General features: G+C 40.8%; 1 protein-coding gene, 1 long non-coding RNA gene and 2 pseudogenes across 2 annotated transcripts; 3 read left to right on the top strand and 1 right to left on the bottom strand.

Moving 5' to 3' along the window:
- The first annotated feature begins 530 nt into the window (after nucleotides 1-530).
- LOC145408896 (5S ribosomal RNA) lies at nucleotides 531-649 on the top strand (annotated as a pseudogene).
- A 2603-nt stretch (nucleotides 650-3252) lies between these two features.
- LOC145408620 (uncharacterized) lies at nucleotides 3253-8080 on the bottom strand. Its single transcript, XM_080279308.1, has 3 exons — nucleotides 7801-8080; nucleotides 6520-6607; nucleotides 3253-4388 (listed from the first exon to the last, which is right to left on the bottom strand). Exons 1-3 carry the CDS (start codon nucleotides 7968-7970, stop codon nucleotides 3255-3257), a joined length of 1392 nt encoding a protein of 463 aa, XP_080135434.1. The 5' UTR covers nucleotides 7971-8080; the 3' UTR covers nucleotides 3253-3254.
- A 36249-nt stretch (nucleotides 8081-44329) lies between these two features.
- Nucleotides 44330-47262, top strand: LOC145408843 (uncharacterized). The gene is made up of 3 exons (XR_013898975.1): nucleotides 44330-44345; nucleotides 45005-45112; nucleotides 47237-47262. It is a non-coding gene; the product is annotated as an uncharacterized LOC145408843 (long non-coding RNA).
- An 11300-nt stretch (nucleotides 47263-58562) lies between these two features.
- On the top strand, nucleotides 58563-58681 carry LOC145408892 (5S ribosomal RNA; annotated as a pseudogene).
- Nucleotides 58682-65194: the final 6513 nt, after the last annotated feature.

Below are 65194 nucleotides of genomic sequence, written 5' to 3' on the forward strand. Positions count from 1 at the left end.
TTCTCATGGGGCAACGTAGGATTGGATGATGGATAGATTATTATTATTATTATTATTATTATTATTAGGTTCGTTCCTATTAGTGTTTACCCTCACTTACAGAATTATTAATGCTGCAGTGATGATGGTGATGATGATGATGATGATGATGATGATGATTATTATTATCCTGTTCCTTCATCTTAGCTCATATTTTCAGATACCTAATCCCAGAGTTCATTTAGGGTGACGCAGTGAAGCCTACTCCTAGCCTCATCCTCTCACGCCTCTCCAGGGCCGCCTTCACTTCCTCCTCGGTCTTCCTCTCCTGCAGACTTGGGGTGGTAAGTGTTTTTTTTCATGCACAACCCCTTCAGTACGATGACGTCTGTTTTATTCTTGAGATAATTTTTAGTTCAGAGGCCCCCTTCCGTACCTGGCCTAATCGTACTGAAAAGGCTGATTGTTATATATTCTGTATAGTTTTGGTATCTCAATTGTCTTTCCCAAAATTTCTCTCTCTCTCTCTCACCATGGTATTACTGTTTTTACATTATTTCTATACCACGTTGAGTACACCGCTTCCCGTCCGATCAGCGAAGTTAAGCAACGTTGGGTCTGGTTAGTACTTGGATGGGTGACCGCCTGGGAACACCAGATGCTGTTGGCATAACTCCCTACGTGTCAAGTGGGGTTGGTGGAGGATTAGTGCCCCTCCCTGTAAAACAATTAACTCTAAGCCCTTGGCCACCCTGTTTGGGATACATGGCGTCTGGCAATGAATGAATGAAACATTATTTCTGGGCCGATCGGTATGAAAATTGTACCTAAACTTGGTATTATGAGACTTTTTTGTTTTTTCTGATTTTCGATATAGTCCTTTACAATTATAGTATAAGTCAAAAGGTGTAACAAGACGGGCCCGGAGCCACCAGACGCCCATATCAAACGTCCCAATAAAGGCATATGATTTATTTAGCTTCGAACATGCCCTCTAGCTTATTATACATGTGCTAGAGAAAACGGGTCTTATGTTTGCCTATAAGGGGATACTGTACTAGAGTTAGAGTATTGGAATCACCGTGCATTTGTGGTGAGGGGAAACTATAATAACATAAAAACTTTGGGAAATGTCATACAGGTGCTTGTAAAAATAATTGGCCCTACTTAAACTTACTGTACGTAGCCTAAATTCTGTTTTGTTTCGGTCATCATCATCATCATCATCATCATCATCATCATCATCACCACCACCACCACCACCACCAAAGTAAGAAGCAGTTACAGGAAATATGCATGGGCACGTGAATGAAAATTTCTCTGCAGGATAAGAGTTGGGAAATTGAAGAGAAAGAGAGAGAGAGAGAGAGAGAGAGAGAGAGAGAGAGAGAGAGAGAGGAGTGAGGTGTGTAGAAAGATAAATGAGGTATGTAGAGTGTTGAGTTAGGTGTGCAGAATGAAGAAGTGAGTGACGTGTGTAGGAAGGTGAGTGTATGAGGAGGGGACGGGGTAACTGCTCACACTCCTTCAAGTTCAGAATTACACACATCACACATTCTCACATAAACCAACACCACCGCCTGTATACTGCACATACTCTTATATACATTTGGGTAGAAAAATCACTTTATATTCCCCTTGCTAACGTAATGCCATGATTTTTTTTTCTTACATGGACACTGTGATAGGAAAATAGATTCTTATTGGTATATGCATGCAGTTAAGAAATAGTAATCCTTCCTCCCGAGACGTGTGTGTGTGTGTGTTTGTGTAGAAATATTCATTAACCCTTCCTCCCGAGACGATTGTGTGTGTGTGTGTGTGTGTGTGTGTGTGTGTGTGTGTGTGTGTGTGTGTAAGCTGTCGCCTTACGATTATACTCAGACATGAGTTGAAGCTATCACTCCCCTGTAACACTACATCCTATTTCTTCCCCTCAATCTCTTCAATCCAGCGATGCGTCATTTTTATTTTTTCTACCAGCAGACAGTTTTATTAAGCAGAGGTGAGGCTTTTTCGAAGGGGGGGGGGTTGATATAGCCTTCATTAATTATTTCACTGTTAAAGATGAAGCTGAATTTAATTGTCTGGATACAGCAAGAGTAAAATATAAAACGCGTCCTGAGTTAGAAGAATCTGAATGAGACCTGCCGAACAGATGAATTTAACGCAGCCAAGGAAAATCGTCTTGTCCTATAGAGAAGTGAAGGCTGTGGCCCTTACTCGTGGGGTAAGGAGGCTCCCAAGCACCACTTCCTTAGCGATTTATTTTCGGATGTGGTTAATGGCATTTTGTACCGTAATTTATACAGACTATGGTGATGTTCAAAGGATGTGGAACACAGAATAGGACAGTAAGGTGTAATAAGCAAAATAAATCGCTTAGGGAAAGGTGCTAGGGAGCTTCCTTAACAGACAAGAATACGGGCCTATATCCATCCCCTCCAGTTCGAAGTCTCTCCTAAGCTGAGTGAAATCGTCTGGTGGTGAGAGGAATGGCACCGACGTAAGCTTGCGGACGGGGATAAGAGATTTGAGCGTTGGATATGAATCGTGGAAGGAGGTTGTTGTTGTAGTTGTTCATGTAGTTGTTGTAGTTGTCATTGTTCTTGTAGTTGTTATTGTAGTTATAGTTCTTGTAGTTGTTATTGTTTTTGCATTTGTTATTGTCGTTGTTGCCCCAAGTTAAGCCTGAAACCTGAACCTAATAAACTGCAGGGAGGTGAATTTCTCCTCCCGTAGCTCACCCTCCTCCTCCCGGGGGATATGGAAGGAGCTGAAGGACGTTCGTTTAAAAGGGCAGTGGATCCCCTCGGTTACATGGGTGCCACCACGTGAAGGCGACCCTCTCACAGCACCGGGGAAGAGGTAAAACTAGAATATACATGTAAGAGTCGGTCCGGTATTTTGTACTCTCCCTGGTAATGGCTCTCCTTGTCGCCTTCTGTGGACGCATTGACGCATTTCAGACGATTTTTTTCATTTGAATTTAAACGGGCTACCAGCAGACGATTTTCTTCAGCGGAGGGAAATTGCACCAGTGTCACAAATGTGGAATGTCACAAATTTCCTATTAGACATATGACCTTTAATTGCGGAATGTAAATTATCATGAACGATTTTTATTCTTCAAGGAGGAAAAAAAATAAAGAAAAAATGCGGAATCTTTCCTTCTCTTGTTCCTGCAATACAAGTCCAAGTTATGACAGGGAATTACTTGTAAACATATTGGAGATTCTCACTCCCAGAGTACCAAGACATGTGCTGTACTGTACTTATAACTGGGAGTACAGGTTCTTGAGCAGCAGGTCCATCATCTTTTGTGCTGTTTCCGTGGTAAGAAGGTTGACGGAGTAGGTGAGGGTGTAGTGGAAGCGGCCACGGAAGGAGTGGTACATATGCATTACAGGGTCGTAGGCATTTGACGTGAACCTAATCACATGACCGAGCCTTGCATGGTCCCCGTCAGTTGGAATGCGGATGTCGATGTTATTCATTGTCGCTGCAATGTAGTCGAATTGAGGAGGGTGTGGCTTGGAATACGCCTCCCGGAATCCGTCGCAGTTATAGAAGATCCTGCGGCCTAGACAGTGCATGATAATTGGTTCAGCCTCTAGGTCTTTGTAAAATTCACGATGGACTTTCTTGGCGTAATCCCAGAAGCAGCTTTGCCAACGAGCTGGGGTGACAATGGTGTGTATAAGGAGGGATGTGTGGGCTCCAAGAACATCCGCCATGTACTTGGGCATGTAGCGGCGCATGTTGATGGAGTTGGCAGCTTTGAATGTGTACTCGTCTTCTGCTACACCAGCCTCAAGGCAAAAGTCCACCAGGGAGACAGCTATGAGAGCCACAAACCCACTGTTCACTGTGATGTTATGTTCCTTACACTTCTTTATGAATCTGCTGGTCGTATCTAAGTCGAGAACAGTATGTAGAAATCGTGTCTTGAAAGGAACGCCTTCAATAGGTGGCAGTGCACGACATATGATAGGTTGCTTTAGATACCCAACACGAAACTCTTTCAGGAGAGCCTCGAGTCTTTCCGGGTCCTCTTCCAGTTTCTTATCCTGAGCATTAAGCATGTCATCAAATTCCTTGGCACCTTTGTACTCCCGCATTTCCACTGTGTCATCGATTTCCTTTCCTGCAATGATGTCGTTGAGAATCTGCATGAAGAAGTCAATGGTCTGTGTACAAGTGGTTCCATCAGCATTGGCGTGGTGGTTGGCCAGGACTAAACTACAGGTATAAGGGAAGGTGGTCTTAAGTTCTTCCCTGGAGCATATCGCGTCCTTCTCCTTGGTGAGCAGCCTGGCGCACCACAATGGCCCCTCCGTTGAGTTGTAGTTGTAATTTCCAAGTTCTTCTGTCACCTCCTGGGCAGTGACATCCTGGCTATCCACCACCTGTTTGGAAAAAAATATACGAGTATATTGTTATTCATATGGAAGGAATACGTGTATTATACTCATTTTAATGTAATTTGGCCTGAAATGCCCATCTCCCCATTTTCATCATCATCATTGGTCAGTTGTAACAATAGATTAATGCTAGGAAATGATGCTGGTCACGAAGAAGTGTTACTGGGAAGATTGTAGAGCAGCAGCAGTGTCTTTTCCTGCCACTGAGGTGTACGTGATATATGTAACAGAAGGACGAATTTTTAGGCCAAGTTAGTGTAAAAGAATTGTAGCTTCCACAGTCCAAAGAGTTTTTATTTTAAGTCGTTTATTCTTGTTACCTCCGGGCTATTTTATTCAGCTTAGGAAAAATTAATCGTTTTCAACTGGTCCTTGAAGGCTTTGTTTAGTTCCTCCATTTCCAGATCTCCCTCTCTTCCAGGCTGCATGAAATAGTTTGAAGGCAGAAAGAATAAAATGAAAAATATGTAATGGAGTTTTAACTTATGAAAAGTACGACACGTGCAAGGTAATTAAGTGCATATTTTTCCAACACTGAGGCTGCTATGACCTATCTGACAAATACTTTATGGTGGCTATATAAACACTCAGGTTCCAGTACTGTCCCTCAGCTAGAAGAAAAATATAGAGCCAGGCGTTAGTCGGAATACATTACTTCTCAGTGAATAATAAATTAAAAAGAATCATAAATTAATAATAAAAGTAAATGTTTCTGTTCCTTTATCGGTTTGGTCATTTAGTTCACGTACTGCACAAAGGTACATTGAGGAAAATAGTGTGGCATATCATTTACTTTTATATTAATACTGTGACATATGATTTCCGTATTAAATTAAATAGCCCTGAAGAACACCCTGCGTTATCTTTAATTTTAAGGAAACTGTATAACCTAAACAAACTGAATGGGTTCTTTCTCTAAAGTAATTATGGAACCAGAAGATTTGTTAGTAATGTTATGCAGCTTCCAAAAGACTGTCGAACGCTTAGGGCAGGTCAGAGTTAATAGGGAGATTCGTTTGTCAGTATTATATTTTATCCGTGATTATCATGAGAGCCATCTCGGTTGATAATTTTAGTCTGAAGCTGTGTTGAGTATTTGAAATTAGCTTAATTTGATTCATGGAATTCTTTCATTTGATTCATTTTTTTTTTTTTTTCGATAATTTTGTAAAGTACTGGTGGAAGTGAGATGGGTCGATTGTTACTTATATCGTTGGTGTCCCCGTTTTTTATAGAGGGATGACTAGCGTGTTTCCATGACGTGGGGAAGATGCCAGGTGACTGTGGAGGTATTTATGAGGATAGTTACGTAATAGGCAGTGATAAGAACTGATTCCGTAATTACCCGAAGTTATGCTACCCAAGTCGAATGCTTTTGATTCCTGTGGGTGCTTCATAGTTAGAATGACTGTGTTGATGTCAGCAAGGTAAGGGTGAAAATGTACGATGCTGCCATTATCTTGCCTCATGGCACAGTGGCTGCCGTCACTGTTGCCTAGGTAGAAAGAAACATATTGCCCCACCAAGGCTCGGGAAAAAAAAAAAAAAACTTGGCCACCCATTCCCGTGTGTAGTACTGCTAGCAAGTGTAATATACTGTTGAAAATTACACTTTTTTTTATCCAGAGAAGTACGTGGTATATGGAAGAGGTGTAATATTTTGTCATGTATTTTTCGTGAAGTATTACTGTGTTCAATATTCCTTGTGATGTATAATTCAAGTGCGTGTTATAGCCTATATATATATATATATATATATATATATATATATATATATATATATATATATATATATATATATATATATATTATACAGTCTCTCTCTCTCTCTCTCTCTCTCTCTCTCTCTCTCTCTCTCTCTCTCTCTCTCTCTCTCTCTTTCTCATGTTTTGTACATAATTTGTAGCTTTTATCCGAGGGGCAGTTGGCCGGTGTATTTCTTTAGCATCTACGGGAGCACAACTGTCTAAATTTGGGGGGTCTCGCTAATACAGAAAATATGTTTCTTTCGTGAAATAATAATAATAGTGATAGTAGTAGTAGTAGTAGTAGTAGTAGCAGTAGCATCGTCATCATCATCATCTCACCTGAAAGTGCAACCAGGTAACCTTCTCACCTCAAAGTCAATCTCCTCCCGGTTCATGTAACACGCCCACAGCTGCCCGCCGCGGCGCCTAAAGCACAGTCGCAGCGTCGGCACCTTCCTGTTGGCGACACACAGGATTAGGTCAGGTCAGGTCAGACTAGGTAAAGTTAAATTAGGTCAGGGTGGGTCAGGTCAGATCATGTTAAGTTAGGTCAGGGTAGGTTAAGTTAAACTAGGTCGGGTTGGATTAGGTTGGTTTAATAAATATGTTAAAATATTTATACTTATGACTGAATATCGCCAATAATTATATGTGTTTGAGGCAGATAAAAAGGCCTAGGGAGTTTTCGAAATAAGTGGATGAAACTAGATGACTGATAACAAGTGAAAACCAGCAAAAATATCAAGATGAAGGCCAGAATGAATGAAGAAAAAGTGACTAGACGTACTGAGAGGTAGGAAAGCCTGAGTGTGTAGTTCAAGATGAGAAAAGTGAGCACATGAATGATTGAAACTTTTACGATGAGGAGAGAGGTGGAGAACATCTGATGGTAAGTGATGACCCATGAGTGAGTGATAACAGGTGATAAGACAGTGACGCCTGAGTAGCTGAATTAAAATGAAAAATCCCAATGAAACCAGGTAAGACGTGAATAAAAACTAGTGAAATTCCTCCAGAGAAACGTGACGGAAATGACGTGGAAAATGAACAAGACATGAGAACACATAAAGAAAAAAAATGATAAGACAGGAAAAGAACAACTGAAATTATCAAGAGTGAAGAGAACATGTTAAAAATTGAACAGAACGTGAAGAGAACGAGTAAAAAAAAAAGAAAAAAAAAACTGAGCAAGACATGAAGAGAACACGTAAATTTTTTTTAACAAGACTTGAAAAGAACAGGTGGAATAGTGAACAAATGGACAGAACAAGCGAAAAACAAAACAATACATGAGAATAAGTAAAAAAAAAGGAACAAAGCATGAAGAGAACACAACAAAACTGAAGACATGAAAAAATGAAAAACTTGAAGAGAACGGAAAAATAGCTAGACATGAACAGGTGAAAAAATGAAGAAAACGTGAAAAGGACGATTTAAAAAAAAAAAAAAAAAGGCGAAGAAAACACGTAAAAATGAAAAAAAATAAGAAAACACGTAAGAGAATAGAACGAAGAAAACACGTAAGAAAAAGAACTAAACGATGAAAACACGTGAAAATGAACAAAACGAAGGATAGGGTAAAGTAAAACAGACCAGAGTAGATGGACGAACGGGCAAAACGAAGAAAAGTGAAGAGAAGTGAGTCATACCTGAACAGATGAACGAATGCCTGTCTGACGTGGTTGGTGTCGAGTGGTTTGACGGTACAGAGAGTGAGGCAGTAGACGTTCTTGAAGTAGTTGTTGTGGTTGCATCCCTCCAGCATAGCCTCCATCACCGTAGCTGGGTGTAGCAACTGGAACCCGTCAGACCCCTCCATCCTTTGCCTTGGAACTGGAACGTTTTTTCGGACCAGGAACGTTGTCTTGGAGCTGGAACGCTATCTTAAGAGCTAGGTCGTTGTCTTGGAACTGGAACGTTTTTGTGGTCTTGTAATTTTGTCTTCATAGAACTGGAACGTTTTTCGTCGACCAGGAACGTTGTCTTCTGGGAGCTTGAGCGTTTTCTTGGGATTGGAACGTTGTCTGGCGCCTGGAATATAGTATTACTGTTTACCTTTTCAGTCCGGTGACGTATTTTTCGTTACATTCAAGTTACCCCCTGATTATCTGAAGAACTGTACAGTCACTCTCATAAGTAGGGTACGTCTCGTGAACCCAGAGACGCCTGAACCAGATGAACCACACGTGACTGTCTGGTTCGCCCAACAGATGGCAGTGGGTCGTGAGTTGAAGATGGAGAGGCGGGGGATCGTGGGTGAGAGGGGACGTATGAGACGGGCATATCAGGGATTGTAATTACAGAAAGAGGGTTGGGATTTAAGTGAGAAGACTAAAGAGTTTTTTTTTCTCTCTCTCTGGACGGGAGGGTTGGAATTGAAGTTCAGTGACTAAAGAGTAATCCACAGTGTTTTTTTAAGTTAGTTTCATTCTGACGACGAGCAGCAAAAGTAGACTATCGTTTAGGTCCCTAGCTATGCTTCTGGGAGAACATGGTCAAGAGAAGCAGAGTTACCGACATATTTGTTTGCTTTAGGCGAGCGTGAATCATGTAAAATAGAACCATCATCTTATGCCAGAACTAAACCTAAAAGCCGAGGTGCGTGACTGTTATATGTGGAATATATAGGCATGCCGCTGAATATTGCACTTTAAAATTTTTAGGCATACTCCTGAATATTATTAAACTTAAAAGAATATGGGCATGCTCGCGAATATTATTTGACGTTGGCTCCCTCGTCGTTACCAAGGCCAATAATTGTTATTGGCTTTGGTAGTTTCGTCATCCCTCCCGCATCCTCCTCCCTTGCGTTCCCTCTAAGGGCAAGAAGTGGCCATGCATTATAAGATGATGTAAATGATCAACTGTTCCCTGTATCATATATATATATATATATATATATATATATATATATATATATATATATATATATATATATATATATATATATATATATATATATATATATATATATATATATATATATATATATATATATATATATATATATATATATATATATATATATATATATATATATTGTGTGTGTGTATGTGTGTGTGTGTTTGTGTGTGTATATTAATACAGGGAAGAAGGAACCAAAGGCCAAAATAGAAGAAGTGTAGGAAAAGAGAGATTGTGAATGTAAATGTAGAAAAATGCCGAATATGAAGTACACTAAATTATCTTTCCAGTGACATCACAAAATACACACATGCTAACAAAACAGACAGACACATGACCTCACGATCTCACACGAATATACACACACACAAACAGATACATGGGCACAAGTAAAAACACAAACAGATAAACACAGAACAAAATATCACGAAAATAAGCATACACAGACAAATACACAGACACATACAAGCACTCACAATCATACAGAGAAACATACACAAACATACAAGTATACAAGCATGTATCATACACACAGACATACAAAAACAAATGGAAACACGAGCACAGACAGACGGACAGAGAAAAAAAGTCACAAACAAAAATGCTCGCACACAGTAACAAAGATCCATAGACGCGCAGGCTCATAAACAGAGAGAGAATCCTTCTCTTGCATAGTGCTGTATTCGTCCATCCATCCGTCATCCAATCCTGTGTCACCCCATGAGGAGCGTAGGAGCCCAGGGCTGAATAAGTTGGTCCTGACATTTAAAATAAGAGTGACCAGCTTCACTCATCCTTGAGTGGCATTACGTGAGCAATAAACCCCAGCCACCCCTTGGATATAAACCTGCACAGGCTTCATCGGATTGGAGCGCTTTAACTACCCACAAAACCACCAGGCGCCATAATTTGATTATATGGTTACCACCCAACATAGTAAATGGTTTCCTGGTGTACAAAAAAACCACTTGGCTAGTCACTCAGTGTAGAGTCACCCATAGACAGAAGGAACACCCACCATCAATATTGAATTCATACTAAGGCTCTCTCATACAGGACTGGTGTATTGGTATTAGTGGAGTGATTTTAGAAGATGTTGGTGGGTCCTCATGGTCGATCAGTAAAGTCTGTTGTAAAATTCTAATCCATAACTTGGGGGGGGGGGGTGACCGGCCAATCCCTTCAGGATAAGAGGCCTGTACTAAAATGTATGAAATTGTGTGAATCAAAATAAAACGTATAAATCCATCATTGTAGGGAAGGAGTTCATGTATGCTGAGGTCGTCAAGGCCAGAGAAGAGGCGGTGGAGGATGTTGATATGTGGAGGAAGGGAGGGAAGGAGGGAGTGGAGGAAAGGGAGGGAGGGAAGGAAGGTTGGAGGAAAGAGAGGGAGGGAGGGAAGGGTGGAGTGGAGGTAGGGGAGGGAGGGAGGGTGGAGTGGCGGGGAGGGGAGGGATAGAGCATTCAAGGCTAAAGCAGATGGGAAGACGAGTGGAATTATGCATGAAATTAAAACGATTCAGTGACTGGGTCGATTAATGGTGGCCCCACATTTGGAGGACACTGTGAGTGGTGGGTTCGAGCACCACTGAGTTTGCGGGGTGGACGCTCTGAAGTTAACGCCTTCAACAATCAGATAACCAACACCACACCACCGTCTACTTATCTAATCTACTTCACCTGTCTTGTGTTTTACCGTTTGTGTCCTGAATCTAAGCAGAAATTGGTGGAAGGAGAGAGAGAGAGAGAGAGAGAGAGAGAGAGAGAGAGAGAATGTGGACCGGTGCCATGGTATACGGTACACTCCTCAAGGCAATAATATAATGTCCTTGGCCACGCAACAAAAAGCAGCATCAAGGCAACGTAGCAGCCCATGCCCTTGTTGTTACTTGATGTTGCTTGACCCACTGTTACTTGTTTATTTTTTCTTTACTCTGTGTTACCTGCTGTTACTTTCTTGACTGCTTTCTGGGATGTTACTTGAGCTTATTTCTCCACGGTCCTACGTCTGTTACCTTGTTACTTTCCTCACACAGCCTCTTTCTTGGAGGATGTTACGTGGTGTTGCTTTCACTGCTATGCATATAAGGATGTTACCTGACTCAGTTTCTCTACTCTGACTTATAATGTGTTACTTTTTTATTTCATGAGGATGTTACTTGATGCTACGTTCTCCACTCAGACTTACAGGATGTTACTTTGCTATTTCCCTCACTCAGCCTGTCTTGAGGATGTTACTTGATGTTCCTTTCCATATTCTTAGGATGTTACTTTGTTACTTTCCCTACGTAGTCTGTCTCGGAGATGTTACTTGATCTGTACGTCTGTCTCCCCCACCTTGTTTAACATTTCCTTTCCTGTATCCTTGACCCTCCATCACACACACACACACACACACACACACACACACACACACACACACACACACACACACACACACACACACACACACACACACACACACACACACACACACACACACACACACACACACACCACCACCACCTTGGCAAGTTACCAAGACATTTTAGGTGAAACTGCTAGAAATTGCTGCTAGTCACAAAGAAATGCTATGGAGAGGATGTAGAGCTGCAGTACTGTCTTTCTGCCACTGAGCTACGTCGAATAAGCTGCAAAGGACGAAAACCTTGGACAAGTTAATGTGACAGAACTGGAGGAGCTATAGGCTTTGCGAACCGGGAGATGTATGGCATATTGAATGGGGTGCTTCTGAAAAGCCTAGTATTCCGTCAGATGGCTCCACTGTAGCAGTAAACACATTCCCGCGCTGTTTAAAAAGCATAATTTTATTTGTTAAATATTTACACTGTTGTGTGAAATTGTGAATCATGGTAATGTCATATGCCGTAATATAAATAATACAAATAGAACACGTATATATAACGTATCATGAATTGTTTATATTTATCATAAACTGAAATTAAAATATCACTGATAGCATGTGATGGCAATCCGCCATTTCAGTGGTCCTATATTATTTAATTTCTGCTACATTTAGTGCAAGTTAGATTCTTAATACATAGTTTGTTCAGAGTGTAAAGTACGCCTAGTGGGTATCTTGACTCATCCAGTCTCTATGTGGGCAGAAATTTAATGTTGAGTAAATACTGGCATTCACCATCATAAATCATCCGGTCTGAGGAACCGTCCCAAAACCAAGATCGTTTACGCGTCATTCTTTGCCCGGTCTCACCGAGGATAGACGACTGTGGAACGTAAACAAGCCAAGACATCGCCTCCAAGTGATCCACAAGATTCACACGGAGTCAAGTTCAGTATTCACGATTATATATATATATATATATATATATATATATATATATATATATATATATATATATGCAAACGTGAGAACACATGACAAGTAAATACTACTGCACTCTCTTAAATGTCTACCCCCAGTGAGATTGCATCCAGGTCAAGAGGACTGGTATGTGCACAAGCTACTGAGTCAGTGGAAGATCTTACAAACATATGTGTGTGGACAGGTGGCCTAGAGACAGTTCTCACATGACCATACCATTAGGGACTTGCCAAGAGGGGGCAATGTGTGTGAGATATTGATGATAAGATGACCTTAAGGTATTTATTTGGTAGACACTTGGTGAAATGTAAAAATTAAAATAACCACTAGTTCTCAACAGAAAAAGACAAAACTTCACTGTAACACTTTATTTACAAAAAGCTACAATGATACATATGATTATGACTCACTCATGGTGCAAGGAAGCTGCAGGGGAAGGTCTCTCTATCTCAGTTCAACAGTCAGGAACTCACATTACTGAACTGTATGTGTTTGTGGGTGTGTCCATTTACGACAGTAATGTAACCAACGTCGGGTACAGGGACATGAGAAATGGGCGTAGCTTAGTTAACAGCTAGAGAGGCAAGATGTGGGAATGACAATCACACAAAGATATCGCTCAGTGAAACACACTGCCTGTACATAGTCACTTATGAACCAATGACGAATGTTATGAATTTAGCTTGTTTCTACTCTGAGTGAATCCGTGACATTACACGCCATCAAAATAAAATTTTTCATGGAAACTTGACATCCCTCGTGAAAAAACTTAAACACGGGACTGTCTTGTGGTGCGCATGCGTGAAGGAAGCAAGCAAAATATTGAATGCCAGTATTTACTCAACATTAAATTTCTGCCCACATAGAAACTGGATGAGTCTAGATTCCCACTAGGCGTACTTTAGTCTGAACAGACAATGTATTAAGAACCAAATTTGCACTAAATGTAGCAGAAATTAAATAATATAGGGTCACTGGAAGGACGGGTTGCCATCACATGCCATCAGTGATATTTTAATTTCCGTTTATGATAAATATAAACTCTTCACGATACGTTATATATGCGTGTTCTATTTGTATTATTCATATTTCGGCATATGACATTACTATGATCCACAGTTTCACACAACAGTATAGATAATTAACAAAGAAAAATATGCTTTTTAAACAGTGCGGGGAATGTGTTTACTGCAACAGTGGAGCCATCTAGCGGAATACTAGCTTTGAAAGCACCCCATTATATCGACTCATGGTTACAAGAATGACCTGCAAAATGTATCATCAGACGTGAAGGGGCTGAAAATGGGGATATGTAGTTCTTTGCTTTACCGATAGTGTACCCAAGAGTTACGCAGCGTCCAACATAGTCGCTGATAAGAGGCGTTGCGTTATCTAAGAGTAAAAAATGTCAAAACTATAATTAGACTTTCATATCTGACGGCCATTAAAGGAACATGGGATTTTTTTTATGCGAGGAAGAAGTAACCAGAGCCGGATGATTGTCTCCTTCAATAAAAACTAAAAACAAAATAACGTAGGATTTATTCAAGATCCTTTCATTTCGAGATACCAGGACACACAGCGTTTGAAAGACTGGAGGTCATAGGTAGTAGGAAATACAGACAGAGGAAGACAGTTTCAGAGCTGACCTGTTCCATTCGTGAAAGACTGGGATAGTAACTTCTGCATTCGAGAGTTGGACAGAAAAAGGATGAGAATTCACTGCTAGACGGGATGCAGGCAGACAGTTCAGATGAGCAGTGATGTTAAGTAGTGATAGAAAAGGGATAAAGAAGCAACCGTGCGGGGGAGAGACAGGTTGCAGAATATGTTCAGCTTGCTCCCCACATTGCAGTCAGGAATGCAACAGAAAGGTTAGGCTGTTTCCGTCATCACCGCAGCATGCATCAGGACCTTTGCTCTCATGTACCCTTCCTGCTTCACCCTCAGCGACAACGTTGAGCTTGTGGTCTTGTACGGGTTGGTAAATAAAGAACGTCATTAAAAACGCGTCAGGAATTATAGGAACCAAATGAGACTACCCCCCCCCCCGCTCTCTCTCTTTCTCCTAGGTTTAAGTTACCTGTAGAAGTGGTAAAGAAATAAAAGTTACTTGTAAAAACTCACGGCAGAGGGAGGAGGTGGCAGCGGTGCTTCGTAGACTTAGTAAGCCAACAGACTGAGTGACTGAGTCAGAGTGCGTGCATTGCCCGAGTGGAGTTCAAGCCAGTGTTGCCAGGTCGGGGGGTGCTGTCGTCGCCCAAACCGTCATTTAGCCCACGTACAGTTGTGGTTAACATTTCTGACACTAATTGTTGTTTATTGCGATTTTATCCTGCATTTGGACTTTTGAGTGCAGCACCGTTTATCTCCACAGCTTTCTTCCCATTCTGTAGTCTTAGAAAATTCCAGAAAATTAGGTTGCAAGTACAGTGCTAATGTCCATCACTGATGGGCAGTACAATTAGCACCAAAGTCATAATGACCACCCTGTACCTCCCCCGCATCTGTGTTTGGTCGCTTTGACCCGTGACGTCACCAGGGCTCACCTGGGTCACGGAGCCAGGACAACAGTGTGTTTTGAGCAGCTAGTGTGACGCATAGCATGCTTTATATTATACATTTTATGAGGTTATAGTACTTTTCACTATGTGCAGTGTGTATTGGTGTTTTGCGAAGACATCCCACGGTCATTATCTAAGACACTTTCACGTGCCAAATGATAAAATCACGAGACTAAAGTGGATACATTTGTGTGGACGGAGGGACAAGGTTTCTTCCCACGGCCGTGTCTATGACAGGTGTTTCAGCTTGGAACAATATGTAAGATATATGCAGAGCGACCTGCTAAGGACACCGCCACCAATCGAGAAAAGGGTGCTAAAGCCTGGAGCAGTCCCGGATCAAAATCTGCCTGCAAAACAACAAGGGAGTACGGTACGTAGTGAATGAATGGTTTTCCAGTGAAATGTACTGGACTAACAAGATTAATTATTAGGGAAAGTTGCGTTCAATTATGAAAATCATATGGTCACGTAACATATCGACTGTATTGTCTTGTCTCCATGTAAAGTAGTAGCATCTAGAAACCATAGGGTGTTTGTGATAGGCTAAATGAATGTCTGTGAACTCAGTCATTTCAAACATAATTCTAAAATGTAAATCATTATCATTGCACCATGGCTGTATTTTCATTTATCATAACACTTTTAATATAATTTATTGGTGAAGTGGTGGCAGACTCATTGTAATATGCCTGAAGCGGTTAGATATTACGAAATGACTGGTTATTGGAGCAAAGTATTTCTACCGACTTACATAAGAAAGAACATAAGAAGAGAGGATAACTGCAGTAGGCCGGTTGGCAGTATGAAAGTAGTTCTTGTAATCACTCTGTATTAATACACACCCTTGAAATTCCGATATAGAAATCTGAAATGTTGGAAAGTTACAGAGAGAGAGAGAGAGAGAGAGAGAGAGAGAGTATTCCCCGTATTCCCCTGAGACTTCGGCATGGTGAGGCAAGTGCGAAGTCACACACACACACACACACACACACACACACACACACACACACACACACACACACACACACACACACACACACACACACACACACACACACACACACACACACACACACACACACACACACACACACACACACACACACTTGGGGTCAAGCAGGGTCAGGTCAGTTAGAGGTGCTAATTTGCTTAGGCCTCACAATTTTTTAGGGGAGTGGCTGGATAAAGATTACTGGACCACACACCTGCCATCCGCCATACCTTTTTACAGTTTTCATGAATATCTTTTCCATAAAACAAAATCGCCCAATACGCTAATCATTTTCACAATCGCCCAGAAAAACGCAAGACGCAGCCGATCAAATTTAAGTGCAAAGCGTCACCCAAAGTCTCCCAAACTGGCGAGAAACGACGGCACTTGGCAACACTGGTTCCTCAAGGTTGGATAATACGGTAGTCTGGTGTGCATCTCTTCCCATCTTACTCTCACCCTATCCTCCTCTCTCCCTCCTTCTCCCCTCTCGTCCTCTTCCCCTCCCCTTTTCCTCCTCTCCTTCTCTCACCTTCCCTCGCTCCTTTCCTCCCAAGCTCCCTTAATCCTCTCCTCTCCCGTCTTCCTTCCCATCCTTACTCCTGTTACCCTCCCTTACTACCCTTCTCTCGCTCTCCACTACTCTTCTCTCACTCCTTCACTCTCCTTCTCGCAGACTCTCACTCCTCTCCTCTCCTCTTACTCTCTGTTCTTTCTCCCTCGCACGTCATATCTCCTCTTTTCTCATCCCTCCCTGCATCTCCCCTCTCCTTTCTTCCTGATTTCTCTCCTTTTTTTCTCCTTCTCTCTCTTTGACTCCCCCCTCCACTCCTCTCACCCTCCCATATTCCTCCCCTGTCTTCTCCCACCTTTCACCCTCCTCACACCTCCCCTCTCTTCACCTACCTCTCATCTCTCCTTTCCTTGTTTCTCGCTTTTCGTCTCCTCTCCTCTCCTCTCTCTTCTTCCCTCACTCCTCCCCTCTCACCCCCGTCACAGTTTTCTCTCCTCACTTCCACTTTCACTCCCTCATTCCTTCCTTACATCTCATCTCTTCACCACTCCTCTTACGTCCCTCACAGTTTTCTCCTGTCACGTTTGCTTTCACTTCCTCATTCCATCCTTACATCTTATCTCTCGTCTCGTCTCCTCCCCTCTCCTCTCCTCTCCTCTCCTCTCCTCTCCACTAATTAAGAAGATGCACTTGATGGGGCCAGCAACTCTATATTACGTACCACATTAAACCGTGACTCTTCCCCACAAGTGTTCCGGATTTAACAAGGTCCTTCCCCCTTCCTCCGTTGGATGCTGTATTTTGTATTTTATTTTTGGTATTTCGAGACGGTTTTATTCAGCATTGGAGGGAATTTATTAAGCATTGGAGGGAAGTTGTTCAGCATTGGAGGAAACTTGTTCAGGACTGGAGGGAATTTGTTCAGCACTGGAGGGAATTTGTTCTGCATTGGAGGGAATTTGTTCATCACTGGAGGGAGCGTTGGAGGGAATTTGTTCAGCATTGGAGGGAATTTATTAAGCATTGGAGGGAATTTATTAACCAGTGGAGGGATTTGTTCAGCATTGGGAAGAATTTGTTCAGCATTGGAGGGAATTTCGACCTTTAGATGTTAGATATAGAGTTTGTTTTCCTCTGTACCACACAAGGCGTGGCCAAGGATACGTAAATCTAATGTTACCAGTGTGCTTTTCACATGTACTGACATTTACACACACACACACACACTCTCTCTCTCTCTCTCTCTCTCTCTCTCTCTGCGGCATTAATTATCTTCCATCAAGCAGTTGCGTGTGTGTGTGTGTGTGTGTGTGTGTGTGTGTGGTTATTGATGCAAGCAGTTTTTGGAATGTAGCTCTTCACGTAAAGGAGTTTTCGTGTGGGTGGGTGTGGGTGTGGGTGGGAGGGAGGGGAAGGTGATGGGGAGGGAGACGAGGGACTGATGTAGGTGTGATAAGGGATATATGAAGGTCAGGATGGGAGTTACGGAGCACTTTCCCATCCTCTTTCGTATGTAACGCCACTTATCTTGCAGTGACCCCTCCCCCCAGTTGCCCATGGGAGCCGTTTTCTTTTTATCTTTTTCTTTCTTTCTTGTTTTGTTTTTTTTTTAGTATAGGGTGCATTTTTTTTTTTTTTTTTTTTATCTGTAGGTGGATATATATTGGAGGCTGACATTTTTGAACTGCTGTAATTTTATTTTGCTCCTGGCCTTTGGTTCCTTCCTCCTTGTATTAAAAAAAGTAACAGTTGAATATTTATGCACCAGTACGGAAGCTATGGCGGGGAAAATGTTCTCTCTCTCTCTCTCTCTCTCTTGGATGACTTTTTCGGTTATTCTTGCTCTCTCCGCACACTCATGATCAGCTTTGGAGTGTTTTTTTTTTTTTTCTGGAGTTGTTTAAAATAGTCTTTATTCCTCAACACATTCAATCTGGTGACTTGGTTTTTTCATTTACTCTTGCAATATCAGGAAATTTTTTGTAACTTTGGAGAGAGTTTTTGAAATGGAGAAGCTAGACACTGTCCATTTAGGCCCTTACTTCAAGAGATAACCCTGTCTGTTTATCTATCTGTATTCATCTATCTATATCCCTGTCCAGCTATCTATCTATCTGTCTCATTTTCTGTTTATCTATCTATATCCATCTGTGTATTTGTCTGTCCAGCTATCTATCCATCTGTCTCATTGTCTATATATCTATGTCCATCAGTCTATATCTATGTCTGTCCAGCTATCTATGTGCCTCTGTCTCATTCTCTCTATTCATCTATCTGCATCAGTCAGTCTGTATCTATGTCTGTCCAGCTGTCTGTCTGTCTGTCTGTCTCTACCTTTATTTATCAGTCCATCTTTCGGGCTGGCCATATGAACTTAGTATGTAGCGCATGACCTCGGTTGCCCCCCCTCCTTTGACCTGTCACGCGTTGCATTGGCTCAGTCGGGTAGGTCAATGTGAAGATGCGTGTGGAATGAGTCTCCTTGGTTACTAGGTTTGTGTTCACCCAATGGAACAGGGCCAATTTTAGGATTTCAGTAGTATGTGATGGTTCTTGATTTTTATTTTTTAAAAAATTACTACTTCATCTCGGGTCCACCTCTGTCTGTACTGCAAAATAAATCACTTAGGAAAAGGTGCTCGGGCTCCATCTCTGTCTATACTGCAAAATAAATCACTTAGGAAAAGGTGCTCGGGCCCCATCTCTGCCTTTCCTGCAAAATAAATCGCTTAGGAAAAGGTTCTTGGGCTCCATCTCTGTCTTTCCTGCAAAATAAATCACTTAGGAAAAGGTTCTTGGGCTCCATTTCTGCCTGTACTGCAAAATAAATCACTACCACATCTCTACCACACTTCTACCACACCTCCAACACACCTCTACCACACCTCCACGACACCTCTACCACACTTCTACCACAGCTCCAACACACCTCTACCACACCTCCACCACACCACTACCACACCTCCACCACACCTCTGCCACACCTTTAGATCCTCTCCTTCGTATTTTGCGCTGTTTTCATTTCCTTGGTTGTTGTGGTAACTGGTGTTTTCCCCCAAGGTTTCCTCTCCCTCCACATCCTCCATTTCCCTCTCTTTGCCTGTCTTTCCCTCACCTTTCCTCATCGCAGTCAACGTTATTGTCTCCTCTATCCTCCTCTATCTCCGCCTCTGTCTCTGGTTTCCATGGTAACTCTCCTATGTTTTCGGTTTCTAAAATTATCGCTTTTCTTTATCCTTTCCTGTAGTGAACAATAAATCACGTAGGAGAGAGTTGAGGACAAGTATCAATATTTAAAAAACGTTAATTTGTACATTAATCCATTAACATTTTTACGGTTTTAAGTATTACTGATAAATGGGTAAATAACTGAATAATTTTAACGGAGAAATGTGTTAAGGGCAGCGCTCCCACTTTTAGTGAATTACCCCCAGATTTGGAACTTTTGAGGAACTTAGGGAATAATTTGGGATTTCGAAAAATTTAGGGAATTCTAGGGATTTATTTTTCATCATCACCGATTATTTAGGGAATATGTCCATATGTACTTAAACCTCACCGGCACCAATATAAAATAATACATGCAATCATTAACTTTTCAGATATCTCGCCTAACCAGTCAACCATCCAACTCCCACGTAGAAGCTACTCACTGGCTGACGGAACACCACTCCCCGATTTGAAATCTCAGCCAATGAAAACGCAGGAGTCATGATGGATCTGTTGTCAATGGTGATTTGCCCATCGGCTCACTTGTACAGAGTGCCCTCAGCTGAGCAGCTCGGCCTCATCGACGGTGTTGTATAACTTCTGTGTGGGTCACATGGAAAGTGAGTTTAGCGTCTTTGCATTTTTTCTTGATATTCTAAGATCTAAGTAATAGTGTAGTGCTGATGTCTCAGTTACATTGCAGTTATGAATGATGAAGATGCAAATAGACAAAAATATGAATAATGACTTGTCCGTGTATAATACACACTTCAGGGCTACAGTAGTTACTGCTCCAGCTTCAGGCAGGCCATTGATTTTTTTAAATGAGAAAAACATGTTCTAGTGCCTCAGTTTTTTAAGTAAACAGATTTCTAATACAACTGTGTATTTTCATAAACTTTTTTTTAGCATTCTGCAATGAAAAATCTGGTGAAAATTGTTTGGGGAATTTTGACCAAATCTAGGGAAATTTAAGCAGCTGTTTGGGGAAATATGTCAACCGTGAAGTGGGAGCACTGGTGAAGGGATATGTACTTAGGCATGTCGGAGGAGTGAACGTTTGATGGCGGAAGTGTGGTGTGGTTGCATCATATTTTCCTTCATTATGGCCGTCCATTCCCCTCATACTTCCATGTTCGGAGCATCTATGTATCCTCTAGAGAACAGCGCCTCAGGTAAGTAAGGAATTATGAGTATATATTATTTTCTTTTGGGTTTATTTTGAAATGTGTGAAGGCGGCATGATCTCAGAGCCATCCCATGTTCAAAATGGCGCAAAGATTTTTCGAAATTTTAGCCTCTAGACTTTTAATAAATCTCCCTCATTAATAGTAAAGGAGACTCAGGGTTTTGAACTTTATTTTCTGTTCAGGGGAGACTTTTTCGACGACATTATCAAATTTTGGGTGATCAGCTTGCGTCTGGCGGAGTAGGACGTGGCTAGCGGTGTTCCAGGGAAATTATTATTATTATTATTATTATTATTTTTATTTTGTGGAGAGGATGGAGAGTGAAAATTGACGAGGAGAGTGTATGTGAATGAGGTGGAAAGGAAGAGAGGGAGGGGAAGGCCAAGGATGAGATGGAGGGATGGAGTGGAGAGGTATATGAGAGAGGGGGGTGTGAGGTGGGAGCAGGGCAGGGAAATGGTGGGGGACAGGACGACGTGGAGGCGATTTATTTGTGGCCACCTCATATGGGAATAAGGCGTCTGGCAATAGATAGATAGAACAGTGGGATGGGTGTTGTAGATCATAACGCAATTGTGGACGAAAAAATAAGAGAGCAACGGGATGAGGAAAGCCGTAAAAATAATCGGGTCATATTTAATGCTGATATGTAAGGTGTGGACAGAAAAAGTTGAGATGGATAAAAGATATGTGAATGGATTAACTCAGGTGTAGGAGACAGACTGACAAATGAGGAAGTGAAGGAGTGTTGTGGTTTGGAGTTACATGGAGAGACAGACTGATAAATAAGGAAGTGAAGGAGGGTTGTGGTGTGGATGTGGATGTGGAGTTACATGGAGAGACAGACAGACTAATGAGGAAGTGAAGGAGCGTTGTGGTGTGAATGTAGTCACACGGAGAGACAGACAGACAAATAAGGAAGTGAAGGAGCGTTGTGGTGTGGATGTGGATGTGATAGGAAACATTAGGAGCATCACACTGAGGTGGTTTGGCCATGTGGAGAGGATGGAGAGTGAGAGACTGACGAGGAGTGTGTGTGTGAGGTTGTTATATATCGCAGATGTTACACCAGCCGTTGTAATATCAGCAACGCGTCTAGGAAATAAGGAAGATAGTAAGACAGGCCGGTAATATTCAACAGATTTTTTGGGGGGAGCTAGACAAAATGTATATCTGTACTACAAACTCAAAATTAAGCAGAGACTCTCAATAATTATATTTTTTATCCTGATTAGCCTATAATCTGTCTAATTTCTTTTTATAATGTCTAATTTCTTTTCAAAGTCTATCGCTGACTCTGCACCTACCACTGAATCAGGAAGACCATTTCATACGTTAATTACCCTATTACAAAAAACATATTTCCTGATGTTCAGTCTTCTATCTATCTATCTATTGCCAGACGCCATAATCCCGTAAGGGGTGGCCATTTGGCTTTGAGTTAGTAAAACTTGTTTTACGGGGAGGGGCACTAACTCTCCACCAACCCACTTGTTGACACGTAGGGAGCACGTATGGTTTGGTTATATGGTTACCACCCAGCATTGTAAATGGTTTCTTGGCTTACAGGAAACCATTTGGCTTGTCACTCAATGTGAAGCCACCTGTAAAGGAAAGAAAAGCAATAAGACGTGACAGGAAAGATGGGAGAAACAGGAAGAGAGGAGGGCAGGCACAGAAAAAGGATGATAAAGGCTAAGGAAGAAGTAGGCAGCACTACATCAAGCTAGTGGATGATGGTGAGAAATAGGAAGAGAGGAGGGCAGGCACAGAAAAAGGATGATAAAGGCTAAGGAAGAAGTAGGCAGCACTACAGTACATCGAGTGAGTGGATGATGGTGAGAAGCAGGAGGAGAGGAGGGGAGACACAGAAAAAGAATGATAAAGATGAAGCTCTTTTTTTTCTTTTTTAATGGCAAAATCCTTTCTATACAGCACAGTACAGTTCAGGTGATATGAAAATCCTTCCCTGGTGAGCGAGGCAGGTCGAGTGGTCACCTGAGTCAAGGATTAAGAGACTATTGTGAAGATGTGAGAAAGAGAGACTATTGTGAGAGTCTATTGTGAAGATGTGTGTGTGTGTGTGTGAGAGAGAGAGAGAGAGAGAAACTAATTATTTGAAGGTTTATATAAGAGAGGTTAATGCCACCAGATGTATTTACCTTCATATTACAAAAATGCACAGTAGTATGCCTGTTGTGTCCCTCCCAAATTTACAGACAAAACGATGCCCCTGACTACTACTACTACTCTCCTGCTACTATTACACAAAAAACGATGGTTAATGGTCTTAGTGAACTATAGTTTTGACTAGTAACCAAGGAGACTCTTCCCTCATAAAGATCTTCCAGATCTCCCATATCTACTTGTCAATTTTTACACTAAAACCTACTGTACTTATTTAACAGTATCTGTCTGTCTATATATCTGTCGATCTGTCTGTATCCAATTGTCTGTCTCTCTCTCTCTCTATATGTATCTATTGTTAGACGCCTTAATCCCGCAAGGGGTGGCCACAAACAAATCGCCTTGGCCTCCCCATTTATCTCTGGCTGTCTATCTATCTATTGCCAGACGCCTTAAAGCCCTTCCACACGAGAGGCAAATGCCCGACGGGCACTGGCCGCTGAGTGTAAACGCCCGTCCAGACGATCGAGCAATGCCCGCGGGCACAAGCGAGCAGTTTGCCTGTTGACGGGCTCACCGCTTGTGCCCGCGGGCAAATGCGTAAATTGCCCGTGGCAATTTACGCATTTGCCCGCGGGCACAAGCGGTGAGCCCGTCAACAGGCAAACTGCTCGCTTGTGCCCGCGGGCATTGCTCGATCGTCTGGACGGGACTTAATTCTCTCGCTTTTTAACAGTGTTACCAGATCAACCAGTCCCCGGTAGGCATTGGCCATAACTATGGTCAGACTCAAATATGAAGTCCGTTTGGGTGGGGCCCGCGTGGGAATTCCCCTCTCCACAGCGCTGCCACACCTATAAGGGAAGTGACCGGTCACCTGTAGTCTAGGATGGTGACATACATAGTGTCCTTGACCTCTGGGAACGTTGGAAAGGGACGTTGTCACGTTGTGTGGAATTTATACAAATCATTGCTATTATCCTAAAAAGAGACACATTCATAGCACTATATAGCCTTATTTAATATATTTAATAAGTACAGAATATTTAATATACAGTTTCAAACAGTAAATAGCTGACATATGACAGAGACATAGGTACTGGGGTTGATGCGGCAGAGCTGTAGAGAGGGAAATCCCCTCTCGGGCCCCACCCAAACGAACTTCATATTTGAGTCTGACCATAGGCGCACCTCTGAGTTGGACCAGACGGCAGAGTGCAGTCAGAGCTGTGGTGAACATCAGGCAACGTCGGGCAGTGGCCTACACTTGGTGCTCCGCATAACTGAGTGCAATATGACAACATGGGAAGTAAGAATTGTCGCATGACAAAGCTAAACGTATAGCTCTGTACTATAATTATTGCTATGTGCATGAAGAAAAAGGACAGTAGACAACAACGGGCAGGAGCATTTCGAGGGTTTGCCCGTGTTTCCTTGTTTATGAGGTCATCTACTCTCATGACCGCCATCCACCCACAAACTTGTTAACAATGTTTGCCCGTCGTGCATTACCTCTCGTGTGGAAGGGCCTTTAGTCCCGTAAGGGATGGCCACAAACAAATCACCTCCATCCCCTACCATTTCACTGCCTTCCCCCCAGCTCTCACACCTCTCTCATACTTCTATTCCATCCCTCCATCTCATCATCTGCCTTCCTTTTCCCACTTATATATCATTCACACTCTCTTACTTCTCCGCTCCATCTTTCATCCTCGGCCTACCCCTCCCTGTATGTCATTCACACACTCCTCGTTAAGGCCCGTCCAGACGATCGAGCAATGCCCGCGGGCTCAAGCGAGCAGTTTGCCTGTTGACGGGCTCACCGCTTGTGCCCGCGGGCAAATGCATAAATTGCCCGTGGCAATTTACGCATTTGCCCGCGGGCACAAGCGGTGAGCCCGTCAACAGGCAAACTGCTCGCTTGTGCCCGCGGGCATTGCCCGCTCGTGTGGACGGGGCTTCAGTCTCTTATACCTCTGCACTCCATCCCTCCATATCTTCGGCCTCCCCCTCTCTTTCCCCCCCTCAACCTCAATCTCCTCGTTAGTCTTACCTCTCCACTCCCTCCTAGGCCTCCCCCTCCCTCTCTCCAATTCATCCTAGGCCACTCTCTCCCTCTACCCACCTCTCTCCATATTAGTCTCTCACCACTATATCCCATCCTTGACCTCCCTCTCCTGTCTCCATCTCCTTCTTTCGTCTCATACCTCTCCACTTCCTCCTCATCCTCGGCCTCCCTCTCCTCCTCTCCACCTCTTTGTCCTTGTTAGTATGACCTACACTCCATCTCATCCTTTACCTCCTCCCCACTTCCGCTTCACTGACATACGCTCTCCTAGTTAATCTTCCAGTCCTTACCCCTGTAATACATATCCACGTGTCTGTAATAATCATGTATAATGTGTATGGATTTTTTTATTTATTCATTTGTTTTTCCTTCCGTTTTGTTTTAAAAAAAATACACAGGCCATGTAAATAAGGTCTGAAACTTGTAAGCCTTGGGTTCCTTTTTTGTTTGAGAAAGGATGGTTTGTCAATTATGTTTTTCAACAATTTTTTATTTATGAAGGGAAATATCAGAAATAATGTTTAAGCTCAATAATATGGGTATACTAATTATTGCCAGTTTCTACATTTAGAGTTTCTAATCATCCCTAATTTAATAACTACTACAAAATTATCATTGTTTTCATAGAAGTATTTAGTACACTACTATAAAACTGTCCTTTGTATTCGTAAAAGATTGGAAGTTACAAAGATATCGTCAGTACAAAGAGTAGTACACTATTACAAAACTAGTTGAATTCCTTAAGCTTATTCAAAGGAGAGATCATTAAAGTATTACACCATTGCAAAACTAAACTTGTATTCATAAGAGACCAAAATTATAAAGGTCCCACGCGTCAGAACAAAGAGTAAAAATTGTGACAAAACTTGTAATTTCTAAAGCTTATTCAAACGTGAAAGATTAAAAACTTTCTTTGTAATAAAAAAAATGTACATCACAAACGTCAATCCAATGAGTAGTACACATACAGAACTAGTGTACTGTAATTGCTGAAGCCTATCCAAACGTTAAAGACCATTTAAGTAGTACACTATTAAAAACCCATGGTTGTATTAAAGATGCCATATATTTGTAAGAGACATGAAATTACAAATAACCCAGACGTCAGTACAATTTATTAGTACACCATTACAAGACAAATAATGAACATAATCAAAGTAATGTTTTTAATTTAGTACATAAAAAAAACTATGACGGTAGTATATCATTATGTTTAATTCATTACATATTATTTCAGCAGTACACTCACCAAACTTCAAATTAACGGATCTTGAGTTTGTCTCCTGTTTTTCCCGTCGAAGGAACAGTGTGAGCTGGCCTTGGGTTCCTTCTTCCTTACATAAAGAGACTCTTGGTATGGAGACTTGTACGTCCGTCGTCTTGATCACCTGGTAGATTCAAAATAGAGATGAAGCTAGAGATTGAGATCGATATGACCTTGTCACACCTTTTCTTGCCGCTAAGCGTTTCAGTTCTTTCGATCCAGTCTGTAAGAAAAAAAAAAAAAAGTCTCTGGATTAGTTTATGTTAAAGATCTTGCATGAAGACCAACAGAATTCCAGTAAGATTTTAAATTTATGAAGTGCAAGCTGAAGTTAATATATGTAAGAAACAGTTAAATGTAACTAACTAGAAGCAGCTTTAAGTATTAGCCTAGTAATTATGTAACGATCCCAAAAATTACGAAAAAATAACCACCAAATAGGGTTCCTACAAAACCGCCATCCTTGTGACCTGCTAAATTCGAAGTGGAAATAGAGACGAGAGATCCTTCCCAAGCCTGTTCTTGACTCTGGTACTCGTAGCCTTTCAGTTCCTATAATCCAGTCTGAAATAAAGATTTTTGATTAGTGCTAATACTGATATGTTAAAGATCGTGCACAAAACACTACCAATACATTGGGATTTAATCATTAATTCATGCGTATATATTGAATGTGACTTTGTAAATTTATGGTAGTATATATTGAACTATGAAAAAAAAAAAAAAAAAAAGACATTACCACCAAGAAATAATATTTTCGGAAACTAACTCCCCAAATTATAAAACCATCTTGCAAGTATGAAAATCAACTAAAGCTCACCTGAAAAAAAAAAGTTACTCAAAAAATATATAGAGCCTTAACACTTTAAAAAATCCATTAAAAAAATCTCAAGCTTAAAATATATATTAACATCACAAAATATCAAAAATAAAAAAACCCATTTCTTTAACTTACCTCACAGTACCCTTACTTTTTTTTTTTTTTTTAATGGCTATCGGCCTTAATATGGCCATTAAGCCAAACAGTTACAGTATACACACATACTGTATATACATACACATATATATACACATACAGATGCACGCACAGTCCACAATAGGTACAAGATGAAGCAGAAATAGGTCAGGCAGGCTGTTGCAGGAACTAGATGGCTGAGGCTGGAGGGAGGCAGTGACAAAGAGGCAGTAGCAGAAAGACTGGGTACTACACCGTCGAGGAACGGGGTCCAGAGTCAGTCAGAATCAGGACCAGCGGAAAGATGGGACTTCACGACCCCGAGGGTGTAGGAGACAAGACACTCCTCGGGGTCGGTAACAGCCTGGAGGGACCCCCGGCGCAGCTCGTTGAAGGAGAGCAAGGCTCGCCTGAAGTCCCCCTTAGTAAATTCCTGCTCGTCAGGCTCCTCTGGTGCCAGGTCCTTGTAATGGACCAGCTGGTTCTCGAAGATCTCGAGGCCCAGCTGTGGAAGGGAGGCAAAGTCGTCCCAAGAGATGTGCCGTGACGAACGGGAAGGCTTGGGGCTCGCTGGTTCCTGGTCCTCTGGTGGTGGTGGAGGCTCGAGGCTCGCTGGTGTCTGGTTCTCTGGTGATGGAGGTGCCTAAGAAACGGGAGCTGCAACTTCAGATGGCGAAGAATGTGTGACATCCCCCACCTCCATGGGCACCTCAGAAGCCCAGAGGCAGACCGGCGGGAGACTGCACGGCCCGACAGCTGTATCCTCATCGGTGGAGTAGAGAGCTGCAGCACCCTCGGGACCAAGGAGGTGGGGGTCGCAGATGGCCCAGGATGACTTCGTGCAGCCCTCCTCCCAGGCCTCCTCTGCACCACGGGTGTAGAGAAAAAGACTCAGGGATAGAGATGGCAGGGAGCCCGTTGGCCTGGAAGATAACGGGCAGGCGCTGGGCAAAAACTGCCAGATCTCCCCCCCCCCCCCGAGAAAGCCTTGGCAACCTCCACACACATGGCTATGATGGTAGAGGCAGAGGAGGTAGGGAAGGAGGCAGGAGCAGCAGGTGGAAGCTGAAGACGACGTCTACGACGGGGGAGGTCGTGGAGAGCGCCCCGCACTGCCTGGCCTGCAGGTCCGGTGGCGAAAGCAGCTGCAGGGCCCTTAGCATCCTCTTCCACCACAAACCACCACCTCGCCAGCAACAACCTAAGGGACAGGATGGGCAGGGTTGGGGGCCACGACGGAGGAGCGGTGGAGGAACACTTCCCCCCCTGAATCACGGCGAATCAGGAAGCCGTAGCCCTTCCGAACGTTGTACCATTTCACGTGCCCCACAACCTTTGCTGCCATGGTGGATCAATGGTCGAGATGGACTCCCAAACGTGTTGCCTTCTCAACTGCTCGTACCCTTACTCTTCAGCTCCTGCCGTTATATTGTCCTACTCCCTTTTTTTTTTTTTTTGTTTGGTTGGTATTTATGGCTATCGGCCACATGATAGGCCATCAAGCCAAAAAATATATATTCATTATCTACACTTGCATGCACTTCACATTGTACAGTATATATCCTACAATATCTATGTGCCAGTTCTCTAGAGCATTAGAACTGCGAATTTAAAGAGACTACAAAACAGGAGCAGTAGGGCTCGAAGGCTATGGAGGCTATGGAGGCCGACAGAAGGTTATGCTGTCGAATCGCTGGAGTCAGAGTCAGATTCAGAGTTAGGACCGGTGGATAGATGGGACTTCACGACCCCGAGGGTAAGAGAGGATACGGTACTCCTCGGGGCCGGTTACAGCCTGGAGGGACCCCCGGCGCAGCTCGGGGCAAGAGCAATGCCCGCCGATAGTCCCTTCTGGCATACTCAAGCTTGCCAGCTTCCTCTGGTGCCGAGCCCTCAATGACGCAGCTGGTCCTCCAGGATCTCGAGGCCCAGCTGGGGGAGGGAGGCAAAGTCATCCCAAGATAACTGTCGGCCCGAGCTTGTAGGCTGTAGACTTGCCGATGCCTGGCTCTCTGGTGGAGGACGGGTCACAGAAGGAGGCGCCACTGAAGTCACAGGGTCGTCGGGAGCAGTAACAGCAGGTGGCGAGGAGGGTGCGACATCCCCCACCTCCATAGGCACCTCAGGAAGTGGTCGAGAGGCAGACTGACGAGAGACAGCACGCCCCGACAGCTGGATCCTTGTCGGGGGAATAGAGGGCTGCAGCTGCAGTACCCTCGGAACCAGGGAGGTGGGGGTTACAGATGACCCAGAACGACACTTAGGAGCTCTCCTCCCAGGCCTCCTCACCACGGGTGTGGAGGAAAAAGAATTGGGAATGGAGATGGCGGGGAGCCCGTTGGCCCGGAAGATGGCAAGCAGGCGCTGGGCTAAAGCTGCCAAATCTCCTCCAAAGAAGGCCTTGGCAACCTCCACACACATGGTGATGATGGTAGAGAGAGGAGGCAGAGTAGCAAATAGAGGCTGACGCTGACGACGATCACGAGGAAGGGCGTGGGGAGAGCCCCGCACTGCCTGGCCTGCAGGGCCGGTAACAGAAGCAGCTACAAAGCCCTCGACATCCTTTCCGACAACAAACTCCACCTCCTCACCAGCAGCAACAGAGGGCACAGGGTGGACAGGATTGGGGGCCACGATGGAGGACCGTTGGAAGAACACATCCTTCCCTGTGTCCCGACAAGTTATGAAGCCGTAACCCCTTCGGACGTGGTATCACTTAACCCGCCCAACAACCTTGGCTGCCATGGTTCTCATCCCATAGATGTTCTTCCTCAGGTCAGGAGCTGGTTCCATAACCTCACTCTTCAGCTTCTGCCTTCACATTCCCCCTACTCCCACACCCAGCCGTCAGACATCATCTCGTTGGCGGGAAATTTCGAATCATAGAAGCTCAGTCCGTTGCTTCAGGGGTTTTGGCGGGAAAATTCGAATCATATTAGGTCGTTCCGTTGGTTCAGGAGTTTTGACGCGAAAATTCAAATCATTGGCTCGTTTCGTTCTTTCAGTGGTTTTGGCGGGAGTATTTGAATTATATTAGGTCGTTTCGAAAAATAATGGAATATATTTTGGAATTTTGCTGCCCTAACACATTGTCCTAAGCGCTTTATTTTGTTTATTACACCATACTCTCCTCTTCTGTTATATAAATCCCTCCAGTATCGCCTAACACCTTTTTCTGAATGATTTATTTTGTTTATTACATCTTACTGTCCTCTTCTGTTTTACATAAATCCCTCCAATATCGCCTAACTCCTTTTCCTAAGTGATTTATTTTGCTTATTACACCTTACTGTCCGCATGTGTTACATGAATCCTTCCAATATAGCCTAACACCTTTTCCTAAGTGATTTATTTTGTTTATTACACCTTACTGTCCTCTTCTGCGTTACATAAATCCTTCCAGTATCGTCTAACACCTTTTCCTAAGTGATTTATTTTCTCTATTACACCTCTCTGTCCTCTTCTGTGTTACATAAATCCTTCCAATATCACCTAACACCTTTTTCTAAGTGATTTATTTTGTTTATTACTTCTTACTGTCTTGTGTTACATAAATCCTTCCAAAATCACCTAACACCTTTTCCTAAGTTATTTATTTTGTTTATTACACCTTACTGTCCTCTTCTGTGTTACATAAATCCTTCCAATATCACCTAACACCTTTTCCTAAGTGATTTATTTTGTTTATTACACCTTACTGTCCTCTTCTGTTACATAAATCCTTCCAGTATCACCTAACACCTTTTCCTAAGTGATTTGTATTGTTTATTACACCTTACTGTCCTCTTCTGTGTTACATAAATCCTTCCAATATCGCCATACTCTGCATAAATAACATACAAAAGGATATTAACCAGCCATATCCAACAATAAATCACTAAGGAAGAGGTGTTAGGGAGCTTCCTTACCTGATACATGGTAGGTAGCCCCCCCTCACTTACTCTCTCTCTCTCTCTCTCTCTCTCTCTCTCTCTGCATAAATAACGTACAAAACGATATTAACCAGCCATATCCAAAAATAAATCGCTAAGGAGGAGGTTTTAGGGAGAATGTGACCCTTAGGTTGTTTGAATTTTGAACCTAATGACCATATTTTAAACGATGTACTAGGTTCGTTACAAATGATCTTTAGCGATTTAGTTTGAATTTTGCACCTTGACATTCTCTAGTAATTTTTATGTATGAGAGAGAGAGAGAGAGAGAGAGAGAGAGAGAGAGAGAGAGAGAGAGAGAGAGAGAGAGAGAGAATAATGAGTTAAATCGAGAATAAATCAGTATAGCAGAGGTGTTACGTATCGTCTTTTATAATGCCACTTAAATTTAGTTTTTAAATGTTGAATCTCCTTGGTTTCTAGTCGAGTTTCACTTTAATATACAGATTGAGTCACTACAGAGCAGGTTTTACGAAGCCCCATACAACTGGCCAGCATCAATTTTGAGATAGGAATGAATCTCCTTGGTTTCTAGTCAATTCTCACTAGTATACAAGATGAGTCGCAACAGAACAGTTTTACAAAGCCTTATGCAACTCCATCTAACTATTTATCTAGTAGAATTTCATTTTAATGTACAGAATGAGTCGCTAAAGAGCAGGTTTTACGAATCCTCATACAACTGGCCAGCATCAGTTTTGAGATAGGAATGAATCTCCTTGGTTTCTAGTCAATTTTCACTAATATGCAGAATAAATCGCAACAGCAGGTTTTACGAAGCCTCATGCAACTTACGAACATGAATTTTGAGATAGAAATGAATCTCCTTGGTTTCTAGTCGTTTCTCTATATACACAATGAGTCGCTACAGAATATTTGTTACGAAGCCTTATGCAACTTACGAACATAAATTTTGAGATAGAAATGAGTCTCCTTGGTTTCTAGTCAATTCTCACTAATATACAGGATGAGTTCCTACAGAACATTTGTTATGAAGCCTCATGCTACTTACGAACATGAATTTTGAGATAGGAATGAATCTCCTTGGTTTCTAGTCAATTTTCACCATAATATGCAGAATAAATCGCTACAGAACAGGTTTTACGAAGCTTCCAAACCACCTAGTGTACCAGATATGATGCTAGGCACGAAGAAGTGCTATGGAAAAATATGGTAGTTATGTGGTATGAGTCTCCTTGGTTACTAGTCAGATTAGCCCTCCAATGTAGCTAAAAAATGGTTACGGATTTTTGTGGGTAGGTAGACAGATTGGTAGATTGGTAAGTAAGTAGGTAGATAGATAAAATGATGAGGTAGATATATGTAGGTTGGTAGGTAAGTAGGTAGGTAGGTAGATAGACCGACATGTAGGTAGACAGATATAGAGGCAGGTAGATTGGTAGTAGGTAGGTAGGTAGATAGAGGTAAGTGATTGGTAGGTAGGTAAGTGGATAGATAGACCGGCATGTAGGTAGATAGATATAGAGGTAGGTAGGTAGATTAATTGGTAGGTACATAGATAGATACTGATAGATTTACGTATAGAAAATAACGTTGGAAAAGCACTACATAGAAACCTCATTTTTATCAAGTATTGGTTATATATCTTGGAGTAATCACTAAATAATTTATCGTTTAAATAAATGACATAATAATTAGCGTAAAATAAGCGTAAGATATTTTTTCAAATTATTACAGTACTGATTATGCTTACGATTGTTTGCTAATGCAGGAAAGAAATTCGTTTATCGTCATTTTTCATAGTTATTTCTTAGTTATGGTGTCCTGTTGTGCAAGTAAATGATTTATAGCGATTTATTTTATAACTAGAAGGCAGAGGAAGCAGTATGGAATATATATATATATATATATATATATATATATATATATATATATATTAAGGAAATGATGGTGAAGTGGTGTGGACTGTGGATGAGAAGAGCTTGTTTATCATTGGAATTTGCCATCATTTGGTGGTTATTGTCATGTATACGTCATCCTGGTGCTATTAAATGACCAGTAATTATATAACTGATAATTAGAAAGCAGAAAAGGAAGCTGAAAAAGCATAAATAAAAAAATATCGATGGTATTTCAAATTTGGATCGTACGTCTGGCAGTTAGACTCTCATATTTTTTCATTTATCATCGTTATTGTTAGCTATATGTCATGTTGATGGGATTAAATTTTATCGTTAAATAAATAACAGAATAATTAGCGTAAAATAAGCGTAAGGTATGTTTTCAATTACCGTACTGATTTTGCTTACGATTGTTTGCTAGTGCAGGGAAGAACTTCGTTTATCATTTATCGTAGTTATTTCTTAGTTATGGTGTCCTGTGGTCAAGTAAATGATTTATAGTGATTTATTTTATAACCAGAAGGCAGAGAAAGTAGTACGGAATAAATTTTTTTTTTTTTTTTTTTTTTTTAAAGGAAATGCTGGTGAAGTGGTGTGGAATGTGAGTGAGAAGAGCTTGTTTATCATTGGAATTCGCCATCACATTTTGTCTTTTCTTATTTTACGTCATCCAGGTGCTATTCAATGACCAATAATTATTTAACTGATATTTAGAAAGAAGAAGAGGCAGCTGAAAAAGCATAAATAAAACAATATCGATGGTATTTCAAATTTGGATCGTACGTCAGGCAGTTAGACTCTCATTTTATCATTTATCATCGTTATTCTTAGCTAATATGTCATGATGGTGGGGTTAAATGACTAATAATTATTTAACTGATAATTAGAAAACAGAAAAAGTGGTATAAAAGAAGAATATGGCGTTTTTTTTTCCCCCGAATTTAATTTTACGTCTGGGAGTTCGTTAGGATCTCATTTATCATCGTTATTCTTAGGTAGTTTGTCATGATGGTGGGATTAAATAACGAGTAATTATTTAACTGATAATTATAAAGCAGAAATAGAGGTATATAAGAAGAGTATGGCGTTTTTTTTTTATCAGATTTTAATCGTACGTCTGGCTGATTTATGTTGCCGGAGGCTGTGGATCGCTGCCGGCTCCTCAGTCCCTCCTCTACTCTAGGCGAGGAGGGATGATGCGTCGTGACTTGCTTTTAAAGGTAAGTTTTTCTAATTTTTTTCCTTGATTTATTATATACCCAGATGAAAAAAATGTTAATGAACTTTTTAATGATTTTGAGGTTAGAATTAAATAAGTGGAGGGATATTTTGAGGTACTTTTGGCGAATTATGCAGTGTTTACCCCTCTATTTCCAAGATGGCGTAAAATTACTCCTGAAATCTCGCATAGATACTCCTATTTTCTACCCCTTTGGCAGTTATTTTTTAATTTTGAAGAGCACCATGGTAGTCTAGAAATTTAGGATGTATTTAATGCCCCTAGTATGAATAAATAACTTCTAAATGAAATAAGACAAAATGATCGCGGTGAAAGATTGCTTGCTTAGGGTCCGTAGCGCCTTGTCGGTAGCGATTTTTGTACTTTAACCTATTGCTCTATTTTTTATCAATTTAAGTGATTTATGCATAGTTTAAAGCCTATGCCCCAAACAAGGTATGTAATGCAGAGTAAGTCTCTACAGTTGCTAGGATGCCATTTACCCCTGAGGCCCATTTTTTTTTTTTTTTTTTTTTTTGCCACTTTTTGAAGTCTGGGATTGAGATTATAGTATGTTTTGAATTTCAGTATTTTCACTTGATGGATATTTTGAGATTGCATTTTTATGGAGAGGCCATTTCAGCATGGATTTTTTTTAGATTGGCACTTTTTTAATGTTTTTTTGACAGATTTCTACCTGTTTTTTTGAAGTCAGGATTTTTCAGTGTGTTTTGAATTTCAGTATTTTCATTTTTGTATGGATATTGAGATAGCATATTTTCTGGAGAGCCTTTTTCAGCATGGATTTTGAAATTTTCATTTTTTTCATGTCTGGATATTTTTTTAAAATTAATATTTTGAGGTGCTTTTTTGATGATTTGACCTAACCTTTGACTTAAGAATAATTTACGACGAAAGTGACAGAACTGTCGTAAGTTGAAATGGAAAATGGATCCGACTTTTTAGACTATGGTATTTTTTTTTTTTGCTTGAAGATACCCTAACCTAACCTTTGACTTAAGAATAATTTGAGTGGCATAGAACTGTCGTAAATTGAAATGGAAAATGGATCTGATATTTTTGACTGTGGCATATGCAATTTTATTTTTAATTGAAGATAACCTAACGTAACCTTTGACTTAAGAATACTTTGACGAAAGTGAGTCGTAAATTGAAATGGAAAAAGAGATATATTTTAGACTAGGGTATATTCTTCAAATTGTTTTACTTGAAGATAACCTAACCTTTGACTTAAGAATAATTTACGAAGAAAGTGCCATAGAAGTGTTGTAAGTTGAAATGTAGTGATTTATTTTTACTTAAAAATAACCTAACCTTTTTGACTTAAGAATAATTTACGAAGAAAGTGACTTAGAACTGTCTTTGATTGAAATGGAACAGATCTGATTTTTTAAAGACTGTGATGTTTTTTTACTCAAAGATGTTACCTAACTTTTTGACTTAAGAATAATTTACGCAGTAAGTGCCATAGAACTGTCGTAAATTGAAATGTAGTGAGTGAGATTTATTTTTACTTGAAGATAACCTAATGTAATTTTTGACTTAATAATACTTTACGGCGAAAGTGCCAGAGTAGTCTTAAAATGAGTTTTTTTTTTACCTCCTAAGTTCACATATCAGCATTACTTTAACCCAAAATTCCCCGAAAATCAGTTGTATGAGAGCAATAAATCACTTAAACCTAAAAATGTGTCGGTCAAAATAATCGTATTGTTGATAAAAGCGTCTAGCCTATATATGAAAGATTTTTTTCCTCAACCGTAGCTAATTAATTCACATATATCCTTTTAATCTCAAAATTCCCCTAAAATCAAATGTATGAGCAATAAGTCACTTAAAGCTAAAAATGTGTTGGTCAGAATAATAGTTTGGTTTAGAAAAGCTGCCATATGAAATTTATTTCCTCACAACCCAAGCATATTAGATTCACATATATCCTCCTAATCTAACCAAAAATTCCCCTAAAATCAGGTTTGAGAGCAATAAATCACTTAAACCTAAAAATGTGTTGGTCAAAATAATCGAATGGTTTATAAAAGCTGCCATGAGATTTATTTCCTCACAACAATAGCTAATTATTCACATATATCCTCTTAATGTAACCCAAAATCAGTTGTTTGAGAGCAATAAATCACTTAAACCTAAATATTTGTCAAAATTATCGTATTGTTTTAAGTGACTAAATGTGTAAGACAGATTTCCTCATAACCAAAGAATATTAGATTCACATATCTTCTTAATCTAACCCAAAATTCCCCAAAGATAAATTGTGAGAGCAATAAATCACTTAAACCTAAATATTTGTATGTCAATAATCATATGGTTTATAAAAGCTGCCATATGAAACAGATTTCATTTCCTCACAGCCAAAGCAGATCAGGGTATATTTTTACAAGTAGCCAATACACCCCCTAGGTTATGCAGTATATTTTTCTGGACCCAACCTGCTACAGTGGAATGCTTACCTTAGAGTTAGGTATACGTTGCGTTCATGGTGCTGTATCTATTGCCAGACGCCATAATCCCATAAGGGGTGGCCAATGGGGTGCTTTGGGGCCGCCATTGAAGTGGTCGAGCCTGCCACTGACAGTGAACAGTCGCACTCTCATGAATCATTAATAATATATCTTTGTGTGGACTTATGATTCAAATTAATGTTTGTAATGTGTAGAGGAATTATTTTTTTCTCAAATAATTGAGAAGAAATGAAGGGAAACTACTTATTATTTTCATAGTAATACGTAAAAAATATTTATCCAGCTAGATTAGCATCAAATGAACTCCAAGATCCTCATTTATTTTGCATTAGTAGTCTTTTATTGTACTGAAAGAGGTGGTTACATTACTCACTATTGGCTGGAACGAAATACTTTGTAATTGCCCTCTTCAAGTCGATTACTAGCCAATATAAGTAAAAAATCGGTACGACGCTCGTAACATCCCAAATATCCAAGTGGCGCATGCGCATTGAAGGTACAGTCCCAGGGACAAGATAGACTCTGCTTTTGTTTACTAATATTGCGGCACCCAAGATTTTGTAATATTCACATTTGAGGACATCAATATAATTTCAGAAAGGCTGTCTTAGATAAATATTTTTACAGATCAGCTTCTAACTGCTCTATGCTGCAAGATATTACCAAATTCTTCTGTTACTGTGCTTTCATTTCACCTGCAAGATATTACCAAAGATATTACCAAATTCTTCTGTTACTGTGCCTTCATTTCACCAAAGATTTTGTGTGCATGTGGGAGAAGAGGGATGTTGTTGATAGTGAGGTGTGAGTTATGACTGTGTTCTACCATAAAAGAGGCCATTCTGAGTCTTTTTGTAGTACACCAGTCATGAAGTGTGTGTGGGAGTGTTAAGTCATCTGGGTAGGAAACAGTGTGTACTTTGTGAGTGAAAGTGAAAAGCACATTTTTATATATATATATACATATAGTTTTCTATATATACTTATTATAGAGAATATATTCTATTCTGGATTGATTAGCCACTTTGAGAAATATATACATACTGTATGACACTATATTATCCAAATTGTTTATTTTGTAATTTCATCATTCATAATGTGAGGAAATTGATGGCCACCCCTATTAATGCACAGGGGAACACAACAGTACGATCCTGATTCTCAGCGTGCGTCCTCTCGACTTCAGTCCAGCCTTCCGACCTCTCTCACGAGCAGGCAAAAAATGACTGTTGACCGTTCCTGGATTTGGGACGGTTTGTCGAAATCGTTGACTGAAGGCGAATTTAGGCATTAATAAATTTAAGTTAGTAAATCGTCTCAGAGGAGGAAAATATGACTTTCCTCATTGAAATCATATATTAAGAGATACAAATCTACTCATTTCTAAAGAATTAACATAGAAAACATTAAATTATAAGGGATGAATGAGCTGACTAGTTGCTAGACTTGCCAGATTGGAATATTTTTACCTTTTTGTATGACTCATACAAATGAATAAGCTCTTGTTGTGTGTACTCATTGGAGAGTGTAAGTGGTTTTGTAAGTAGGAATGGCATTAATCCTATCACAAGTGCACACAAACAAATGCAGCATATGATTCATGAGCATGCGTGTCCTACGACGTTTGTGGCAGGCTCGACCATGACGATTGTCAATTGTCTTCCACCCACAAAGCACCCCATTGACTGAGGTATGTTTTACGGGGAGGGGCACTAACCCTCCACCAACCCACTTGACACGTAGGCAGCACGTATGGTTTGGTTGTATGGTTACCACCCAGCGTTGTAAATGGTTTCTTGGCTTACAGGAAACCATTTGGCTTGTCACTCAATGTAAAGCCACCTGTAAAGGAAAAGCAATAAGTGACAGGAAAAATGGGAGAAATAGGAAGAGAGGGCAGGCACAGAAAAAGAATGATAAAGGCTAAGTAAGTAGTAGGCAGCACTACATCAAGTGAGTGGATGATGGTGAGAAATAGGAAGAGAGGAGGGCAGGCACAGAAAAAGAATAAAGGCTAAAGAAGTAGTAGGCAGCACTACCTCGAGTGGATGATGGTCGCCACCACCTACCACAGTACAGTACGGTATATACTGTACAGTATATCCCTGAACCGCATATTAACATACAAAGTAATACCCACATTAGATTCACAGCAGCTCTTCTTAACAAAATAATACCCACATTAGATTCACAGCAGCTCTTCTTAATCTAACCCAAAATTCCCCTAAAGTCAGTTGTATAAGAATAAATCACTTGTCTAAAGTTGTCAAGCACTCTACTCCCAAAGATAACCCAGTCTGTTTGATGGGTAGAAAGTGGAATTATACATATGGATGGGGGAGACCGAGAATGAGACGAGATGGAGTGAAGAGGTATGAGACTAATGAGTGTATGTGAGTAAGGTGGAGGAGGGGAGAGGAAGGTGGAGGCCAAGAATAGGATGGAGTGGAGAGGTATGAGACGGGGATGTGAACTGGGAACAGGGCAGTGAAATGGCAGGGAACAGTGACATGGAGGCGATTTGTTTGTGGCCACCTCTTACGAGGTGAAGACTTCTGGCAATAGGTAGATAGATAGTTGCAACAATCGATTAACACTAGAATGATGCTAGTCACGAAGTGCTGTGGAAAGAAGTATTGCATTTTATAGTTACAATAATCGTACGCATTTTATAGTCACAATAAATGAGATGGAGGTATATGAGAGAGGGGGCTGTGAGTTGGGAGCAGGGCAGTGAAATGGCGAGGGACAGGGCGACGTGGTGATTTGTTTGTGGCCATCCCATACGGGATTAAGGCGTCTGGCAATGAATGGATGGAAGAATCGTATCTCATTTATTGGCCCACTAAAACCTGTATTAAAAAGATGGATGTGGGTGTGGGAAAAGCATTATTATTATTACACCACATCCCATGAAGTTCGGTGTTAGATCGATTGTATTGTTTATTCCTAGAGATGATGGATTTTTTTATTTTGATTTTTTTATTTTTGATTTACTAGACATGATTTTCTTGGTGGTGGTGATTTTTAATTGATATTATTTTTGATTATTTTTTGACTGATTTTCATATTTTAAATTTTTTAATGATTTTTTTTTAATTTTTGATTTTTTTTAATGGAGATATTTTTTGGTGATGATGATGTTTTTTTTTCTCCCTTTCAGTGTAGTCCCGGGGCACACCAAGGCGGGTGTGTGTGCGGGGCATCTCACCCATGCGTTTATCCTTGGGGCGGGGCTGGGCATTCCCCCGACAAGGCTGACCTCGACTGGCTTCCCGAAAGTTGTATGACCTGCGGACTTGATCGGAGGAGGAGGAGGAGGGGTCAGTCCAATGCAGCGGTGGCTAGTACGGGGCGTAGTTGACGCGGTGGTTGGGGTCCCCAGTTTCCGCGGAGAAGCCCCGAGCACACACAATGTCCAACTCGTCCCCTGGTACGTATGCTTGTTCCCTCTCGCCCCACCTAAGCCCTCCTCTGCCTGTCAAACTGCCCTTTCTCCACCCCTTAGTCTGATTTTATGCTATGAAGTGCTTGAATTAACGAGGTGTGAGAGCCTACCTCCACCTCATTCAATCCAAGATGTCGTCATAGCTGCACATGCGCGCGTAGGTGCATGTGTACGTGCTGCATGGATGTGTGCACCCTCACGTGCACACATCATGCGATAAAATCAACAGGGGCTTGTGGAGATCGGGCAGTGCGACACTCTACGGCCGGAGAGTTTAATTTCTTTCTTCAACCACCTTCCTTTTTTTTCCCAAGTTTTCGTGGTCTGTTATATATACAAATTTTCTCTCCATCTCATCACCCTGTCGCTCTGTCAGTCTGTCTATTGCTTTCCCTACTACGTCTATCTGAATTAACCCGTTCTCTGGTGTGGTTTTAGATAGGGGTGGGGTGGGGGGAGGGGGGTGTGGGTATAGCTACTAGGCTTATGGGGAATGGGATAGGACTGGCTCAGATAGATAGATAAATTTTAGATAGATACACTGGTCTGTTGGAGGTCTGGGTTTGTGGTCTTGGTCGCTTTGGTCTCAGGTCTCAAGCCATCGGTCTACAGTCTACATCTACAGCTTCATCTACTGGTATACCCATGTTGGTAAATGGTATACGGTATATATTAAGGTATGAGTATGCTTTTACCAGTACAGTATATTATCTTTAAGTATACTAGTACTGTTATAATTTAAGTACTACAGTATACTCTAAGTATACTGATTGTTGTATTAAGTATTTTTATTACAGTATACTCTTTACTACAGAATACTTTGTTCCACTACAGTATATTTATATTTTTCACTACAGTATACTAGTTATATTTTCACTGCAGTATACCAGTTATATTTTCACTACAGTTTACTAGTTATATTTTCACTACCTTATACTGTTTTTTTTTAACAACTGTATACTAGTTATATTTTTCACTTCAGTATACCCATATTTTCAAAAGTACTATTTATATATATCCCATGTACTGTAAACTTATGTACTTCTATATTATCATGTACTTATATGGTATTTCAGGTGTACTAAGTAATATTTGCCAGTATACCAGCTGTGTACTGTAATTCTAAGTATTTTTAGTACAGTAATTACTATACTTTTATCATGTACTAAGTTTTGAGTACTGTAATTGAGTTTATGTACTAAATTTTTGATTTAAGAAGTACTAAACTTTTGAGTACAGTAATTTTAATTATTTTGAGTTTATCTGTACTAAATTGTTGAGTAATAAAAAGTACTAAAATTTTGAGTACTGTTAAAAAGTACTAAGCTTTTGAAATCAGCTTTATGTACTATATTTTTGAGTACTGTGAAAAAATACTTGTTTTGAGTACTGTTGTAAAGTACTATTTTTGAGTACAGTTAAAAAGTACTATTTTTCTGAGGTACTATTAAAAGTACTATAATTTGATGTACTATATTTTTGAGTATTGTAATATTGTACTGGTATAAGCAACTCAAATAATTTTAAGGTTAATGTAAATTCAAATTATCGTAAAGTATTATTATTATTTTGCTATTAACAGTAAATATATAGAAAAATTGCCAGTAAGTTCAAATAATCGATAATTTGGATTTATTTATAATTTAATAATTTAGATTTAAGATTTTTCAATATATAGAGAATGGTAATATTTAAAGATAGGCACCATGCATAGTTGTGGTGTCAGGATAGTGAAGGATAGTCAAGAATAGTCTCAATAGGCACCATTATATAGTTGTGGTGTCAGAAGAGTGAAGGATAGTCAAAGTAGGCACCATACATAGTTGTGGTGTCATGTAATAGTACAGAGAGGATAGTCAAGAAGTTGGAATAGTCACAATAGATACCATACATAGTTGTGGTGTCGTTAAATAGTCAGTAGTAGTCATGATAGCCCCAGGATAGTCAGGATACAGGCACTAACATAGGTACAGTTGGGCTGCCATTACAAGGAGGCTTTTGTGATGGTGGAACAACTGTATTATCAACAGTTCGCTGTATTTTGTTTGTATTTTCAGGCAGAAGACGACGGCTGCGACAAAGCCTGGGTACAAAGCTGGAGAGGGATAGAGCGGGGGGATTGTGGAGACTGGGTGAGTGTAACAGTCCACTCGTGTGATTTAGTTAATTTTATTTTTTGAAAAGAAAATTGACTTGTAACATCATTTGATTTTAAATATTGGAGTGAAAGTTGGCAAAATTTTAACTTAATTTGTTGCCGTCCACTCATATAATATAGCTATCCCATTTTTTTTTTTTTTTTAAGGGAAAGTTGGCAAAAATGTAATAACTTAATCTGATGCCATTCACTTGTATGATGTGTCTATTTCATTTTTGAGTGAAAATTGAGGCATGTAACTATCCACTCATTTGATGTCATTTCATATACTTTGAGGGAAAATGGACTACCATCTACTCATATAATGTAGTGTTTTTTGAGTTCATACCTAATTTGTAGTCATCCACTCAACTGTCCACTCATTTGATATAGCTGTGTCTTAGGGAAAGTAATAATTGACTTAATGAAAAATGAGTGATGGTGGTGATGATGATGATGATGATGATGATGATAATAATAATAATAATTTTCATTACAGCATAGGGGTCCCAGATGTTGCAGTACGCCCAAAAAAGTCAGTCAAGCCCAAGAGTGTCGATACTGGAAGTCTTCTTTTTCTCATGAATGCCCAAGAGTTGCGGGGTTCATGAAGGGGGCACGGGAAGCCTAGGAGTGTCGACGGTGAACTCTGGGATTGGGCAAGGCTGCAACGAGAGGAATTCCCTGGTTTTATCTTTGTGGGAAGTTCTTGTGCCTGGGACCTTGTTTGTGGCTGGTTTTTTGAAGGTGGGTTGATTGGCGTACTCTTATTTGTAGCTAAGAAAACTTTTATTTGTAGCTAAGAGTATATACTTTGTTCGTAGCTAAGAAAATTTTACTTTGTAGCTAAGACAATTTATATACAGTAAAACCTTGATATAACGGACTTCAATAGCCCGGAATTTGCTTTTACTGGACTCGAGGAGCTACCAGACTAAATTCCTATATATCGGAAAAAGTGCGATAAAGCCAGAAGCAGTGCGTACTGCCTGACCACTTCAGCTGTGTTCACCACAATAAGGTAAATAAGACATGTTTATCAGTGTACATTAGTGAAGGTATAATACAGTACAGTATTATTATATATATTATTCCATTGGATTATTGTAATGAATGTATAACACAGTACTGTACAGTACCACAGTGGCAGTCAAAACAGTTTGAAAACCATTCATGTGTCTGGACTAATGTCTGATCAGAAAAAGTCTGGGTTAGCAGGGGGAAGTCCGGATGTCGCTTTTATCGGAATTTTGCATTTTTGGGAATGATTTGGTCCCCAATTTGTGCGTTATAGTGAGGTCTTACTGTACTTGATTCGTAGTTACTTATTTCATAGCTAAGAACGTTTATACTGTTGATTGGCAAAAAAGTCAAATATATTCCTTTACATAATTTAAAAATTTTAGTATAGATTTATTTTTCCTCATGCTTTTTCAGAAAATTGCTTTATACGTTTTTGGCACAAACTTTGGTTATACTCATTTCACTCTAACTTGGCCAATATTAGCTGATGGCAGTGTTGGTGGTGATTATTATAGAATTAGATGATTAATTTCCTGCTTTTCCTTTTAGTGCAGCATTTATTCTAGTGTTAATTCAAGCGTTAGTTTTTTCCTGATTTTCCTTTTAGTGTAGCATTTATTGTATCATTAATTGTAGTGTTAATCTCCTGTTTTTCCTTCCAGTGTGGCCACAGGTGCGGGGCTGCCCAACCTTCGCGTGATCCGAGGGGCGTGGCCAGACACCCTTGCTCCATTTCGACCCCATAGCTGGCTGCCCAATGACTGTATGACCTGGGACTAAAGGGTGGAGAAGGAGGGAGGCTGTAGGTGCGGTTAGTCAATCCAGCGGCGGTCGGGTAGCGGAGTTCGGGTGGTGGAGTCTCGAAGACTGAGCCACGCGGGGCACTCCCAACAGTCCTGGAGGCCCGCCACTTCGCCAGCCAGCGCCAGTCGATGGAGCGTCGGTGGCGGATAAACAAGGTGGGTTTGAAGAATGTGGTTTGGCCATGTGGATGGAAGATACGATGAGGTTGTGTGTGTGTGTTTGTGTGTGTGAGTGAGAGAGGAGTCGAGAGGGAGGGGGGGGGCCAAGGATGAGATGGAGGGATGGACTTCAGAGGTATATGAGTGGGAGGGCAGTGAAATGGCAGGAGACAGTGACATGGAGGCAATTTGTTTGTGGCCACCCCTTATGGGATTAACCTGTGGATTGCAAGCCACAGCTCAGGCTGGGTAGCGTTGCGTTGCGAGCTACACAAAGATGGAGATTTTTTTCACCCGATGATGCCCTGAATGTTTATCAAGTTTATAATAAACAAAAAAAAACAAAAAAAAATTTCACTACTCCCCTATGTAAAGTTACACATGGCCCTGTGCACAGAAATATTCTTCATTTTTTGTGCACCACGGGGTGGGATAAAAAAAGGTAATTGCGCAGTCGACAGGTTGAGGCATCTGGCAATAGATAGATATATGGAAAATGAGAACATAATAATTTGGCTCTACATCCATCTATCAACTTTCAATTTTCAAACCATTTTTTTCCTACCTGATTTAATTAAAGAAATTATGGTAATTCTAGTCCTTTTTAGGTATATATACCATACTTGCTATTTTTATATATATATATTGGTTTTCAGGGAGGCGGAAAAACCTGCCCCAAAAAAGTATATTGAAAGCAGCACATCTCTTGTAACTGAAAATGGGTCTCTTACTGCAGGCCCAAACAGTCCTTGCAACACTGTATGGTGAGTGGTTTATTCTTGTTATCCACTCACTTGATGTAGTTCTGCTTTAGGTGTCTGCTCTTTCCTCTCTTCCTTCGTCTTCTGTCTTTCCTTCATTCTTTCCTCTTTCTTCTGCCTACAGGTGACTTTACACTCCCTCTTCTGTCTTTCCTTCATTCTTTCCTCTTCCTTCTGCCTATGGGTGATTACACTCCCTCTTGTCTTTCTTTCCTTCATTCTTTCCTCTTACTTCTGCCTATGGGTGACTTTACACTCCCTCTTGTCTTTCTTTCCTTCATTCTTTCCTCTTCCTTCTGCCTGTGGGTGACTTTACACTCTCTTCTGTCCTTCCTTCCTTCATTCTTTCCTCTTTCTTCTGCCTGTGGGTGACTTTACACTCCCTCTTTTGTTCTTTCCTTCATTCTTTCCTCTTCTGCCTATGGGTGACTTTACACTCCCTCTTCTGTCGTTCTTTCCTTCATTTTTTTCTCTTCTGCCTATGGGTGACTTTACACTCTTTTCTTTCATTCTTTCCTCTTTCTGCCTATGGGTGACTTTACACTCCCTCTTCTTTCTTTCATTCTTTCCTCTTCTGCCTATGAGTGACTTTACACTACCTCTTCTGTCTTTTCTTCATTCTTTCCTTTTCCTTCTGCCTGTGGGTGACTCTACATTGAGTGACAAGCCAAATGGTTTCCTGTAGACCAGGAAACCATTTACTGTGCTGGGTGGTAACCATAACACCAAATTAGGGCGCCTGGTGGTTTCGTGAGTAATTATTGCGCTCCAAGTGGATTGAGCTGGTGAAGGTTTATATCCAAGGGATGGTTGGGGTTGATTGCTCATGTAATGCCACTCGGATGAGTGAGGCTGGTCACTCTCATCTTAAATGTCAGCACCAACTTGCCTAGCCCCGGCCTCCTACGCTCCTCATGGGGCAACACAGGATTGGATGATGATTATTGTTACGATTACTTTTAACATCATTTTTATTACTAATATATTTATTACTATTACTACAGTAAGTATTAAAAGTAAATATGAAAAGTAAATATTAAATATTAAAAAGTAAATGTTATAAATTAAAACTATTAAAAATATTGTTGCCGCCTTACATACTGCACATCACTAATTTTTCTTTTCAGTTATAAATATATAATTAAGTAAATTATATATAGTTCCGTTGGTATGTATATAAATTATTTTTCATGTTTTCCAGTTTTTTAAAAAGTAAATATTGAAATAGATTTTTGATAATTTCTTGTAATGTGTAAAGAATTGTGTATATTTGTGATTATTAAAGTATTATCATCAGTACCACCACTGCCACCATCACTAGCACTACCACCTCTCTACAACTACCACCACTTCCTCCTCCTCCTCCTCTCTCCCACTACCACCTCCCTCCTCCTCCTCTCCCACTACCACCTCCCTCCTCCTCCTCTCCCCCCCCCACCTCCCTCCTCCTACTCTCCCACTACCACCTCCCTCCTCCTCCTCTCCCACTACCACCTCCCTCCTCCTCCTCTCCCACTACCACCTCCCTCCTCCTCCTCCTCCTCCTCCTCCTCCTCCTCTCTCCCACTACCACCTCCCTCCTCCTCCTCCTCTCTCCCACTACCACCTCCCTCCTCCTCCTCCTCTCTCCCACTACCACCTCCCTCCTCCTCCTCCTCTCTCCCACTACCACCTCCCTCCTCCTCCTCCTCTCTCCCACTACCACCTCCCTCCCTCCTACCACAATCACCACCACCCTCCTACCACAATCACCACCACCCTCCTACCACAATCACCACCACCCTCCTACCACAATCACCACCACCCTCCTACCACCACAATCACCACCACCCTCCTACCACCACCATCACCACCACCCTCCTACCACCACCACCACCACCACCACATCCTACCACCACATCCACCACCACATCCACCACCACATCCTACCACCACATCCACCACCACATCCTACCACCACATCCTACCACCACATCCTACCACCACATCCTACCACCACATCCACCACCACATCCTACCACCACATCCACCACCACATCCTACCACCACCACCACCACATCCTACCACCACCACCACCACATCCTACCACATTCACCACATCCTAACATCATCTATCCCCATTCCAGATAAAGAACAAGAAGGGTGATAAGGAGTGAGTATCCAAAAATCCAGTGCAAAGAAAAACAAGGAGAGTGATGGCCAAGAACGAACTAGACCTATGCTGACCAAGAATTATCAATACATGCAAGAATTACTAGTATCAAGATTAAAGTTTCAAGAATTTTTCAAGAACTTGCAAGAATTTTAGATATATTGCAAGACTTTTTCAAGAATTAAGTTGCAAGAATTTCCAAAAAAAGTTGCAAGAGTTTTCAAAAAAAAAATCAAGATTTATTTAAAGAAATTTCAAGATTTCTTCAATTTAAGATTTTTTCAAGAATTTTCAAGATATTTGCAAGAATTTTCCAAAAAAAAGTTGCCAAGAATTTCCTAAAAGTTGCCGAGAAGAAATAAATCACCCAGAGAAATAAATTGCCTGGAGTTCTGGCTTTGAGGCATGGAGCTGGTTAGAGAAATGGTGGTTGTGAGTATTTATCTGTTTCTGTATCTACCCACACTTTTCTATCTACTCATTTATCTACCCACACACTGATCTACCCACACTCTTCTACCCACACAATTATCTACACAACTGCTAATTTTACTTGATATATGAACCATTTCTTATGCTTTCTGTTTTAATATATTAGCAACACTCCAATTCCATTACCTAAAGACATGTTTGGATTTTGGTTCTACTTATTACTTCTGCTTTAGTTTGTAATGGTAAGGTGTGATTGTGATATGTTTACGTATTAGGATAGAGCTGTGGATAGATAATGTGTGTTTTATTATGAGTGGCAAAATGAAGCTCACAGCCTGGAGTTCGAACATATAACCCAGAAGACACATTGAGTAACAAGCCAAATGGTTTCCTGTAAGCCAAGAAACCATTTACAACGCTGGGTGGTACCCATATAACCAAACCATACGTGCTCCCTACGTGTCAGCAAGTGGGTTGGTGGAGGGTTAGTGCCCCTCCCCGTAAAACAACTAACTGTCAAATGGCCACCCCTTACGGGATTATGGCGTCTGGAAATAGATACCAGGACACAACTTTTCTTTCACTGTATCTTCTCATACATCTGCCCACATCTACTACTACCCACATAGGCCTACCTACCCACTGACATCTACCCACACTTATCAACCAACATACCCATCTACCCACGTCTAGCCACATACCTACCCCACAGATATCTACCCACATGTATCAACCAACATATATATCCACACACATCTATCCACATACAGCTACATCTACCCACATACCTACCCACAGACATCTACCCACACATATGTCAACAAAATATCTACTTGTATGAAAGAGTGTGAGTTTTGGTGGTGGTGTGGTACATAGAGAATGTGATATGGTTAATGAATGTAGCCTCTTCGAGAGACTAATTAGGAGTGTATGAGGTGGAGAGGGAGACCAAGGATGATATGGAGGGATGAGGTAGAGAAGTGAGACTAACTATGAGAGTAAGGGAAACTGAGGATGAGATTGAGGGATGGAGTGGAGAGGTATGAGACACTAACTAGGAGAGTATGAGATATGGAGAGGGAGACCAAGGATGAGATGAAGGGATGGAGTGGAGAGGTATATGAGAAGATGGCGTGAGCTGGGAGCACAGCAGTGAAATGGCTAGGAACAGGGCGACATGGAGGCGATTTGTTTGTGGCCACTCCTTGTGGGTTTAAGGCATCTGGCAAGAGACAGACAATATAATAGCTCATTTCAATAGCACTTCTTCGTGACTAGCATTATATTTGTGTAAATATATGTAAAAATTTTTATATAATTAACGATCCCAATTGTCCTTTTCCAATTTGACATTGTTCTCCCTTTCATAGCACATCTTTGTGACTAGCATCATATTCTTATGTTAATCTATTGTTACAACTCAGCATTCAAGATGGAGAGATGGCAATTTTAGGCCAAGTTAGAGTAAAAATATTATAGCACTTCTTCGTGACTAGCATCATGTTCTGTTATTCTATAGCTACACTTCTTTCCATAGCACTTCTTCGTGACTAGAATCATATTCTAGTGTTGGTTACTTAATTTATGGAAGAGACTGACTAGGAGTGTTTAAATTTATGCAAGAGACTAACTAGTCGTCATGAAAGACTGACTAGGAGAGAATAGTCATGCAAGAGATTGACTAGGAGAGTATGTATAAATTTATGGAAGAGACTGACTAGGAGAGTATGTAAATAAATGCAAGAGACTGACTGGGAGAGTGTTATAAATATTTGGTAATTATGATTTTTTAACTTTCTCATTTTTGGTAATACTATATTTTGTTCACAGGACCCACTAGCTCACTCTCTCTCCTGGCTGGGCTCAACTCATCTCACTCACAGTTGTGCTCAGTTTTGGCTCATCTCAGCATCCTCTCCTTGGCTGAGATCACCTCCTATGGCCCCTAAGCAAGTAAGTGTTTATTCTTTCTCTCTTATTCCTCATTTAGCCTGTGGATTGTGTAATTACCTTTTTCTATCCCACCCCATCGTATGCAAAAAATGAAGAAATTTTTTATTATAAATTTAAGGGTAGACATTGTGTATCATCTGGTGAAAAAATTAATAATAATAATAATAATCTCCTGTCTTTGTGTAGTGGAAAAAAAAAAGTTTGTTTTTGTGTATTATAAACTCGGAGAAACATCCATGGCATCTGGTGAAAAAAAAAAAAAAAAGTAATAATAATCCCTCTTCGTCTTTGTATAGTGCCTTGTGTGTAAGTTTGTGTAGGTGTGGAGTACTTAACGATGATGCACGGCCAGCACAGCCTGAACTTTACTCACAATCCACGGGTTAAAAATCTGCTTATTACAATACTCTCAAATTTTCGATTTTAGAATTTCTATTAGCTACATGAATTATTTTTGGAAGCGATTTTGATTTTGCATTTCTTAAAAATATTTTGGAAGGTGATTTCATTTTTGGGTTTCAATTTGTTACACGTTTGGTGGTAGGTGGGGGTGCTTGCCATCCACTCACTCAATGTAGTGCTGCTCTCAGGTTTACCAAAGACCAGGCTCACTATATATAAAGTATTATCTTTTTTTTGTTTGGTGGTAGGTAGTGTCACTTGCCATCCACTCAGTGTATTTCTGCTCTAAGATATACCAAAGACCATTGCTCACTATATATAAAGTTGTTTTTTTTCTATCAGTTGATGAAGAAAGAGAATTAATGGCTTGCACTAGAAAGAAAAATCAAATACCTAGTTACTTTTATTACTATTATAACATTGCCACTAGCCTTAGATTATTTATATCAATACTATTACTTGGCCAAATCTTGTCACCTTGTGTAAAATATGAAAACTGAAGAAACAAAATATACTTTGCATTATTTAACATGTAAGAGGATACTGATGTGTAATATAGACGTTCCTTGCATTTTTGGAAGGGAGGGTGAAATAAATATCAGAAGCCTAACTTTTTCAGTTGAATGATATAACAAATGTACAGTAGATATGAAAGCTACTTAATGTAAAGTAATGACTAGTAATATAATGAAATGACTAAGGGATGGCCAGGTGGAAGCCCAGTGTACAGTCACATCAAAAAGTATCGTTGCACACTTGACGTAAAGTAATATGAGACAATGGACTATGGCTACTGGAAACTGAATGACAATTTTTTCCCCACATTGGTAAATTTCTTCTTAAGGATGTTATATATGGCTGGTGTGTGACATATTCTAGTCTATTAGATATACACTCAAACCTCGATTTAAGAGAATCCATATTCTGACAAACAGACAAGACCATTCAAAAATATGTAATGTCTGGGTTATACACATTACTGTTCTTTATACAGTACCTGTAAAATAATATTCATAATCATGTAAGTGAAACAATCATTGCATTCATAATAAGATTGTCTTTATATGTGGTAAAACAATGGACATTTTCAAGCAAGGGACATTATCAAGTAAGGGACATTTTCAAATAGTGGACATTTTCAAGTAAGGGACAAGTTGATTCCCCATTTAGTCCCATAAATCGAGGTTTGAGTGTATATTAAAAAGATTATAAATGAATCGTACTGAGAATTAATAAGCTATAGTGATTTTGGATATCAATGTACTCTACCTATGCGATACTTTTGGGGGTGACTGTACACATGCAAAAAGAGCCAGTCAAAAATTTACATTCATGGGTTTGATAGTTTTTTTTACGGGTATTTTAGTGAGTATAATGGTATATCATTCTGCAATATATATTTTTCAAGTATATTAGTGACTTTGAGGGTCTGTAATTTTGCTGCCAGGTATGTATTTTTTATCAGTGAGTATTTTAGTGAGTATAATGGTATATAATTCTGCTAACTTTTAAATTTATCCAGACATAGAGAATAGTCACAGTAGTTATTTTTTCTGGTCATTTTTTCATTTATTTTTTCAGGTTTTGTCATTTTTACATTTTTTTAAAGTGGTTTTATGTGGATTTTGATTTTTCCTCTCCCAAACCTTTCACCAATAATGCTTCTGTATATATTTATTATATTTATTATAATTGTTATTATTTATAGAATAATTTTTTTTTTATATTTATAGATTGTAACTTTAACATTATTTCTATTTTTATTTTTATAGATGGTAACTATATTATTATTATTATTATTATATTATAGATTGTAACTTAATAAGGCAGCATTACTATGTTCACTTTGTTGGTGAAATGTATGCCATGGAATTAGGTAGCTAGGATATTGCCATTAGTAAGATTATGAAGAGCTGTGGAAAGGATGTAGGTTTCTCTCTCTCTTTCTCTCTCTCTCTCTCCCTCTCTCTCCCTCTCCCTCCCATCACACACACACACACACCGCTCGCTGGTGCAGTGGTAACACTCTCGCTTGCCAACTGGTGGACAGGAGTTCGCGCCTCACTCAGGTTACGAAAAGTTTCACTGACGAAGTGGGTGGTTACTGTCCCCCTCGAGCAAGGGGACGGGTGTGTGCGTGTGTGATGGTCACAGCCTTGCCCTTAGATCGGACTATATGAGCTCTCAGCTCCCTTCCGGGAGGGTAAAAGCTGACGATCACGACCATCAAGTGATCCTGACCGACCCGGTGAATTAAATTACACACACACACACACATACACGCACACACACACACCAGTTACTATAAACACATCCTTTTATCATTAAGGAAGTTCCCTAACACCTCTTCCTAAGCGATTTATTTTGCTTTTTACACCATACCATCGTCTTCTGTGAATTATATTTTGGTTAAGCTCCCAAACACCTTTCCCTCAGTGATTTATTATGCTTTTTACGCCTTGCCATCTTGTCATATGTCATATTTGTTGGATAAGTGCCCTAACACCTGTTCCTAAGTGATTTATTTTGCTTTTTAACATTGCTATCCACTTTTGTATAAATTAAATCAACGTAAGTTTGATAGCAACCGGCCTTATCCTAGAATAAACTGCTAAGGAAGTGGTGTTAGGGAGAAACATACCCAGAGTAGAGGGGAAAATTTGACTAGTAACAAAGGAGACTTTCATGTACTTCATAACAGTTGCTCAGTTGATGGCCAGGTATAGTCATCTTGTAGGCAGAATTTGACTAGTAAACAAGGAGACTCATTCCTACCTCGTAATTCCTCAATGTATAGTCATCTTTTAGGCAGACTTTGACTAGTAACCAAGGAGACTCATATACATCATAATAGCTCAGTTGATGGCCAGGTATAGTCATCTTGTAGGCAGAATTTGACTAGTAACCAAGGACACTCATTCATACCTAATAATTCCTCAGTGTTTAGCCATGTTTAGTCATCTTGTAGGCAGAATTTGATTAGTAACCAAGGAGACTCATACCTCATAATTCCTCGGTGTAAGCCAGGTATGGTTAGATTGTAGGCAATATTTGACTAGTAACCAAGGAGACTCGTTTGTACAGTCGGCCTAAGAAGTAACGGCAGAGTATCCAGATTTTGGTCTGTGATAACACACATGCTCTGCCTTGTATCTTTCCTATTGTGTTTTATAGATTTTATTGTTTTATTGATTTCTGTGCGTTTGTAATCTGGCTTTAGTGATCCCCTAACACCTGATCCTTTGCTATTTATCCTGCATTAGCCTCGGTAGCCTTTATATTTTCTGGACTCGGTTACAATAATAAGAAATTGTAAATGAAAATAATTTAATTTTCACATCTATCATTCAGGGACAGTCAGGAATGATTTGCAGAGTTCAGAGCTAGTATGGCAACAATAATTTTTTAGTACTGTAAGTGACATGGGGGCGATTTGTTTGTGGCCACCCCTTATGGGATTAAGGCATGTGGCAATAGATAAAGCCTGAATAGAAGAGTGCTTCAATAAAGAAATTAAAATAGTCAGTTATTTATAAACTAATTTTCGTTACAATATTAAGGAGTAATTTAGTCATATACTGTATTTCCGTTTCCAATATCTCCATGTCCAACAATGACAAACGGGACGGTGGTGTAAGTCAGTGGGCTGTTTTAAATGTTTTGATCAAGCATGAAAGGACACAACTTTTACCCAAAGACACTGCATTTGGCCAGTCTTCCATTAAGAAAAATCTCTGGATGATTTAATATTACCCAGGAAAAAAAACTGCTATAAATAAAAGCGATATAGAATGAAATATGAGAAAAAGACTCGAAATTTGCCAAGAGTCTGACTTCCTTGGACAAAGCCAACTTGTTTCACTGCCTTGTACCCTCAATGCATAAACAATTAGCAAGAGTAATAAAATGCTTTATCTATCTATAGCCTGATGCCCTAATCCCGCAAAGGGTGGCCACAGACAAAACTCCTCCAAGTCGCTGTCACCCACCATTTGACTACCCTCCACCCAACTCAAATGCAAAAGTTCATAAACTAACCATTGCTCTCAAAACTTCCAAACCAGAATTTTCATTTAAGCAGGACATAGCGGTTTATTTGAAAAAGAAAATACAGTATAAAAAAAAAACATTAAAAGATAGAGCAGAAAGTGTGTGCATGATTTGCTCTTTATTGCACATTTGTTCAAATCAGGAAACGCATCTAAGTGTTAATCATTTTCCATAATTCTTAGCGGGGTGTAATATGTATTTTTTTATATATAACATGATGAAGGCACAATATTTATGGTATATTCACCGTTTTCACTGAACATATGGCTGAAGCAATCTGAAACTGCCATCACTTGTTGGGTTAACTGTACTTTGAAAATTTAATATCTCGTGAGGGATGAAGGAGAGGCCAAGGATGAAATGGAGGGATAGAGTGGAGGGGTATACGAGACTAATGGGAGTGTGAGTGAGGTGGAGGGAGGGGGAGGCCAAGGATGAGATGGAGCGATGGAGTGGGGGGGTATATGAAGGGTGTGTGAGTAGGGGTAAGGCTGTGTAATGGCAGGGGACAGGATGACTTGGAGGTGATTTGTTTGAGGCCACCCCTTATGGGATTAAGGCGTCTGGCAATAGATACATACATAGGTAGATAGATAGATTTATAGAGGGAGGGAGGTAGATATTTGTTTGATATGACATGAAGGCACAGAATTTTCATCTTATATTCACTGGTCCTCAAAATTGTTTATTGTATGGCCCAGTATACAGTAATCATGTAGGACAAATTTGACTAGTAACCAAGGAGATTCATACTTCATAACAGTTGCTTAGTGTATCTGACTATGACTTTTTGACTAGTAACCAAGAAGTTCATCATTAGCTCAAAAATATGGCCAGGTATAGTCATCATTAAAGGGAAATTTTGACTAGTAACCAAGGAAACAGCGTGTAAAGCCTCATTTTGTAAAGAAAAAAAATCGTAGATTGAGAGTTGATTCTGTTATAGGAAAGAAATGGAAGATTGCTGGTGATTCTCTCTTTCTATCTTTGAGCCTAGTCAATATAAGGCCTAAAATTGCCATCTCTCCATCTTGAATTCTGAGCTATAAAAATAGGTTTGGGTGACTCTACACTTAGTGACAAGCCAAATGGTTTCCTGTACACCAGGAAGCTATTTACTATGCTGGGTGGTAACCATGTAACCAAATTTAGGCGCCTGGTGGTTTAGTGGGTAATTATTGTGCTCCAATCGGATTGAACCGTTGAAGGTTTATATCCAAAGGGTGGTTTGGGTTTATTGCTCACGAAATCCCACTCAGGGATGAGTGAGGTTGGTCACTCTCATCTTAAATGTCAGGACCAACTGCCTAGCCCCGGGCTCCTACGCTCCTCATGGGGCAACGTAGGATTGGATGATGGATGGATGGATGGCTAGAATATGATGCTAGTCACGAAGAAGTGCTATGGAAAGGATGTAGAGCCGTAGTATTGCCCTTTTTGCAACTGAGCTACATGAAATACGTTGCAAAAGATTGAAAATTATATTAATGTTTACTATTGCAATTACTTGGCCCAAAATTGCCGTCTTGAATGCTTATGTCCACTTCGAGCGTCAGACAGTTGGTAACACTGATTTATTTGAAAATTTAAAATCTTAAGATACAAAAGCAATTGAAAGTCTCCAAGATTGACACAGTATAATCTCTCAATGTTAGCAGTTTTTACCTGGCATTTGTTCTTGAGTACTCTGTGTAAAATAATATATGTATATGAATAATATATGATTTTTACTTTAATGAGGTCAACACAGCTGAAGTGGTCAGGCAGTCCGTACTGCTTCTGGCTTTATCACACTTTTTCACATATGTAGGAATTTAGTCCGGTAGCTCGAGTCCGATAAAAGCGAATTCCAGTCTATTGAAGTCCGTTATATCGAGGTTTTACTGTATTTATGAACTGATATTTAATTAGCAAGCAAACTAATTCACCACTTTACATAATTTTGGATGTTGGGGGATGTTTGTGGTCCGGGTAGGTCCTCTGGCTCTCCGTCCCACCACACAAAGGCCTCCGATAAAGCCGATAGTTCATTATATCAAATAAATCCTATAGTCTGTTACAGTATACCCGATAAAGCTTGATCTGATAATCCAATATTCAGTACTACAATTTATCCAGAGTTCTTCATTATTCATTATATCTGTATGTTTACCCGTTAATCCAAAGCTTATAGTGTTACAGTATATCCAATAAAGCCTGATCCAATAAAGCTGATATGCTAGACTGTGATATGTCCAGATATGCAAGACTACAGTTAATCCCTATATGCATTCCACAGGCTGTCCAGATCCATTTCATTCCAATTTACTGATTCTAACTCCTCCCCTACTTTGGTACTGTTTTCATCTGCTCACACCTTCAGTGTAAGTAGTAATCTTGAAAGCGTAAGAGCACACCCCTTCGTGTGGGTAGGCGCAGCAAACAGTAACTATCTATCTGTAGCCCGATGCCCAAATCCCACAAAGGGTGGCCACAGACAAAATGCCTCCAAGTCACACTGTCGCCCACCATTTGACTGCCCTCCCCCCAACTCACTTCCCCCTTCGTCATATACAGTTGGTGTATGATTAATATTAACATTGAAAATCTTAAAGCATATGACAGTTTCTAAGACTGACACAATAAAATCAATGTTAGGAGTTTTTACCACTATTGTTAAAGATTGGTATTTGTTTCATGACTACTCTTAAGATAATGCATACACGCTCTGGAGAACTTGTACCATAGGAAAGAATTGGTGTCAGACATAGCTTCAAAGGGGTACATGTGGTCAGTAATCATCATCCCTACCCCCTTTCCCACGATAGGGCAGGCAGGGTGAGGAGTAGCAATGTCCAGACAGCCCAAATTTGCCCAATCCAATAGGCCACGCTTCCATTCACTCACCATTCAAGCCCTCTGAATCCTGGCTCTATCTGATACGCCAAAAACATTCACCACATCCATTTGGTGTCACATAGCTTCAAAGGGGATCATGTAGTCAGTAATAACTTTACTAATACGCCTTGGCTGGTCATATCGAATTTGACTGCATTTCTGATAAACATAATTAGTAGAAATATTGAAAAATGAAATGGATTTGAATACAGTAACTTTGAGAGAGGGGTGTGTGAATTGGAGCAGGGCAGTGAAATGGCGGGGGACAGGGCGACGTGGAGGTGATTTGTTTGTGGCCACCCCGTATGGGATTGAGGCGTCTGGTAATAGATATAGATCTTTTTGTTTCGTCATTGTAAATTAACCATAGGGTCCTTCAAATTCTACACGGATTTCTTTGCACAAGGGTACTATAATATGGTGGAGGGGCGTTACAAGACTCTCTGCGGATCCCAGCACTACGCTGTGGCAACCCTATCTCATCCACTGGGGAATGCTCTGCCTTTCGTGCGTTAAGACTACCTTACGGATAGGGCCCTAAATCCTTTCCATAGCACTTCTTTGTGACTAGTATCAATATTCTAGTGTTAACCTTCACGTTGCTGGAACACAGGCTGCGTCTAACTGCTGGCAAGTACTCAGGATGTGGGGTGGGCTGAGTGCTGTTTCTGCGCTTGTGGTGCTTCTTAAACATAACATCCTCACACCTTAGTTTTGTTTCTATATGCGTGATTTTTTATTCCTCATAATTTCAAATAGTTGTACTTGCTTATACAGTAGTGTTGATGAAAATGTATGGCGAATACAATGAGTACCCGATATACGAAGCCCCAATATATGAAAATTCGAAAGTACAAAAGTGCTTCTATCTGCTTGATTTTTTATTCCTCGTAACCTCAAATAGTTGTACTTGCTTATGGTGTTGATAAAAACGTTTCGTGAATACGAATTATACGCTGATTTATGATGTTTAATCTTTCCTTCGTGTTTTATCATACAAATATCGTCACCGTCATAAAGAAATTGCCTAATTCAATTTTCAGCAATTTCTGGATTTTCACCTAAATCAATTCATCACATGGCGCACCTATGGGTATAGTTGCCTTTGCCAGGTCTAGGATTTTTTTTTTTTTTTTTTAATGCGAGGAAGAAGGAACCAAAGGCCATGAGCCCGCAAGAACAGTTCCCTCCAAAAGAAAAACAAAATACAAGAGAGCCAAATTCAAGATCCGATCATTTTGAGATGCCTGGACTCACTGGGTTTGAAAGATTGGAGATCATAGGCAGCAGGAAATACAGACAGAGGGAGACAGTTCCAGAGTTGATCTGTTGCATAAATGAAGGACTGGGAGTATTGATTAACTTACATTCCTACCTACCTACACTGGAGATCATAGGAAGTAGGAAATACAGACAGAGGGAGACAGTTCCAGAGTTGACCTATTGCATAAATGAAGGAGTGGGAGTAACGGTTAACTCTTGCATTAGAGAGTTGGAGAGTGGTCTAAAATGCGCCTCAAGTTTCTGCCTAAGTCACTGAAAGTTAAGAAAATGAGATGGGTTTTTCTCGATTTCCCGAAAAGTGGAAAAAATGCCATACCACGTTGAGTACATCGCTTCCCGTCCGATCAGCGAAGTTAAGCAACGTTGGGTCTGGTTAGTACTTGGATGGGTGACCGCCTGGGAACACCAGATGCTGTTGGCTCATTCTCCCTACGTGTCAAGTGGGGTTGGTGGAGGATTAGTGCCCCTCCCTGTAAAACAGTTAACTCTAAGCCCTTGGCCACCCCGTTTGGGATGCATGGCGTCTGGCAATGAATGAATAGAAAAAATGACTTAGTTTCTTAATGAGGGTGACGATATGTTTTATGGTAATTGTTACTGAGAAAGAGTTTTAGGAAAGTTTATTTGGTACATTTTGGTATATAAACATTTACTCTAGGACGATTTAGGTCCATTTTACGTACTGAAAAGGGAAAATATCTTACAATCGCGGTGTGTTTCGTACGGACAAAATTGATGCTAAATTTTTTTCTCTCCTGCCTTTATATATGCCTCTATATACCTGATTTTCTATTCACGTAATCTCTAATAGTTTTACTTGCTTGCTTATGGTGTTGATAAAAACGTTTGGCAAATGTAAATTATGCGTTAATTTATGTATTTTCATGTTTTCTCATAGAAATAAATGTTTTATGGTAATTGTTACTGTTTATATTTTGGTATATAAACATTTACTGTAGGACGATTCGGGTCGGTTTTACGTACTGCAAAGGGAAATTATATTACAATCGCGTTGCAGTGCGGGAGTGGTGTATCGCACGGCCAGAGTTGTTGCTAGATTAACATTTCCCCTGCCTTTATTTATACCTCTGCCTGATTTCATATTCACGTAAACTCAAACAGTTGTACTTGCTTATGGTGTTGAGAAAAATGTTCGGCAAATATTAATTATGCACTGATTTACAATGTTTTAGTCTTTCCATCTCATCTTAAATGTCGGGACCAACTGCCTAGCCCCAGGCTCCTACGCTCCTCATGGGGCAATGTAGGATTGGATGATGGATGGATTTTTCTTTCCACCAAAAGGTGATTTTGTGCGACCTGCGGATCAATACACTGAGACGCAAAATAATTCTAAAGCAAAAGAATTAAGGGGCAGTTTTGTTGGACGCAGCTTGTTGTATGGTAACAAGCAGGTGAGGTTAGCTTTGACGTAGCCTTTGTCATCCAGTATCGAAGGGTTAATCTATTGCTACTCATCATTCTATAGCACTTCTTCGTGACTAGCATCATATTCTAGTGTTAATTTATTGCTGCTACTCTTTCCATAGCACTTATTTGTGATTAGCATCATATTCTAGTGTTAATCTAGTGCTACTCTTCTTTCCATAGCACTTCTTCGTGACTGGCGTCATATTCTAGTGTTAATAGCTACATCTCGGCATTGAAGGTGGAGAGATGGCAATTTTTAATAGCACTTCTTCATGACTAGCATCATGTTCTAGTGTTAATAGGTACTTATTGGCATTCAAGTTGGAGAGATGGCAATTTTAGGCCAAGTTATCGTAAACAAAAACACTCAATTATTTATATGGAATTCTTTGTATACACAACATATAATACCACATCTCTACACTCTTTCCATAGCACTTCTTCGTGACTAGCGTGATTTTCCACACCTCTCACTGGATTTATTATAAGCACTTTAATTTTGAGTTTGAAATGCCATGTTTTTCATATATATTCTGTATAGTTATTATTTTTGCTTATGCAATGTATTTTTGTAATGGAGAAATGTTAGGTTGCTTATTCTGTTGTAATTGTGTTGCATTACCCATGTTGCCTATGTACCTACCCATCTACCTTCCTACCTACCTACCTACCTACCTTCCTACCTACCTACCTACCTTCCTACCTACCTACCTTCCTACCTACCTACCTACTACCTTCCTACCTACCTACCTACTACCTTCCTACCTACCGTCCTCTCTACCTACCTACATCCTTCTTGCCTGCCTGCATTTCTACATTTCTTCCTTCTCTTCCTTTCTTCCATCCTTCGTTCCCTCTTCCTCCCCTCCTTAATTTCTTTCCTTCCTTCTGTTCCTTTCTTCCCTCCTTCATTCCCTCTTCCCTCCATCCTTCATTTCTTCCTTCCTGCCTTCCCACCTTCCTACCTTTGTTCATACCTACTTTCTTTTATTCCTTCCCCCATATCTCTCTCTCTCTCTACGTACTCTATCCTTCTGTTATAGTTACTCTCCCTTTCTCCCCATACCTACTCTCTCTCTCCCTGTACTTACTCTCCCTGTACTTACTCTCTCTCTCTCTCTCCCTGTACCTACTCTCTCTCTCCCTGTACCTACTCTCTCTCCCCGTACCTACTCTCTCTCTCTCCCTGTACCTACTCTCTCTCTCCCTGTACCTACTCTCTCTCTCTCCCTGTACCTACTCTCTCTCTCTCCCCCTGTACCTACTCTCTCTCTCTCCCCCTGTACCTACTCTCTCTCTCTCCCCCTGTACCTAGTCTCCCTCCCTCCTTCCTTCCTTCCCCGTACCTGCTCTCTCCCTCTCCCTTTACCTACTCTCTCCCTCTCCCTTTACCTACTCTCTCCTCCCCTACCTACTCCCTCTTTCCCCCAGCCTACTTGCTCTCAGGGCTGGGGTCAATTCATTATTGTCAATTCAGTTCCAATGTGACTTAATTCCAAATCATTTCAATTCATTCGTAAAACAAGAAATAAATTCAAATTCAGTTCAATTGATTATTATGGTCGATATTTCATTCAGTAAAAATGAACTGAACTTTTAAATCTTACATTTATTCAAAACACATGAATTATGCAGGAAATAGTTTGTCAGTTAAATGAAAATTCATATAACTTTAGTAGGTTAATTCAGTATTTTTTACTTTTGTGTTAGCAAAGTGTATATTGTTTGAGTATACTGTAAGTTAATTATTGTACAATAGTGAATTTGCATATTACAGTATATTATATCAGTTCGGTCATCAGTTCATTTATATCAGTTTCAGTTCAGTTAATTGTTTTTGTTTATTAATTCCAGGTCAATTCCAATTCACATTTAAAAATCAGTTCCAATATTGTTCATAATTGACCCCAGCCCTGTCTCCCCACCTACTCTGTCGTCCTACCTACTGTCCTCTCCCCCCTACCTATTCTCCCTCTATCCCCCTACCTATTCTCCCTGTATCCCCCTACCTATTCTCCCTCTATCCCCCTACCTATTCTCCTCTCCCCTACCTATTCTCCTCTCCCCTACCTACTCTCCCTCTCCCCCTACCTACTCTCCCTCTCCCCCTACCTACTCTCCCTCTCCCCCTACCTACTCTCCCTCTCCCCCTACCTACTCTCCCTCTCTCCCCCTACCTACTCTCCCTCTCTCCCCCTACCTACTCTCCCTCTCCCCCTACCTTCTCTTTCTCTGCCCCTACCTACTTTCCTACTTCCCCCCCCTACCAACTGTCCCCCCCTCTCTCTCCACCTACCTACTCTATCAGGGGTCAATTCCAATTCAGAAGAAAACTTGAATTAAATCCAAATAAATTGTTTCAAAAAAAGAAATCAATTCCACTTCAGTTCATTATGGTTATTTCATTGTTAGAAGCTTTTCAATTCAAAATCAGTTTTAATCTACCCAGCATCATTAACCTAAGGGAAAATAAAAATGAGGTTTCAAATTAATATCTTTATTTATTATCAGTCTGGCACACTGACAGGAACTGAACTTGTAAATCTTATATACATTTATTCGTATTTAAAACATGAATTATGCAGGAAATAGTTTGTCAGTTAAATGAAAATTAGTATAGTAGGTTAAATTCACTTGATATATTTCTTACTTGTTTTAGGAAACTGTATATTATATTGAGTATACTGTAAGTTAATTATTGTACAAAAATGAAATCGCATATTTTAGTATAATTTATCACAGCCATCGGTTTGAGTTCATTGTAATATTTTTATTAATTCCAGTTCAGTTCATAATTGACCCCAGCCCTGTCTCTCCCCCCCCTACCTACTCTCTCCCTTTCCCCCCTGCATACTCTTTCCCTCTCCCCCTACCTACTCTATCCCCGTATCTGCTCTCCCTCTCCCCCTTCCTACTCTCTCCCTCTCCCCCTATCTGCTCTCTGCCTATTCCCCTATCTGCTCTCTCTGCCTCCCCCTATCTGCTCTCTGCCTCCCCCTATCTGCTCTCTGCCTCCCCCTATCTGCTCTCTGCCTCCCCCTATCTGCTCTCTCTGCCTCCCCCTATCTGCTCTCTCTGCCTCCCCCTATCTGCTCTCTCTGCCTCCCCCTATCTGCTCTCTCTCTGCCTCTCCCCCTATCCGGTCTCTCTGCCTCCACTTATCTGCTTTCTCTCCCCCTCCCCCTCCCTGCTCTCTCTCTCTCTCCCTCTCCACCTACCTGCTCTTTCTCTCCCGCTCCCCCTGTCTGCTCTCTCTCTCTCCTATCTGCTTTCTCTTTCCCTCTCCCCCTGTCTGCTCTCTATCCTCCTATCTGCTCTCCTCTCCCTCTGTCTTTCTCCTCTTATCTGCTCTCTCCCCCTCCCCCTACCTACTGTCTCCCCCTACCTAGTCTCTCCCTCCTCCTACCTACTGTCTCTCCCCCTCCCCCTGTCTGCTCTTTCTCTCTCTCCCCCTCTGTCTGCTCTCTCTCTCCCTCCCTCCCTCTCCTATCTGCTCTCTCCCTCCCTCTCCTATCTGCTCTCTCCCCCTACCTACTCTACTCTCCCCCTATCTGCTCTCATCTCCCTCTGCCTTTCTCCCCTTATCTGCTCTTTCTCCTACCCCTACCTCCTCTCTCTCCCCCTCCCTCCTCTCCCCCCTCCCCCTCCCCCTACCTCATCTCCCCAACCTCCTCTCTTTCTCTCCCCCCTCCCCAACCTCCTCTTTCTCTCCCCCTCCCCCTACCTCCTCTATTTCTCTCCCCCCTCCCCCTACCTCTTTCTCTCCCTTCCCCCCTTCACCTACCTACCTCTCCCTCTCTTCCCCCCCTTCACCTACCAACCTCTCCCTCTCTTCCCCCCCTTCACCTACCAACCTCTCCCTCTCTTCCCCCCCTTCACCTACCAACCTCTCCCTCTCTTCCCCCCCTTCACCTACCTACCTCTCCCTCTCTTCCCCCCCTTCATCTACCTACCTCTCCCTCTTCCCTTCTTTACCTATCTACCTCCCTCCTCTCTTCCCTCCTTTACCTCCCTCCTCTCTTCCCTTCTTTACCTCCCTCCTCTCTCTTCCCTCCTTTACCTCCCTCCTCTCTCTTCCCTCCTTTACCTCCCTCCTCTCTCTTCCCTCCTTTACCTCCCTCCTCTCTCTCCCCCCCTTTACCTCCCTCCTCTCTCTCCCCCCCTTTACCTCCCTCCTCTCTCTTCCCCCCTTTACCTACCTACCTTCTCTCCCTTCCCCCCTTTACCTACCCTCTCTCTCTCTCCCCTATGTACCTCTCCCTCTCTTCCCCCCTATACCTCCCTCCTCTCTCTTCCCTCCTTTACCTCCCTCCTCTCTCTTCCCTCCTTTACCTCCCTCCTCTCTCTTCCCTCCTTTACCTCCCTCCTCTCTCTTTCCCCCTTTACCTCCCTCCTCTCTCTTCCCCCCTATACCTCCCTCCCCTACCTCTTTCTCTCTCCCTCCCTTCACCTAGCTACCTTTCCTTCTTCCCCCTTTACCTACCTAAACTCTCTCCTCCCCCCTACCTACCTTGTCTCCCCTTCTGTGTACTTTCCTCTTGTTAAAAGCAGGAATGAGTCTCCTTGGTTACCAGTCATAATAATCTCGTCCACTTTGCTATCAACTGAGGTTAGGAATCCCTCAGGACAGGAGAAACGGGATATAAAAACTCGTAAGTATATTATCTTCATTGGACTTGTGTTTTTTTGTGAACAGAACATGGGTGGCCACAGTGGGGATGGTTGTCCTGAGCTACTGACTGCTAGGTGGCTCCAGGCTGCCGTCCGTGTTGCAGAGGACAAGTGCCTGCAACAGAAATAATGGGTGCTTAGAAATGGAAGGCAGAGAGAGCTAAAATATGTACATGAAGCTCTTTAAGTAGAAGAGCATACATATTCAGAATTAAGCAGAGGTCAGTATGCTATAAAGTAACATTCCAAGGGTTTATTATAAAGCACTGGTGAACTTTGCGAAAAATGGTGTACTGCTTAAGTATAAAGACCCCCTGTACTCTGCTAATGCTGCTTGTCTGCCTTCTAGTCTTTGCACCTCCTGATCTCCCTTCACTACAGCAACATTTTCATTTTAATCAAAGAGAATTTAAGACCATAGTATATTATCTCAAGTTATACTACCCTGTCTCCCTCGTTAACTTGAGTATTAGTTTACTTGAACTCCTTAGTACTACAAAATAATAAGTTTTAAATCAACTCCAGTATGAAAGGAGTTCCTAACAGTTTGAAAAACGTCTTCTGAAAAAGTTAATGTAATATAAGGATAACAAGTAATCTGTAGTGAAGGGAACCTACATAGGTGATGTAAAGCTCACTTAAGCTGAGCTGGCTGTTATTTGACAGATAGTTGCTCTCTTACTGAAACTTTAGTATATATATTGTCACAAAATATTGTATACAGTACTTTGAATATATGACCTACCATTAATGTTTCTTGAAACAGTTGTAAAATTAGTATGAGTTTTCTCTAAATCAGTTTACTTGTGTTTAAGATATTTTAAAGTTGAAA

This window comes from Coenobita brevimanus, chromosome 78, assembly GCF_032717465.1.
Source record: "Coenobita brevimanus isolate Jiangsu-jjx chromosome 78, ASM3271746v2, whole genome shotgun sequence".
Taxonomy (NCBI): Eukaryota; Metazoa; Arthropoda; class Malacostraca; order Decapoda; family Coenobitidae; genus Coenobita; species Coenobita brevimanus.

Excerpts from the sequence above, each read along its gene's own strand:
- LOC145408620 (XM_080279308.1), bottom strand. The coding sequence starts at position 7,970 with ATGGAGGGGTCTGACGGGTTCCAGTTGCTACACCCAGCTACGGTGATG. Across the intron at positions 6,608-7,800 it reads GCATTCGTTCATCTGTTCAG|GAAGGTGCCGACGCTGCGAC; the intron begins GTATGACTCACT and ends TGTCGCCAACAG. Across the intron at positions 4,389-6,519 it reads GGGAGGAGATTGACTTTGAG|GTGGTGGATAGCCAGGATGT; the intron begins GTGAGAAGGTTA and ends TTTTCCAAACAG.